The following is a 72,089-nucleotide window of genomic DNA, read 5'->3' as shown; positions in this document are numbered from 1 at the left end:
TTAGTTTGGCTCAGCCCATCCGCACCCCAGACAATGAGCTTGTGTGTGGTGAGCCGTTCTAATTAGACCGTGGCCGCCATTAGAAGATGGCGCCGGCTTTCACTGTGGCCTGTGATAAACAACTCCTTATATGGAGAATTGGCACGCAATCCCTTCCCACCCTATGAGAGAGATCCACGTGGCAGCTTGGGATTGCTATGCGGGAGGCTTTATTAGGCTGTGCTTGGGCGCTCGGCGGGGGGTCACTAGAAGATGATACATGAAACAAGGCCTGAATAAACTGCTGAAAGAAGAATCCTGTGTCGTGTTTTCCCTTGCCGGCGAGGGGTCGCGACACTTGTGTTTTTGAGAGAAGCTGTCGCTTCAAATTTTGCACGTTACTCTCGTTTGTTGAAGCTCCTCTATGCATACTTCTTGCGGTGTCTACATAAGTTGTTGTGACATGGTCAACTGCCCCTTCTCTTGCTGATTACTGTCCCCACTGTCCTGATTTTGTCCATATGAGTTACTTACTAGGCAGCAATACTTAGCACAGAGTGATAACTCAGTATTCATCTGAAGAAGATTCCCAGAGTTTGCTATAGTGTTCTGTTCTCAGAAAACCTCGGTGCCCAGTTGTTGAAGACTTGATTGATTGACTGATCTATGCTTATCGCTCTAATTTTTTACTCACAATATGTGTTATTTTACATATACTTCCTTCACGGACATGTTCATATGGTGATTTTTCTTTTCCTTGCATGTGTAAATAAATTTCCCTCAGGACATTGTATGCCTCATACTGATAACACACCAACCCCATTCCTGATCTGCTGTATCTTGTTCAGTGTGTCTGGGAAAGACTAAAGTGAATACACTATTTGTAAAATTCTCTATTATTTTTTAAACACAAGTTCCAAAGCTACACCTACCTCCCCATATGATGAAACAGGAAAAAGTGACAACAGGACCAGAAAATGCCTGCTTTTTATAAAACAACTGTACAGTATTGTAGAAAAAAATATTATAAAGGGAGGGCTTGTCACTGTTCCCTTAAAAGATTGAAGGTAAAATTGCCACTGTGGTGCCCTCGTTGGTAAACTTAGAGTTTTCCTTTTTAGGTCAGGTCATAATTAACTAGGTTGATTTGATATTACCTCAGCCAGAATCAGACCATGAACAGCTTTGTTTTGTCTTTAAATAGCTAATCTGGAATTGGTTCTCTGAGTTTGCAGCTGGGAACCAGCAGAGGGAGCAAAAGATGTTTTGATGTGTCCAATAAATATGTTAACATTTAAAATAAGGTCAGGGGTAGCATTGGAACATGCACGAAATATGCTAGTAGGAGCACAGTGATGATTAATTGTACATTTTTTCCATGTTGAACTTTTGCAATTGTCAGGTTAAGGGAAGAGAAGAAATTCAACCTCATTTTCATTCCCGAGTCTTGTGTCACACCATCATCTTACTTATGATGTTATTACAGTAGTTGCCTTGTTTTGAAGATGTGAAGTTACAAATCACTTAACTAAATTTGGGTGTGCTCCTTTAGAGTCATTCCCTCATTTTAGCTATCTATTTAAGAGGAAATATGATGTAAAATTCAAAGTTCTTTTAAAAATTCATGAATTTTTTTATTTGTGATCATTTCCACCTAGTTTTACTCATTCATATGTTCAAACTTGAATTAATTTAAGATTAAAGTTTGAATTTCACATGTATATTTTTATTGTAAATTTTATTATGTTTTTACTTTTAAACTCCAAATTTTCACTGTCATCATTCATTCATAAAATTTTCTTTGAGTTTGATTACCCCAGGAGTGTTCGAGGCAAAATAAAACACCCTGGCCTCTTGGCGCATATAGTGTCCTTAGGGAAGGGAGGATGTCACTACTATATGATGGAGAGTTTTTGTTTATAGTTTTTCTTTAGTTTAAATTCTATGAAAACAATTTTTTTTTCCAAAATCACAGTTCAGCCTACAGGGGAATGTCAGGGATTATGATCAGGGTGCTACTAACATTTCCCTAAAGAGTGAAAAACCAAGGAACATCTGATTTCTTACCAAGTTGTCCAAGATATTCCTGGGAATGAAAAGTTGTCACCAATAAGTACATAGGCTTCCTGACTTCTGAGCTGCTCTTTCATTTTTCAGGTGATTATTGATGTCAACAAATACAAGACTTATGTCTTATCCAAAGGGAGAAATTTGTTAATGTTGGGAGTCACCCCAGCTCCAAAGATGGCGCCAAGCGCGCTTCTCTTCCGGTACTAACTTCCCCATGCCCTGAGACAGCGGGGGGAAGAGCCGCCCAATGGTGAGCCTGCTGACCCTCATGATCCTTACCCACCAATCAGAAAGTGCCCCGTGCCAATACCCTGATCTGTTGAACCGCCCCCCGCTCTATAAATGTGCAAAGCTGTTCCTCAATAAACAGGTACTTCTCCCAAGAGGAGCCTTGTCCGGTTGTTCTTTCAGTTATTATTTACATTAGATTTTTTTCCTATGTCATTTGATACAATCAAATGAGTTTTTATGTATTTTTTTATTTAAATATGATAGCAGAATGCATTACAATTCTTATTACATATATAGAGCACAATTTTTCATATCTCTGGTTGTATACATAGTATATTCACACCAATTCATGTCTTCATACCTGCAACCCCTCTTCCCCGTAGAGTTCTTCTATTCCTTCCATGCTCCTGCTCCCTATCCCACTATGAATCAGCCTCCTTATATCAAGAAAACGTTCGACGTTTGGTTATTTGGGATTGGCTAACTTTTTATCTTCTCTAACTTCATCTAAAATGAGTTTTTTAAAAAGATGATCCAGCAACTACAGATAACATTATCTTTTGAACTGGAAACACTAACTACAGCTTATCAAGACTGTTGGGAAGGCTTAGCAATTGAGTCCAATAACATTTACTTCAACATACTATAGGTAGGATTTAAAAAAAAAAATGTCTAGTACAGCCCAAATCATCTACAGTTAGTTAGCATTAAAGAACATTTAATAAAGACCACATCATTCTCAAAGAAAGATTTAGATGGTGCATTCCATGTGCTGAAAGCAATTTCTTCTATCTTTCAAAAGATCTGTATCAATCCCAGAGTGCATGCCTCATCCATCTTAAACTTAAGGATTTTCACATAAGGTAATGCCATCATTGACCATGTGACTTAGCCGGTTGTTTTTAACTGCCAGAAATCCTGATGTTTGGCCTTAAACTTTCTGAAGTCCAAGCCATTTCTCTGTGTTCTTTTCTTTACATGAGAATATGAACAGTTCTGCATCTTCCATCTAATAAAATGTGAAAACTAGACGTGGGCCTTCTAATTTGAGGATAAAATAGAAATATTTTCTTTCTAAGTATAAAAGCTTATACAGTTTAAATAATAATGGCAGATAAAACATGCCATTATTTCTTCATTGTAATTTAATAATTATATTAAATATGTGAGAATTCTATTCTTTAAAATCTCATAAAAACTTCTCAAGAGTCATGTGCTGCTTCTTTTTTGGAATGAGGCATGGGTCGTGGCAGCCAAGAGAAATATATTAGAGAATGTAAAGTATAGACAATTATCTGTGCTTAAATGGCAAGTTTAATTTAAGCACAGATAATTGTCTCTTTATGTTTAATATTCTCAGATAAAACAGGGTATAAAGGAGAAGCGAGTCTTTTATCCTAGTGGCAAAATTAAAAGCTAACAGTTTTGATAAATTTTTATTCCTGGGTTGGTGGTGGGAGCGGGTGTCTAGCATGAATCTCTCTTAAGATAAACTTTACCTCACTTGTCATGTGAACACAAATTTGTGAGGCAACGAATTGCTATCCTCTTTGTCTTCTCTGTATGCAACTGACCACTATTTTTGTTGTGTGGGACATTAGACATTACCACAGCATATATGAATTTAGCCACTGACCTTCCTGATGCCAACACACAAAGGAGAGTGGCTAAAGGTCAAAAAGCAAGTTTTGATCTGAGGACACTTCCTGTGACTATGGCTACCATGTATACTTTGCATGTGCTACAAATCAGGAACCCACAGGCTTTAGAGAGTAAACAAATTTGTGTAGTATTATTTTTACTTTCACCTCTGTTTTATGAATTATTTCATTTATTTTATAAATTATTTACTCATGTTAAGATGGAAAATAATTGAGAAAAGGCAAGTGATAATTGATAATCTATATTATTTTAAAGTGTTACCAGCTTTACACGTGGTCCCTAATCATGAACACAGGAGATGAATGTGTATCCATGTTATTATGTTTACACAATGAAAAGCAGAAGTTTACTCTCTGTAAATATCTGAATAGTCCATAGCATCTGCACTCATTCTATGTCCTTTCATTGATTGTAAACTGTTGAAAATATGCATCTTTGCTCCCTGTAAAGACATTATTTATCCACCTATTATGATTAAAGTAAAATAGTGATTGAGGTTAGCAACTGGAGAGAAAATAAGTTTCTTAGAAAGCACTTTAAACACTGTCTCTTTTAATGATGCAAATAAGAACACAAGGACACATTTCTTTCTCCACACACATATATTTAAACCTACAGTATAATTAATGTCAGATGTCCTTTGGATAACGTTTGAAAATAGTGCTGAACTAAGCAGTTTGTATGTCTTATACTTGGAAAATATGTGTCAGTTGAAAACCATGTCAGTATTTCCATATGAAACACTAATATATAAAGGGATATTGTACTTTTACTCCAGCCCAAATCTTGGCAAGGAGCATTGAATGTGCATAAGCCAGGACACAAAGGGATCAGCAGCTAGCAACTTGGGAAGCAAATTCCAAGTCTGTGGCAGGAGTGTCCTAAATATTACCATTACTTCTTTCTTTGAATTTAGACCATCATGGCAATTGGAGGAGGGGGGGGGAAGGTTAAATTAGACTCTTGTGTGTGTTCATATAGAGTACTTGTTCTTTAAGCAAAGGGAGATGCAACCTTTCCACATACTTTACTTGTTTCCATATAGAGATTTCCTTTTCATTAGTGATCTTCAAGTCCTACGGCACCTGGTATGCGGGGGACCTGGAGTTTATTCTCCCCATTTAATCTTCTACTTTGGCTGAGCCTGTTTCATGGATTTCAGAATTGGGCAAAAAGTATGGAAATATCTGTTGGGACAAGTTCAAAGGGAATATTAAGAGCAAGCTAAGAAGTTTGAATTTCATTGTGAAGGCCATGGGAAATCTTTGAAGTTTATAAGCAAGGGGTGGGATTTGCCTAAAGCAATGTGGTCAGTCTGGTGGGCTACGTGTATATGATTCCCATGCTGGAATTATTGTACTTATTTTCTATTAACTTAATGACATAGCATTCTAAGTTCACTGGTTCTTTTTCATGACAATAAGATATTTGAGAGCATTCTGTTGTTATGTAAAAACCACCTGATAAGTGAATATGTGCCATTAATGTATCCTGTCTTTCATTTTTTTCATTGAAAACTAAATATATGGACCAAGTGACTCAAAGGTCCCTTTCACTTCCAAAGTACCATGATTAGGGGCTGGGGTTGTGGCTCAGAGGAAGAGCACTTGCCTAGCATGCGTGAGATTCAATCCTCAGCACCACATAAAAAAAAAATAAAGGTATTGTGTCCACCTACAATTAAAAACTAAATATTTTAAAAATAAAATAAAATACCATGATTAAGTTTTCTCCTCACAGAACTTAATATTTAGAATTTGATATTTTATGATTTGGATTTAAGTGCATTCTTACTTTCTTACATGGGGATCCATGATAAGCATGTTCATACTGAAAAACTTGTTCAATTGTCCTTGGCTCAGTGTATGCCTAAAAATGCATTATTCTACTTCCAAAACAATGCTGAAGAAGGACAAATGCAAGATAAAGAGGCACCATGACTCTCTTTCTTGGTAGATGTGCCATTTTTGTTCCACGATAAAGCAATCATTTCATCTTTATTACTCAGTGCTTCTCCGACTGGTTTCTCAGGGTTTCTGAGAATCTTTAATAAGGTAATATTTTTTGGGAATTTCCATCATAGAGATAAATTTTATTACTTTTCACAGGAGGCAGGAAAAACAGGATTAGAATGAATGACTTGGAAATGTATATGCATGTATAGTCACAGCTTTACTTTCTGTAGTTTTAGTTCTTGTGGTCCACCATGATTTCAAAATATTAAATGAAAAATTCCAGAGGTAAACAATTCATGTGTTTTAAATTGTATACCATTATAAGTAGCACCATGAAATCTCATGCTTTACTGCTCCTTCCTGATCAGGATGCCCATCAACATTTTGTCAAGCATATCCACACTTTATATGCTACCCTCTTATTAGTCACTGAGTAATTATCTCAGTTATCAGACTATCACATTATCACAGTGCTTGTGTTCAGGTAACCTTTATTTTACCTGAAAAATGATCCAGAAGCACAAGAGTAGTGATACTGAAAATTTGTATGTGCCAAAGAGAAATCACAAAGTGCCTCCTTTAGGAGAAAACGTGAAAGAACCATTTCTTTTGTAGCATATTGTTGTGATTGTCCTATTTTATTATTAGTCTGTTGTTAAATATCTTACTGTGCCTATGTTATAAATTAAACTTTATCATAGATGTGTACACATAGAAAAAACAATTATACATAGGAATTGATAATATACAAGATTTTTTTGGCATCCACAGGGGATCTTGGAATGTATCTTCCACAGATAAGGAGGATTTAGAGCACTTATAATTTGCTGCCAGCTATTTGTTTGCTGTTTAACTATGGGAAAGGTACCAACTTATGAGAGGAAAAAAAAATAAAGCCACAAAACCAAAAACAGAACTATGATACAATGACTAAGAATATGCTTATATCTAGGTAGAAACAGAATATTGCTGATTCCGATTTTCTTTTACATACTGAGACAAACCAGCATTCACAACATAAAGGTAAATAATAGGGACAAAAGACAAGTGTAATGACAGAGCCTGATGAGAGAAAACTCCTTTTAAAAAAAATGACTCAACTGGGGACAGGAACGATAGTAGAATGATACAGACATTATTACTGCATGTATATATGTGACTACATGACCAATACGATTCTGCAACATGTACACTCAGAAAAATGAGAAAGTATATCTCATCTATGTATAATATATCAAAGTGCATAAATGCATTCTACTGTCATGTATAACCATTAAAACAAATTTTAAAATTTAAAAAAGACTCAAATATTGTTCAATCTTAATTTTACATGTTTTTTTTTTACCAACTAATGCATAAATTTTGAGGCTACCAATTTGTAGACAATATAACCAATTAGTTTTTGCAAACTAGTGAGTTATACCATTGCTATATAGAAGACAGTAGAGTCAATCATTTCTTTTTTTATACTGGTGATTGCACTCAGTCGTGCTTTACCACTGAGCTCCATCTCCAGTACTTCTTCTTTTTAATATTTTTTAGTTATAGATGGACACAATGCCTTTATTTTGTTTATTTTTTATGTGGTGCTGAGGGTCAAACCCAGTGCCTCACACCAATGAGCAAGTGCTCTACCACTGAATCAAAACCCCAGTCTTCCAATAGTTTTTATTTTTTATTTTGAGACAAGATCTCATCAAGTTGCTAAGGGAAATTGATGAGGCTGGTCTTGAACTTGTGATTCTCCTGCCTCAGCCTTCCAAGTCTTCCTATTTTTAAAGGAAATTTGTACCCTAATTTCCTTTTGGGAAAATATGTCCCCCATATGGAATTGTTAATTACAGTGTCCAACACCAAGCAATAGGTAGCTCTACGTCCTAAGCTAGATAAACTGAATGATAGTACGTCTAAAGTTTAATTATGCCCAGTTAAATAAAAGATTGATAATGATAGAAATGATTAATTGGCAAACATATGAGTTTCTCAAGAATTAGTAGCTAATATTAGTGTTCACTCAAGAATCCTTTATACTCTATATAGGATCCTGGTTGCAAATTTGTCAGTTCTGAGTCTGAGTACTTTGATTGTTTTCTGGATATTTTTTTTATTCTTTCTTGTTTCTCACTTATACTCAGTTGGACATTTTTCTAACTCAGTTCATACTTATTCAAAGAACATAGATTAAACAAAAACCTTAGCCATAAATTGTCTAACAAATTCTTATAGAGATCTTACAGAGCTATTTTTTTTCTGCTTTCAAAATGACAGATAAAACTAGATTTGTACAAAAGGGAGAAAGGGAGAGAAGGAAAGAGAGAAGTTTGAATGGAAAGTCAAACTAGAAAGGGTAGAATGGACAGAAAGAGAAAGGACAAGAACTTAATGGAGGTTCTGGAGGCAGGGTGATTTTCCCTAATTTTTCACTTGTGGATAGGCTGTTGTTCAAAAGTTCTAGTAATCTGAGTCCACCTAATTAAAGGAGTAAGGCAACTTGGACAGCTTATATAAAGATGAGGGCACAAACATAATAAAACAAAATCTTTATTCTTTGACTAAACTGAAACAATAAAATCTGTAGAAAATTCTCCTACTAATGAGACAGTAGTAGAGTTCATGTTAATTTTATTTCTTCCTTTTCAGTTAGCTATACCTATAGTAGTTATTTTATTTCTAACTGCACTGTTTTCAATTTTCAGAACAATGCTAAGGGAAAATAGTAAGAGTCATCCTTATTATATTTTTCATTTCCAATATTCCCCCTATTATACATAATATGGACTATTAGATTAAGTTACCCATTTTAATGTTGAGAAATCATCCTTTTTAAAACTAGGTTTTAAATTATTTGTTTACAAATGAAAAGATTTTAATAGACATCTCAAAATTTTAATTGAGATTAAAAATTTTATTGGCTTTACTGAAATGATATATTTAACCAAATTCACTTCCTAAAATTTAACTAACCCCAATGGGTATTGCTGGATAACTTTTAATAATGTATAGAATTTGCCTTATTGAATTAATCATCATTTTCACATCTATATTCATAGATGGGTAGTCTCCTCCCATTTCCATAGTTTTTAGGTTTTAGTTCTAGGACTATCTTAGTTTCAGAAAAATATAACTGCTATGATCTGAATGTGTATTCCCCCAAATTCATATATTGAAATCCTAACCTCTAAGGTGGTGGTATTAAGAAGTGGGAACCTTGGGAGGTGATGAGATCATGGAGCCCCATGAATATGACTAGTTCCCTTATAAAAGAGGACCAAAGGAACTTGTTTAACTCTTCTTATCATGTGAGAACTCCACAAGAAAGTACAACTATGAAGAACAGGCCATCATCAGACTTTGAATCTGCTAGTACCTTGATATTATACTACCCAGTCTCTAGTACTGTGAGAAATAAATGTTATTCATATGCTACCTCATCTATGGAATTTTGTTAATGCAGAGTGAAAAGGCTAAAACAGTATAATTGTTAACAACATAGGCTGTATAAATTCACATCCTAGCTTTACCAATTACCAGCTGTGTGACCTTTTGTGGAAGTCACCTGACCCACAGAATTTAGGTGATAGAATAGAAGGTAGATGATATAAATCTTTATAAGATTGAAATGCAATAACCAACAAATATGACAGAAAGGAAAAGAAAACTTAAATGTACTATTTCTTCTTATTTTTATATCTTGGTTCAAAATACATAAATTAAACATGTAATTATATCTATATGCCTATACATACATTAATCAATACAAAGATGAAAATCTAAAACGTAATACTACCAAATAATAATCAGTCATGAAGAAAAGGGAGTGGAAAGGAAGAAGAAACATGTTAATTTATTCATTACTCAGAAATGACAATACATAAGTACTGTCTAAAAAAAGACGTTGATAACTATTGACCACAAGTTAAATCAGGCCTTTCACCTCTTTCTGTAGATAAAGTTTATTGAAACACAACCACATTCACTTGTTTACATATTGTCTATAGCTGCTTTTTGCTGTAATATCAGAGTAGTTGTCACAGAGACCTTCTGACCTGAAAAATCAACCTAGAATATTTACTGTCATCCCTTACAGAAAACATTTTCTGATGCTTGTTCTAAAATAATGAGTACAATTATTGCAACTGTAAAGATATTCTCTATTAAGAAATAAATTATTTCACACGATAAAAGAATCACCAACAAACAAAAAGGTGCCTAAAAGAATGACAATATGGCTGGATGAGGTGGCATGTGCCTGTAATATTAGTTACTCTGGAAGCTGAGGCAGGAGGATTGTAAATTGGAGGCCAGCCTCAATAATTTATCAAAACCCTCTAGCAACTTAGAAAAACCCTGTTCAAAATAAAGAAATAAATAAAAAGAGCTGGAGTTGTAGCTCAGTGGTTAAAAGTGTCTCTGGGTTTAATCCAAAGTACCAAAAAATTAATAAAGATTTTTTTTTTAAAAAAAGAATGACAATGTGACTGACAGTGGACTTTTCAATTGAAATAAAGGAGGAAAACATTGATGTATTTCATAGTAATGGAAGAAAATAATTATTAAACAAAATTAGTTATCCTACAGAGACTATCATTTATGAACGAGACTAAGATATTCTGACACACAAAAACTAAGAGGGTTTAAGATTAACATTGTCATTATTCATTACTCAGAAATGACAGTACATAAGTACTGTCTAAAAAAGACGTTGATAAATATGGACCACAAGTCAAATAAGGCCCTTTACCTCTTTCTGTAGATAAAGTTTATTGAAACACAACCACATTCACTTGTTTACATATGTACTGTAGAAAGTCAGAAAATAACAAAGAAATCTGAAGATAAAAACTGATGAAAAAAGAAACGGGTAAACATATGAGTAGATCTATATAAACATTGACTGTATCAGGCCATCATCATAATGTCTAATTGAAAGTTAAAATTAAAAGCAGAATTATAATATTTGACACAAATGCAAATAAATACAAGATAAAAACATTAATGAATGTATTGTTTGGTAGGCTTGTAGATTCACAGAGATTATTTTAGAATTTTAGAAAATATTTTAAAATTTAAAAGGCAATTATCAAATGGAATTAAAAAATAACAGAAAAGGAAAATTGGAAAATATTTGAAGTGCTACTTAAAAATGGTAAGAAAAGAGAAAAATAGCCTAGAAACAACAATGTATTGGAATACATGGGATATGTCTAAAATAGAACATAAAGACAAACTGTATACCTCACAGCACATAAACAACCAAATAAGAGTTCAATATATTGCAATAAATTCCTCTCATGGTCTTGCACTTGGCTTTGTTTTAATCAGAATTGATGTCCTGTTGTATGTCTGCCAAGAAGTGATATAAATTGGAAGCTGGGATCATTATGGTTAACCTGAGCATGTTAAAAAACAAGGAAAGGCTGAATGTTATTATATACAGCCCATGAACTGGAGGAACCACCCTGAACTGTGCATTGTGAAATATTCAGCAAAGTTTGGGCAGAATGTTGCCAACATATTCCAAATAATCAATAGCTGGCTGATGGGTAGTATCTACACAAAAAAACATCTAAAATTTGACCCACAAGGATAAATTATTTTACTGATCTGAGGAAACTTCCCTTGACTCTTCAGGCCTGAAGGAGGAGGAAACTGCTGCAAGAAAGATCCAAATCTCCACCAGCACCCTTCTTCCTGCCTAAAAGAACCTTGTGTCTCAGGAAGGAAGTAAAACACTGTCATCCCAGGAGTCAGGTGAACATTCCCTGTGGCTTGAGAAAGGGCGAAAGAAAAATTAACCTGAACTCCCAGTAAGGGGCAAGAAGGCATTCTGTGTTCAAACTACTAGGTAAGTCTCCTAAATAGGACAGAGGCAAGAAACCCTCCTAAAAAAGACTCAGGAGGGGTTCAGCTGCTGCAAGGAAAAGGGGCAAGATTACTGAGGAAGCCATAGTCCCATGATCTACCTACAATTCTATACGTAAACTTTAAATAGCAAGAGTTCAAAAATTCTTTACATGAGTTCTTTTTAGGAGTCTGTTAGAAAATGAACTTCATCAGAACAAAAGATGACCAAGGAAACTTTAGTATTTAATATACTTAATTGCAAATCTAATATTTAAATTAAAGTGGGGACAGGATAGACTAATATATGATAATGGTCTGTCATGTTCAGTAATTCTAATGAAGTAAAAAATAATGCAACTAAAAATAGGAGGAAAAAGGCAGTGTTCAGAGAAAAGCAGTGTAAACTCATATTTGGCAACTAATGAAAATTAAAGGATGTCACTAAAGGTGGATAATACAAATCCTAAATACACACACACACACACACACAAACAAACAAAAACAGGGGTCTCAGGACATTAAGAAGGGTACGAGCAAAAAATAACCATTAAAACAGAAATATCAAACTTCCTAAATATCAAATTTAAGATAAAATTTTCAAAGAATACAACAAACATATTAGGAAGATAAACATTAAATATAATAAATACAACTCCAGCATAAGATAATCTAACAGGATTGAGAGCAAACATACATTTTTTTTCTACAAATTAAAAAGCACTTAATTCACTTTCTTAGTGGAAAGGATTTTCAATTTGGCTTATAAAATCCAACCATATGTTTGTCTAAGATAGAATGATTCCAGAAAGAATATAAAAAAATGGGGGATCATCAAAGTTACTCCAGATAAATGGAAATTTGGTTTTCCTTTTATTCTTTATTCAAACAGACTGTCAGTCACATATACAAATCCATATACATACATAAAAATATTTGGTGTTCACTTATTTAAAAAGAGGCTTGACCCCAGGGGTATTTTATCACTGAGCTATACCCCCAGTCCTTTTTATTTTGGGGCAGAGCCTCACAAAATTACTGAGGCTGACCTCTAACTTGCAATCCTCCTGCCTCATCCTCACCTCTCATGGATTACAGCCATGTACTACTGTGCCAAGCTGTTTTTTTTTTTCAGAGAGAGAGAGAGAGAGAAAGAGAGAGAGAGAGAATTTTAATATTTATTTTTTAGTTTTCGGCGGACACAACATCTTTGTTTGTATGTGGTGCTGAGGATCGAACCCAGGCCGCAGGCATGCCAGGCGAGGGCCCTACCGCTTGAGCCACATCCCCAGCCCCAGCTGGCTTTAACTATCTTATACTTAAAAATATATTCTCTATTGTCAAAGCATACAAAAGGGAATGAAAATTTATATAAATTTCCATCTTAAAAATAAAACATTTTCTTCCAACAAAAAGTGAGGTAGCAACACTCATATCAGATAAACATCAAGCAAACCGTACTAGGGAAAGATAGTTTAATTGTGCTCAATCCACTTGTAAAAATGATATACTACCTACAACAAGTGGTAGAAATGAACTATATGACAGAAAAATAAACAGCATAAATTTTATGGTTTGGATATGACATAATCATGCATGCATGGAATATAATTTGCTCCATTTTAACCCCCTTTACTTTCTCTTTGCCTCTCCTCTTCCCTCTCACTATTCTCTTTCCTCTACTCTCAGTATTTTATTTATTTGGTACATTATACATCTACCTAAAGGTGGAATTCATTTCACTGTGGTATATTCACATATGTTCCTAGAATAATTTGTTCGATTTCATTCCACAGTTCCTGCCTTTTTCCATCCCTCCTCCCTTGCCCTCAATCCCTTTCTTTTACTTCAGCAATCTCCCTTCTATTTTGATGGGATTCTTCTGCCCCACAACCCGCAGATCTTTTTTCTTAATTTGGTCTAGCTTCTACATAAGAAAGAGAACATTTGACCATTGACTTTGAATTTGGCTTATTTTACTTAGCATGATGTTCTCCAGTTTTATCCATTTACTACCAAATGCCATAATTTCATTCTTCTTCATGGCTGAATAAAACTCCATTATATATATTCCCTAACTTGGCTATCACCAATTGCACTGCTATTAACATTGATGTTCCTGTATCACTACAGTATGCTGATTTTTAATTGTTTTGCATAAATACCAAGGATTAGGATAGCTGGGTCATATAGTGGTTCCATTTCTAGCCCTTTGAGGAATCTTCATACCGCTCTCCAAAGTGGTTGTATTTACGTACAGTCTCACCAACAATGTATGAGTATACTGTTTACTCCATATCCTCACCAGCATTTTTTTATTATTTGTTTTCTTTATGATTGCCATTCTAACTGGGGGGAGATAAACCTAAAATTATTTTTTTATTTAGTATTTTGATTTGCATTTCTCTGTTAGGGATGTTGAACATGTTTAAAATACGTTTGTTGGCCATTTTTATTTATTCTTTTGAGAAATCTTTATTTATGTTTACTTCATCTGCTTAGTTATTGATTGGGGTATTAGGTGTGGGAGTTTTTTTTTTTTGTGTGTGTGTGTTGAGTTCTTTATATAATCTGGATACCAATCCCAGTAGAGGAGTAACTAGCAAAGATTTTTTCCAATTTTTTAGGCTCTCTCTCTCTCTAAGCTATTGTTTCCTTTGCTGTTCAGAAGCTATTTAATTTGATGCTGTCCCATTTATTGATTCTTAGTTTTATTTCAAGAACTTTAAGCATCTTGTTAAGGAAGTCAGTATCTATGTCACTACATTGGAGTGTTGAGCCTGTTTTCTACTAACAGTTGCAGGGTTTGTGGTTTAATTCATGGGTCTTTGAATCACTTTAATTTGATTTTTCTCCAGGATGAGATAAAGGAATCTAGTTTCATTCTTTTACATATGGATATCTAGTTTTCCCAGCACCATTTGTTGAAATGGCTATCTTTTCACCAATATATATTTTAGGCACCTTTGTTAAGAATCAAATGGCTATGTATGTGGGTTTGTTTCTGTATCTCCTATTCTATTCCATTGCTCTTTAAGTCTGTTGTGATGCCAATACTATGTTGTTTTCCTACCATACCTCTATAGTATAATTTGAGTTCAGGTATTGTGATGCCTCCAGCATTGCATTTTGCTCAATATTGCTTTGGCTATTTGGTCTTCTATGTTTCCAAATGAATTTTAGAACTTTTTATTTCTAGGTTTGTGAAAAAATGTCATTGATATTTTGATGGGGACTGCATAGAATATTTAAAATGCTTTTGGTAATATGGCCATTTTGATACTTTTATATCTGCCTGTCCAAGAACATGGAGGACTATTCATCTGTGAAGGTCTTCTTCTTTATTTTCTTTCAGTATTTTATAGTTTTTATTGGAGAGTTTTCTCATCTCCTTGGTCAAATTTGTTCCCAAGATTTTTTTTTCTTTTTTCGAGGGTAAGTTGAATATGAAATTTTTTAAAAAAATTAGAGCTTGGGCTGGGGTTATGGCTCAGTGGTAGAGCGCTCGCCTCGCATATGTGAGATCCAGGTTAGATCCTTAGCACCACATAAAAATAAAAAAACAAAATAAAAATATTGTGCCCACGTATAACTAAAAAAATATATAAAATTAGAGCTTAATGGTAATAGTGGTTAGGTTCATGTCAACAAAGTCATATGTGCATTGAAATCAATTTCAGTTTTTGATTCCCTTTTCTCTCCTGTGCTCTGCTCACCTCTCCTTCTCCTTCCCCTTCCTCCATTCTAATAGTTTTGCTTTCCCTTGTCTATTAGAATGGGACAATTTTATTATTTCTTTTTTAGCAGATTTATTGCTAGAGTGTAGTCATTAATTTATGAATGTTAACCTTGTATTCTGTTGCTTTGCTGAATTTATCAGCTTTAAAGTCTTCTGGTAATGATTTTGGGACTTCCAGATATAAGATCATGTCACCAGAACAGAAAATTTGTCTTCTTTTTCTATTTGTAACCCTTTAATTTCCTTCTCTTGCCTGATGATTGTTTTAAATAGAATTTGAAGAACAATATTGAATAGGAGTAGTGAGTTTAGAGGAAATGCTTTCAGTTTTTCAGTGATCAATATGATATTGGTTTTGGGTTTTGGGTTTGTTTTACAGTGTTGAGGTAAGTTCTTTCTATTTCTAGGTACTAGGTACTCCAGCATTTTAAAGATGAATGGGTCTTGGATTTTGCTATATGCTTTTCCAGTTTCTATTGAGATGATCATGTTTCATATCCTTAACTCTGTTTATAAAGCCAATTACTTTATTGATTTGCATATGTTGAATGAACCTTTCTAAGAAACCCACTTGATCAAAGTATACTATCTTCTTAATATGTTTTTAAAATATGGTTTGCTAATATTTTACTAAGGATTTTTGCTTCTATGTTCGACATGGACATTGGTGTGTTTATTTTTATTTTTTTCCTCCTTGATGTGTCTTTGTCTGGTTTTGGTATCAGGATTATGCTGGCTTCATAGAATGCATTCATGAGTGTTCTCTTACTTTATATTTCACATAATAATTTGAGGAAGATTGATGTTTAGTCTTTAAAAGTCTGGTAGAAATGTGCTGAGAATCCACCTGGTCCTGGCCTTTTCTACATTGGAAGGTTTTCAATTGCTGCTTCAGTCCCACTGCTTGATATTTGTCTGTGTTGTTCTATATCCTCATAGTTCAATATCCTCATGGAACAATGACCTACTCCAAAAACAAAGGGAACACAAACTCTCTCTCCTCAGCATCCCCAGCATCCATTTCCCTGGGTAAATCCTTCCTGAGTGTTTCATTTGCACTGAACCCCGGGAGGCATTTGTTGGGATAGGCTGGCAATGCTTTTTATGAACTCTGAGCTTCTGCCACTGAGAGCTGTCTCTTGGCCACTTGCAAATAGCTGCCACCTCAATTCTCCACTTGCCAACTATGATAAGCTTGTCTCTGGGTCAGTTAAGATTAGCCTTACTCTCTGTTCCAGAGGTTGTACCAGGACAAATTTATTTGCAGTGTCTTTCTTTCTGCTTGTTACCCCCTCCTCTGAGCAGTGAACTGGTGGTCCTGGTGTTTCTGGGACCTGCAAAGCTGGCATGTCTCTTACTATTCTTTCTTTTTCTATGTTCAAAACTTCTGAATTTGTGTCTCTACAATTATTTTACTGTCTAGTGTTGAACTTCAGTGAATTTCCTCAGTCACCCACCTCATTGAGACACAATACTCCTGTTGCTTACATCTTGAACAACTGGAAAGTACTCCTGTCCTCTAATTCACCATCTTCTCCCAGCCTAGGACATATTTTCAAATGAAAAAAGGCAAATTTCACAAAACATTTAGGAATTGTTAACTTTTGTGTATGAAAAAGGGGGAAATAAAAGCCATATACTTGTTCAAGAAATGAGATTATCTGTAGGGGATAGGTGGGAATGAGATGAAAAGAGCAGATAAAAGTGGAAATGGGGAGCAGATACTTCTTTGAGTAAACTGTTCTGTAAAAGCTCTGACTTAACAACAATGTTAATGTTGCACATACATACAGAGAATAAATAAAATTACTAAGGATGGAAGAATAAATTAGTACAATAAAACATGATCAGATCCATGAACTACATGGATTTTAAATGAAGCAAGCAAGGGAAAAAAATAACATTAACCTAGGTGTCTTTAAAATTTTTTAAATTGAGAAGTAATTCACAAACCATAGTATTCACATTTATGGTGACCGGGTCAATGGATTTTGTATAATCACAATGTTGGATAAAGGAGCTCTTCCTTGGTGAGTCATCTCATAAATTCTCTGCTCAGTGATCAGCAGAAATGTTATTCTAATCCTACCTCCTTCTAGAATTTGTTCCTATTAATTATAATCTATATTTGTGAAATAATGTCTTTGTAAGACTACATGGGCAAATAACTAAATGTTACACTTTCTTGACCTAATAGAAATATTTATATGATGTAAAACATAAAACTAGTTTTGGCTGTGTTGATACATTGAAACAATTTGCCTAAATAACTGAAATACATTTAAGAAAACAAAAAATTATTCTAGAAAACTATTTTTAAAAAGTGAAAGATACACGAAATATTATTTTATAGAAATAGAAAAAGCAATCATGAAATTCATTGGAAAAAATAAGAGGCTCAGAATAGCCAAAGCAATTCTTAGCAAGAAAAGCGAAGTAGGAAGCTTCACTATACCAGACCTTAACTTATACTAGAGAGTTACAATAAGAAAAACAACATGGTATTGGTACCAAAACAGACATGAAGAACAAAGGAACAGAAGAGAAGACACAGAGACAAACCCACATAAATGCAGTTATCTCATACTAGACAAACGCGCCATAAGTATACATTGGAGAAAAGATACCCTCTTCAACAAATGGAGCTTGGAATAATGGAAAACCATACGTAGTAGAATGAAATTGAACCCCTATCTTTCACCCTGCACAAAACTCAAAGTAGATCAAGGACCTAGGCATGAGAACAAAGTCTTTTCCAACTAGAAGAAAATTTTTCTACTATGTTGGCTTAGGAACCGACTTCCACAACAAGACTCCTAAGGCATAAGCAGTAAAATCAAAATCAATAACTGGGATGGGGGCTGGAGATATAGTTCAGATGGTAGTATGCTTGCCTCGCATGTACAAGGCCCTGGGCTCAATCTCCAGCAAAACATAAAAAATAAATAAAAATAAAAAATAATAAAAAACTGGTATGGTATCAAATTAAAAGTCTTCTCACTACAAAGGAAACAATCAATAACATGAACAGAGAGCCTACAGAATGGGAGAAAATATTTGCCAACTGCATCTCAGAGAGAAAACCTCCAGGATATATTAAAAAACAAAACCAAAAATTTAATATCAAAAATCCTCAAATAACCCAATCAATAAATGGGCTAAGGGGCTGAACAGTCACTTCACAGGAAATAATATGAATGGTCAAAAAATATATAAAAAAGTGTTAAACATCTGTAGCATTCAGAGAAATGCAAATTAAAACTACCCTAAGATTCCATCCCACTCCATTCAAATGGCAATTATCAAGAATACAAGTGACAAAAAATGTTGGCAAGGATGTGGAAGAAAAGGTACACTCATACATTGCTGGCAAGACTGCAAATCGGTGTAACCACTCTGGAAAGCAACATGGAGATTCCTCAGAAAACTTAGAATGGAAGCAGTTATCCCAGTGCTTGGTCTATTCCCAAAAGACTTAAAATCAACATACTATAGTGACACAGCTACATCAATGTTTATAGCAGCTCAATTCACAAGAGCTAAGCTATGGAACTAACCTAGGTGCCCTTCAACAGATGACTGGATAAAGAAAATATGGAATATCTACACAATAAAATATTCTTAGCCATAAAAAAAAATGAAATTATGGCATTTTCTGGTAAATGGATGGAACTGGAGACTACCATGCTAAGTGAAATAAGCCAATCTCAGAAAACCAAAGGCTAAATGTTCTATCTGATATATAGATAAAGAGGGGGAGGATACGAATAGAAGTAATAAAGGGGGAAGGTAAGAATAGGAGTTCAGTGGATTAGACAAAGGGGAATGAAGAGAAGAGAGGGGGTGATGGGAATAGGAAAGACAGTAGAATTAATCAGATATAACTTTCCTATGTTCATATATGAATACACAACCAGTGTAACTCCACATCATGTACAAGCACAAGACTGGAATCCTAATTAGAAGTTATATTCCATGTATGTAAAATATGTCAAATATACTCTAATTTCATGTATATCTAAAAAGAACAAATAAAAATTAAAGAGGAGAAAAAATTTAATTGTCCATAAAAGTATTTTTAGACCCTCAGTTTTTTTTTCCATCGATTGTCCTCAAACTACTATCACACTGTCCAGTGTACTGGTTTTATATAAGTTAACATCAAGAAGAATAATTCTCCATCTTGTTTTTTTACAAATTTATTTTGATTTTTCTTATTCTTTGTCATTTCCACATAAAGTTTAGGATTAATGTGGCAAAATAAAAAATGAATTTAACTATGTACTTGATTTGTGAAAGGTTTAAGTAAACATAACTTGAGCTCAACTGAGAAAAAACAAAAACATTCTACTAGTCCTCCAAAGAGATTTATTCCAATTGAAGGTTAAGCAGCAATCTAGTAAAAATAAATAAATCAATAACTTTTCACTAATAAATCATCAAATATAATTACCCCCTCAAAAAAAAACCCCAGCAGTTTTAGATTGCTATTCTTTTCACATCCTGTTTGCTTACCATGAAAGATAAAGAGACAAGTGAAATTGCTGATTTATACTTTCTTCTTTGTGCGTTCTCTTAAAATGGATAAATCTGAAGTTCATTTCTGGAAAATATGGGAAGAGAAAGCAAAAATAATAAAAACTCATTGTATCTGAATAGCTTGCAGAAGAAATAGATTGCATCTTCATAATCCAGTTATTAAAGGAAGAAATTATGTTTTGCTTAAAGATAATACTTCACAATTTATAAAGGAAGTCCAATAGGAAACTATTGGAAATTGAAAATTTACTTGTGAACACTTAGTTTTGGGACATATGCTTAAGCAGATGTTTACTGTAAACCTCCTAATGTGCTGTGTTATTTACAATGATATTAATAAAGAAAACACAGTCTGTTAATGGGGAAGGCCATAACAAACAAACAGGAAAGGACCAGTAAAATTAAAAATTATATTGATTATTATAAGATGTTCTATTTCCACTTTTGTGGGTACATAATTCATTCAAGCTAGTAAGCAATTATAATTTTTCATCCTTATGATTTGGAAAAGCAATGCTCATTTGCAATATGGAGGTCAAGCTGTCATTAGTACACATTTAAAGTTATGTTCTTTGAAGCTCATTCTTTACAATCCCTAAAAAAATAAACACTTTTATGATTGTTAAAAGATAAATATATCTTTTGATTTTAAGAAGATAACAGCCGGGAATGGTGGTGCATGCCTGTAATCCCAGTGACTTTGGAGGCTGAGTCAAGAGAATTGCAAGTTTGAGGCCAGCCTTAGTAAATTAGTGAGGCTCTAAGTAACTAAGTGAGATCCTATCTTAAAATAAAAAATAAAAATGGCCTGAGGATATAGCTCAGTAGTAAAGGGTCCCAATATCCACTTAATACCAAGTTACCACCCAGCCCCCAGAAAAGATAACAAAGTATTTGATAAAACTCATTCACAAGACTTAATATTTCCTCATTGATCAATAAAAGAACCTAAATTTTAGTTCCATCAAAGGTTTGTAAGATTCCAGTTATTATTGAGACAAATGAGAGATTTTTCCTATCCCTGCCCCTATGGGGTCTTCTGTTCTTAAATGAAAAATATTCTATTTTGGTTATCTTGCCTGTGTTTTTATGGTCTATCTAGATAAAGAATTTCAAGGTTTTCTCACAGGGAGAATGAGACATATTTAGCAAAAATTAAGATTTATAGTTTGTGGGAACCAATAGTTATGTGTTATTTTCAAATAAAAAGAAAAAAAATAAGTTTTCTGAGGCAGAATTGGGAGATGTAAGTAAATATTTTAATTATTTCCAAGTCTCCAAAGATCTTTGTGTATCTATCCATACTCTTGCTACTTCAAAAATGTTGACATCACTTCTTTCTCTTCTATTAAAAAATATCTCTAATTTGTAAATACAAAGGAAAAAAGTTCACTCAAAATAATACTTACCAAAGAAAATAGCTATTACTGAAGACATTAGCTAACCATGATTGTTACTCTAAAATATGAAGATATACACTATCGGACTAGAATTATAAATGAGCTTATTGATTTAAACCAGAGTAGCTGTGAAAAGAGGTGATGACAACATCACCAAACAAAAATGGCCACTGAAGCCATTGTTGGGGCACACAGCCCAAGGTACTGCAATGGCACTACACAGTAGAATGACTGACATTTACAAGAGCGGTCCTGGGCCATCAAGAAAAATCAACATATTCTTTTCAGAAAGTTTTGAACAGAGAGGTAAGTGAAACAGTTTCGTAAGTTTTTCATTAAAAAATAAAATAACTCAAATTTTCAAACTTTTGATAATTGAAGGAATAAAATAAGTTAGTAGGTATATTATTTGGCTATAACATCTAATTTTAAGATGAAGCTGGACAAACGTGGCATTGCTATGTGTGTATCTACATGATATCCCACTATAAAATTGAAGAGGACGAAGCCTAAAATCAGGATGATTTTAAAATTATGAACAGGAGATGGTCTCTTCTCTCCTATTGTTATTTCATATTTTTTTAAAGAATAGGACTAATAATTACTTTAGAATGAAAAAATAATCTTACTTTCTAGAACTTTTAGATATAGAGAGGAAAAATGTTGGTTCCAACTTCCTGGCTTCTGTACTTGGCTCTTTTTTGTCACTTCTTACGTTCTAATGGGTTTTCTTGTGTATCTTCTTTAGGTAACACTTGGAGGGATTTTTCTTCTTGAACTGAATAATGGCAACTACTTTCCTTACTTTTCATCTGCCTGGCTTTCCCCATGAAGAAGTCATCACCACTATCACCGTATCACATATGGAAGATTGTACAACCTTTCTTTTGTGCTGTCATCTAAATATTTCTTTTCTTCTTCATGTTCTTCACTATCCCTGTTACCACCAACCAACCAAAAGACCCTTTCTTTTTTCTGGTTTGACTTATGTTTTCATTTTTGTGTCAGCAGGTGTCTGTTCAGGTTCAGAAGGAACCACAGAATCCTTTCACAAAGGGTTTGACAGAGAGTCTGGAATGTCCACTTCTCTGAGTCCATGTTCCATTTTGGCCACTTTTTCTTTCAAATTGTTTATTGGTTTCTTTGCCAGTATTTTGGTTTCTTTCACTTTTTGCTCACTGGTAATAGTTCCTTCATCCTGTAAATTATTTGCATTACCATTTGAACACAAAATATCTTTAATATAATTTTATTCCAAAGTATTCTTTGATGACTCAATTTTAGCAGTATTTTGTTTTATAGCTTTAAAGATTTAAACAGTAGCTTCAAGACAAACGGTACATGACTTCTTTCAGCATTTGAAACATAAAACTTCACTATTTCAGTACAGTATTTCTTAAATTGTTTGGAAACATTCAAGGGAACAATTGAAATTTGTAAGACATAGTTAAAATTGGCCTGAATTCTCAAAGAAATCTTTTGCCTTCTTAAAAACTAAACTCATATAATAAACTCAGATATATCCATTTTAAATTGCCAAATTAAATGAAAATCACTCTTTCCCACTCTTAATTTGTTTCTTGGAGTAATAATGAAAAGCAATAAAAATATTACTGAATACAAATAAAGTAAAATGGCAATTTTAATTTCTGTGCTAATAATGCATTGAATATTATAAACTCTGCTTTTTAGACATGAAAATAGGCATCCTCTAACCTATGAGAAATTTATCCAATTCTGTATTTTTATATAGTATATATAAATAAAAACTATGTGAAATGGCTAACTCGGAAGTACTGTTTATTAGTACATCAATATGTTCAACTTGACTATGTATGTTACATAAAATAAATTAAATATACATGTTAATATTTTAAAATTTAAGAAAAAGACTTTTTCCTCAGATATCAGACACTTTCCATATTTGAAGGCCTACCTTCCCACATTTATAAATATTTGAAAAGAAATTAAGCTTATAACATAAAATATCCTAAAGAATAAAAAACTTAAAATGAATAGCTATTTATCCCAAATCATATAAGCAAATGCATTAAGTCATTTAATTCATAAATTTTAGCACATCTATATATTTTTTCTTTTCAGAGGAGGGTATAACTAATCTGGCAACTACTCTTTGAGTTGCAGTAGAATCTGATTGCAAATTGAAAAAAATAAATATATAAAAATAAAAATTTCTTTGCACTACTGAATGTGACTCAATTGACATGTATCATATCAAAGTTAGTTAGAAAACAATTTGTTAATATTCTCAATAGATAAGTTATCTATGCTACAGATAAGGATCATGATGACAAAAATATTGCTACCTTTAAATAATTAAAATGATTATGCAATCAATTAATAAATACACTTTTATTGATCATAACCAACAAATAAATATTCTTGGAATACCTATAATATTTCAGATGAATATCTGGAAATTTAATAAATTCTAGAAACATTGTTAGGCACCATGTGTGAGATTTAAAAAAGAAACATAGCTTCTGCTTTCCCAAGCTTAAACAATCTAATTAAGAGGACTTAATTATTATGACAATAAAATAACAGAGTAGTGCTACGCTGGTTAATATAGACAACTCATAACTTCTATAATACCTGAAGTCCCCTCTTAATGAAGATTTAGGAATTATCTAATGTTATGTATTCATAGTTTGAATGTCTACAACCAATGTTATAATATTTAAGACCTAAGTGTGCCTAGAGCAGAGCCAACCCTTAATAGATATTTAATGATGATCAATTGGGAAAAGATTTTATATATGTATATATAATATATATATATATATATATACATTATAATTTAATATAATATTTACATATATACAATATATATTATATATAACATATATACATATATATATTATAAATGTAGACAATTCATAATATAGGCTAATTGCTTTAAATGCTTGGTATAGACTGACAGCTTTCAAATTTCTATCTCCAGCTATAACTTGAGAACAGATTCATATATTCAGCCACCTACTTGATATATCTTCTTGGCATATCATGACAAAACTCTGGTTTCTTTCCCAACTGGCTGCTTCTACAGTTTTTCTCATCTTATTGTAATTCCCACTCTTCTGGTTGCTCATGCCTAAAATTCTAAGGATTTGTCTACCATATTCTTTTTCCCTCACCTTTCACACAAATTGCTTGTGGCTCTATCTATCTGCAAAATACACACAGAGACAATCCGTTCTCACCATCTCTACTTTTATAGCCTTCAACCAAATCACAGGTCTCATGTGTTGGCACATGACTTCCTGTGGTCACTCTATACCAGAGAACACACTTTGTGTCTCTGGGTTATAATCCCAAATCCAGTTTATACTATGTGGTAGTAACCATGTCATCAACACTGGCTAAAATAGCACTGTTTCATAAGTAGGAATACAATTTTGTTTAAGAACAATGGGTTGAAAATAAATAGCTTCTGAAGTTTGTATTCATTTAGCTGGGTATCTATTTATCTGGTATGTATGTGCTATATCTACTTTGCACCATAATGGTATTTTTGTATAGATACTTTAAAAAGTACTTACTGCTTCTAGTTTTTATGAAACAAAAATTTTGGTCCAGCTGGCTACTATATACCATAGTCAAACATCATAGAGAATGAACTACTCCTGTGACATTGAACATTGTCAGCGTTAAGACAACTTAACAACGTATTAAAAATAAAACAATAAACCCCAGCAAAATAAATAGAGCATAAAAATATTGCCGATTGGGAGAAGGTGCATGGAACATCTAACTTTTTGGCAAAATCAATCTAAACACTGAGAAGATGAGTCTGTCATTTTTATCTGATGCAATAATGACTTTGAAGGAGGAGTAAAATGATTACCAGAATGTTTGAACAAGGACTCCTTATGACAGTAATGAGAAAAAACAAGAGCCAGTGATATCAAATAGCATAGCTGAAGTCAAAGCTAATGACAAGTCAATACCACTTGAAATGCAAGCTCTTAGAAACTTAAGCCTCTTCCCTTTTCTAAACAGGAATCTTTACGGGGATTAGAATAAAACCATTAATAAGAATATTATCAATCGTTTTCTGGAAGTATATCTAAATTGCCCACCTAGAAGAAGAAGGTCATATTATTTTCAAGTAATAATTATAATACGATTACTATAATGCTATAATATGTTATTATAAGAACTGAAACTTTCATTGAATTAAATATTATTTAAACAAGGCATTAATAATCTTGAGAATTCATTCTAGAGGATTTATATTATACATGTGATATATTTATATGTAGGGATATAGATCTATAGGATATATAAGAGAATATATATGTATGTATAGAGAAATATATGTAGGGAGAATATTTATATACATATACATACATGGTACACACAAACACATACGTATACATGGTATACACTTTATGTACATCTGGTCATTCATAATTCCTTATATTTAGCCTCTAGCTATATTTATTTAATTCACCTTAGAAAGAAATCCTTCATTTAACTTTTTGAACTCAATTATTTTAAATTTTGTTTTTGGTACTAGGGATTGAATTCAGGGGCACTTGACCACTGAGCTATATCCCCAGCCCTATTTTGTATTTTATTTAGAGACAAGGTCTCACTGAGTTGCTTAGCAACTCACTTTTGCTGAGGCGAGCTTTGAACTCACTATCCTCCTGCCTCAGCCTTCCGAGCTGCTGGGATTACCGGAGTGTACAACTGCATCCAGATGTTGCACTCAAATTTTAATAAGAGCTAAACGGGATATAAGCCAAACGTTTAATTTATCAACAGATTAATAGTCCAGACATCATTCAAGATCACTTAGGTAGTTAATAATAAGCTAGAATTCAAAATCAGGCTTCTGAATTCTGTCTAACATTTCCAATAATTTTTTTTCTAAACCACTTTTTATCACTTTTCATTTGTAACTCAAATCCAAATACTTTTGAACATTATAAACTGTACTGCACTTGATTCTAGCCAAGAGACCAAGAATTGATAACATTCTAAATTGTGTGTAAAGCCCATTTCAAATCTCTCTGGAGAGAAATTAAATATCAACATTAAAAAAATAAAATTAGGGCTGAGGCTGTAGCTCAGTGGTAAAGTGCTTGCCTCGTATGTGTGAGGCACTGGGTTCAATCCTCAGCACTACATGAAAATAAATAAAGATACTATGTGTTCATCTACAACTAAATAAGTTTTTTTAAAAATAAAAATAAAAAATAAAAACATTTACTTTGAATTTTAAAGGACTATTAAGTAGTCTCTGTGAATAGCTTTTATACCTGCATTAAAAAATCCTCATAATATTGGGAGGTATGAAGGAAACCATTGCTTCCTCTGTTTAAAACTTACATATGTTTGCCATGAACATTCTTAGGTAAATGTGGTTTTCATACACTTTCACAGTTTTTTCCATTTCAAATAAATAAAAAAGTAAAAAACACCTCATCATTTAATAGTAAAATTTTATTTTGACACATGGCTGTTTCTTGTGAACACAAAAATATTTGATGCTCAATCTTGAAAAGAATTTTGAAAATGTTTCTTTGAATTGTAAACAACAGTTTAAAAGAAATCTCTATGTGCAATATTAATCATTTGAAATTTTGCCTACAACAAAGTGAATCTAAGTGAACTGGTAAAGGTTAAAGGTCAGTAGCAGTACTTTTAATATTTATAGGGCTTTATTTCAATTTTAGGTTTTATTTAACAATATAAGTCAAGAAACTAATATTGCATAATAATAAAAATAATTAGCAAAATAATAAAAACGTCTATTTGGATCAGAAGAATTGTGGTAAACTATATTCATGGATATTTTGGAGATAATAAGACATTTAAGTCTCAATTATATCATCATATATAAACTCATTTTACATGGAAAAAAATAAATGAATTATTTTTCACATGAGGGAAAAAGAACTATACTTTCCTGTATTCTGTCTAAGGAATTTTCCTATATGTACTGACTTTTCATGTTAGATGAAATACTGAACATTGGGCATATATGAATTTAGCTTTGTGTAGAAGTTAAATAAGTCTTAGAAATTTAATTTGGTACACACATAAAACATTATATGTGAACATTACTGTGGGGCAAGGTAAAATCATTACATAAAACCAATGATATCATTATATAAAACCAATGATTTCATTATATAAAACCAATGATTTCAAAGTTAACAGAAGCTATAATAATCCAAGCTAACCATTTCTCAATCAACTGGAGAAAATAACAGCTTTGGGGAATAGGTATTTTCAGCAATTATTATTTCTTTTCAACTTTACAGAAGGAGCACCCCATTAATGCTCTATTTCACCTATGTCATCAGATCTGCTTTTAGGGAATGGTGTTATTTATCTTCAGTTAATAATTACACCTTCCTATTTCCTGGAGTGGATCATTCCCTATTTTGTTAGTTCCACAACATAGAATATACATGTTCCATAGTCGCTTAAGGAAGACTAAATTCACCTAAAAATCAAACAACAAAGGAAAAGTGGAAAATGATGCTGATCTCCATGTACTTATAATGAATTCTAGCAATTAGAAGCTAAGATGACTTTCCTCTAATAAGAAAAGGAGTTAAAAAAATTGCACTTTTAATAGCCATAGGGAGACAATAATATGTCAGGAAGAAATGAACACTAGAAAAAAATCAAGGATAGGATTTAAAAAATTGTGACATACACAATTTAACTGAATAGCTTTTATGTTATGTACCACTATTTTATGAGTATTTGTATATTATAATTTGGTATTGGTGGTGGTGACAGCAGGAAGGGGAGCTGGAGAGGAGCCTGGAGTTGAATGCCAAGAGAGAACAGAGCAGCAGAAGAGGACACTATGGGGTTCCACATTAGCCCTTAGTTTCCACAAGAAAAATAACAGAAAAGGTGATGCATGTGGAGAAAACAAAAGTTCCAAAGACAAATTTCGCTCCAAACATCTCCTCTTGAGAAGTTATGAGAATTATCATTGTTGTTGTTTTATATCAATTTGACTTGCTTGAAAGAAGAGTAAATGAACAAGGAATGAGTAAGGCAATCCCATCAGGACCATGGTCATCCACATGCAACAAGGGGAGGCCCTTACACAAGCATGGTCATTTTTAATCATTTGTGACCACCCACTCAAAGAGCTTCCCAAGAACTATGCATCAATCTATCTATCCATCTACCATTCACCCGAAGAGAGAATGGAGTATTTCCTGTGAGTCTTAAAATACTATAACTTTTTTTTTTGGCAGAAGGAGGGATACAAGGAATTGAACTCAGGGGCCCTTGACCACTGAGCCACATCCCCAACCCTATTTTGTATTTTATTTAGAGACAGGGTCTCACTGAGTTGCTTAGTGCTGCTTTTGCTAAGGGTAGCTTTGAACTCACTAGCCTGCCTCCCAAGCTGCACTGCACCCAGCTAAAATACTATAACTTTATGAGTTCATTTTATACCTTCCAGTTTCAAAAAGAATTTAGGAGATCACAGATAAAATGCAGCAATAGAACATCAAAGTAGGCAGATAATATGTGAAGGAATTAATATACTAGTAATAATGAAAAAAGACTAATAATTATATGGACCATATCTTAGAGCATACTATTCCATTTTAATTACACATATGGTTACACATAAAACCAAGGCAATGAATTGGTGTAAGTTACTGATGAACAAGAGGTGTTATAAAGAATATTTAAACCATCCAAATGCATATAGGTTTTTTTAGTATTAAAGTGCACATTTAATTCTTGGCATTATTTATTGTACATGGTGCCTATCCAAAACAATATGGTATAGTTAATTATAACAAAACATTGGCAGGACATAAATTAGAGCAAAATAAATGAGAGTAAAACCAGAAAAATATAGAGAAAAATCAATTAATACAAAATCTGTTCTCAAGTTCAACCATCTTTTGCAGGTATTAGCAAAACATGGGTAGAAATTAAAAAGGGAAACAGGAGGCCAAAGCAAGAGTTACAAATCCAAACAGCAGATGATCTGGATAAATGCACTGACTGTGCCACATAATATTGGTGTAACCTGATCAGCTCTTTGAATTCATTTTGAGGTCCATTTTCCTCATTTGCAAAAAGGGGCTAAAAATAAACTTTCAGAAGGTGAATACAGAAATTACTTGAGATAGTTAAGAAAATGATTTGAAAAGAATAGCAACAGATTCTTGGTTCTAAGTAGTAAGGTCAACAAACTAATTGTTCTATAAACATGAAATGCTATACTAAGTTTGACACACCATTAAGGACCTTGCAAGTGCAAAATCACAGGAAAGCAAAGTTCATAAATTATCAAAAAAATATTTTTCATTAGTGATATTGAAACTATGAGGAAAAGTCATTATACATTAAGTTGATAAGTCTTCTTTCTCTTCAATGAAAAAGGTAACAAAAAACGTAAGCAATGCAAACAGGGAACTTTTCAAAAACCAAATGCAATTTCTGACAAATATTCCCTTTTGCAGATTTTTTTTTAGTCAACATCATCACCAAGAGCAGATTTAGTTACTACAAAAAGGTTAGCATTAGGTCTATCAAAGACACAAAATGCTGGTGAGGAAGTGGAGAAATGAGAAGTCTTACACAATGTTGGTGAGAATGCAAATTAGTATAGCTAATATGTAAAACAGTATGGAGGTTCCTCAAAAAACTGCAAGCAGGACTACCATATGATTCAGTAATTTTTGCAGGATCAATGTATGCAAGAGAGAACTGCACATCCATATTTATTGCAGAACTATTCACAATGGCTAATATATGGAGTCAACCAACATGCCCATCTACAGATGAATGGGTAAAGAAATGGTAAAATACAAACACAATGAAATATTATGCAGTCTTGTCATTTGTAGCAACATGGCTGGAAATAGAAGTTATTATGTGAAATAAGCCAAGTACAAAAAGACAAATGCTGCCTGTCCTTACTCATATGTGAAAAGCTAAAATTGTTGATCTCATAGTAATAATGAGTTAGTAATCCTGTTGACATTTTTAATTTCAAGAGAATCTCATTAGGGTCCAGTTTTTTACTTAATAAAATACAAAAGACTTCTGGGTTTAACATCTGGGATGTGATGGGATTTTTCCAAATACAGCATCTGTTTTCCTCCTACCGCTGTCCCTGTGTTCTCTACTATAGTCAAAGACATCTCTACCCTCTGCTACTCAGGGTCATCTGACCCTGTGAAGTCTCTGTGTTATGATTTTATAATGCTCCCATCATCTCTTCTTCTTTCTCTTCTGTATTGTTGAATTTGTTTCTTCCTTTACATAAACTTTATCAAACTCCTAAATTTTGGATTTCTTTATGGATTGTAAGGATTATAATGGCCTAACTGGTTTTTCTGTCTCCAGAACCAGTAATTCAAAAGAAATCAAAGAACTTCAGATAGACACTCAAAAGTTTTCATTATTGGCATTTTTTTTCCTCTAATGTCGTAATAAATTTCAATGAGTCTTGAACTCTATCCATTCATAGTTTTATACTGAATTTCTTGAATACTTTTTCTATTCTTCTATCTCAAAATCTTTTTGCTTTTAATTTTTGTTTGTTTGTTTGCTTTCATAATGCCTTCCTTAACTGGCCACCAACGCTTCTCACTCCCTCTCCCTCCAATCAAAATTTACCCATATTTTAACTCTTGGTTTATATATACCAATAAAATGAAGGAGTTATTTGAGAAATGGTTCATTATAAATATGAAGCAGGAAAAGCATGAGCCCTGAAATTAATTTCCTATATTAGAAAGGGAAGGGATAATGGAGTCCAAAATGGGGTCTAAAAAGTATTAAATGTTGGCTTAAAGTAGTTTTAATAAAAAAAAAAACTGAGTGTCAAAAGGAATAACAACACAACAAAATCAACCATGACATCATAAAACTGGCTGTTCAAACCAGGACCCATATAAGAGTGAGATGAGACATTAACACTAAATACAATGGGACTAATGGTGAACAAAAGGACAGCCAGGGAATTTGGTCAATACCTGCTGTCTCCAAGTGCTCTTTATTTTATCTTAAACCTATTCTTCTGGCTTCACCCGAAATTATTCCTTCAGGTCCTTTTTTTTTAAGTGAACAGACATCTCTACATTGCTAGCTCTAAGGAACGAGTTCTGTTACTACATTTAAACAGTTCTACATTTATACTACATTTCTCTCATTTGAAACACGGCATCTGACTCTTCCCCTTCCTGGTCTATCATCAACTTCTCACAAGTTAATTTCTCCTTTCTCCTCGACCTACTTTCTTTATTTGACTTTCAGATCCCATACACTCTGGCACACAAAGTAGACCTAAACATTTCTTGAGCTGAAACAAGGAAGATGGCTCTGAGATGATGAAAAGTATGTGAACTTTTTAAGCAAAGTACAAGATCAAATAATATCAGGTTAAACTTGTGTTTTCTGAAGCCTACACTACAAACTAAAACAATAAGAACTATCTCAGTTTCTGGTCTAAAGTCACAATTACAATCTGGAGAATGAGGATGGATTGTCTGATACAATATGTCTCCAACAGAACTCTGTTCTTAATCTCTGTGTCATTGAATAGTTTTGTAATAACTTTTCATAATGGCATTGAGAACAGTGGACTTCTTAATGTTTCATTTAGGCCACTGCTGTTTAAATGTAATAACAGACCACAAAATTAACACTCTTAAAAAATTTATTCAGAGAGTGTTATGCTAGGAATATGGAAGTTACATAATTTTGCTTAATCACCATAGCAAAGAAATCAAACAGAAATTTCCAGCTTTAAAAAAGAAGAAACAGACTCAAAGGCAGTATCAGTACAACTTGCTGAAAACTTCAGAAAATATAACATAAGTCACTTTATTATTCTTTGCTTTTGTAATGATATCCTTCTACATTTTAAAAGTCATCAACGTATAGCTGAATGTTACTTCAATACAACTGATATTTGAAATTCAAAATCTTAAACCTGAAATGAAAACGCAAAGTCTCAAGAAATCTAATTAGATGGAGGATAAGAAAAAGAAACTAAAATGTTCACTAACAACATAGAATGAGATTTATCTTTATTTTGATTAAATGATATTTTCCTATAAACCTTTTAATATCTACTTATAAATGTGCACATCAATATTTGAAACATGATATTGAGAGCTTTCTCAGTGCGTAACACATCATTGCAGAAAACCATAATAAGGTGGAGTGTAATTCCTGAAACAATATGCAAATAGTTGACATAGTAATATAAAGGAAAATATGTAAGTAATAGACTTAAAAGCTAATTACCAAAGTACTATTTACCTATGAATAAGTAGGGCAATTTCTTTTCTTTTTTTTAAAGAGAGAGTGAGAGAGAGAGAGAGAGAGAATTTTAATATTTATTTTTTTTTAGTTATTGGCGGACACAACATCTGTGTTTTGTGTGTGGTACTGAGGATCCAACCCGCGCGCTCGCATGCCAGGCGAGCGCGCTACGGCTTGAGCCACATCCCCAGCCCCAAGTAGAGTAATTTCTGTTCAGTGCACTAATTTCTATTTAGTTCACAATGGTGGGAATGATTAAAGATGTACAGTTTACTAAGTGAGCTTTCTTAAATTGCACAGAATCCCCATCCATTATGATATATGCTCCTAAGCATGACTCCTCACTCACGTATTCCCCATATTGTTCAAGAGAATTGCTCTTTAGAGATTGCTAAAAACTAGGTAATGACTCAATCTGGTTTTTGCAAGAGTATGTATGAGATGGTGGTAAATACTATCTTGTTCCCAGATAAAACTACAGAAACTTAACAAGAATCTACAAAGTATGTGTAAAGGATATAACGCTGTCTGTAGTACATCAACAGAAATGAGGATGAGATACAGTTGGTCAGGATGCCAGGAGTCACTGATGAAAAAGCTGTTACTGCTCATGAAGAACTAGACCCAGTCCGGCAAACAAAATAAAGCTAATTTATGTTTTTACATGAGAGTGATATAATGAAATAAAGTAAGTTTCCTACTAGGAAATTTTATTGGTGTCAGGTTTGTGCTGGCAGCCAGAAAAAGAATTACTAAATGTCTCACTTTACTTCCAAGTTGAATTTCATGTCAAAAGTTAAATCTTTATATTCTAAAAACTAAATAATTTTTCTACAATTTATTTTTATGAATTTATAAAAATAATTACTATTTTGATAGGAGAAAGCTGAAGAAATAATCATATAATTTAATCGTCCAAAGATATGTATTTTATTAAAAATGTCTTTTAATTAAGCATAAACATAGCAAATAATTTAGTCAAATCAAGCTCTAAAACCTTCCTTTTACTATATAGTCTTTCTAGTAGAAATACCTTTTAAAAAATCGGGCAAAATAGTTAGTTTTCTAATCCAAATGATTAAACATAATCATATTTTAAAAGCCAGATTAAAACATCTAAACTTTTCATGGCATATAAAATTACTCATTCCTATAGAGGTAGTCAGAGAATGAGATCCAGACCTTATATCAGCGTAAAGACTCAACACAGAACATCTGTGCATTCTAAGGAATAGTTTAAAACTCACAGCTTTTTTTTTTTCTTCATCCTGGAGCTTACCTTCTAAGAAAATGGCTGAAGTGAACAGTTTGTTATTTTCGAAGTGGAATCCAAATATTAGTTTTAAAAGGGCATAATTTTGTGGCAAAATTAGAGAATAAATAAAATTCTTGAAACCACTTTATTTTTATGTGCCTATTCAGGATAATATGTTAAGAATAAAAATGGTGGTGAGAGGTACATATGTATTATTTGTTGTTATGTATAATATCAAATGAAAGATGGTAAAATTACAGCTTGATATGAACATACTATATTAGTCATTTTGCCCCTAAGAGGTTTTACCTATAAAGTTGCAAATTATGTTTTCCTCACCCAATCTCAGAGTTAAATAAAAAAACAAACAAACAAAACCCCCAGGAAACAAAGTTAGTAAAGAATTACATAAACCCATAGCACACTTTTCTCTCCTCAGAGAGTCACCTAGAAAATTCATCAAGAGACTATATAGGGAAATAACATTAATTCACTGAGATAATCTTTCCCTATAATTTTGAAATCATGGCAAGGAGGTACTAAAAGGAATATAAATTTGTATTAAAAGAAAGTGGTCTGTAAGTGAAATAACTCAAATCTATTTGTCATTAAAAATTCTAATTCATTCAAAATATTTCTCCAGATCTTTAAGTTTCCAGAAACCTTTATCAAGGGCATTTATGTTTAATTGAATCTACAGCCATTTCATAATTATATTCCTGTACGTTAATAGGTGAAGGAACCTATATCAATTACCACCTTGTTACTTTCAAGATTTTAAAAATGTACTGCCAAATTTGTCAAGGAATTGCCTTTTTGTAAAATCTAATTAGTGCTACTAATTCTTGGTTCCAAAGTGAATGGATTATTTTTGTATTTAACTTTCAGATATTATTTGTAAGTATTAAATGCACACACAAAAATCTTTGTTAATCAGGTACACTAGGAAGGCCTTACTATCCTAAACATGTCTAATTATAAATGAATATTGGCAATGAAGATACACCATTTTTCACTTTTGAATTAATAGTGATCCTTAAAAATACAATGCAAAAGCTCATCAATATATGTATAATACCCAATTGTTCTTGATAAAATTGTGTACTTAATACTTAAAGTAAGGGAGGTTGAGTTAGTAGAATTTTGAGAATATGGATTTAGAATTAAATAGATAAGGATGTAATCCTTGCATATAATTTGACAGAAAAAAAGAAATCTTCAACACAATAAATTTCTTTTTATTAATACAGTAGGTCTTAAATTAAAATGCACCGAATCTGAGTATATAATGTAGAAATTATAACAAATGTTCTTGAAATTTCTTCTTGCTTTCATTTATACTTTTTATTTGTATTTTGCCATGCTCTAATAGTGTACTTCAGGCAAAGCAATGAACTTTTAAATATCCAGTTTCTGCATCAATAAAATGGGAAGAGGAACCCAGGAGAACTACCATGAAAATTAAGAGTTAATATATGCAGGCTCTATCAAAGAGTCTGGCACAGAGAAGAGGCTCAATAATAACTAAAGTTATCATATTATTTATGACTGATGCTTTTAGGTATGAGATTGGACCTCCTAGTATAATAAATAATATGGAAGTCTGAGATGTGTAGTCTGTTTCATAAAACAGGATCCTTGCTATCAAATTGGCATTCAATTGAAGAATATCAAGGAAATTATATCAACTGCATCAATCAGGAACATTAATATTTGTAGTTAAACTGTCACCTTTTCCATGGAAGTCTTCCTTGGTTACCAGTAAAAACAATGTCTTCCTCGTTTAAAAATTTCAAAGTACCTATAATAACTTATCTTTACTTAAAACTGTCTAAATCAGTTCCCTTCTATGATACTGAGAGCTTTTGCAGACTAGGAACAATCAATTACATGACACACAGCTATCCAAAAAGAAAGGTGTAATAATTGGCTGCTTGATGTGTGTATAATATAAAGACAATGAGGTGAATCTGCAGGCCATGGCTTCCTCTAGTTGTCTTGCTTCCAATCTTTACTACTCTTACAAATCCTCCACTCTGTTTTCAGCTTTACCTTTCAAGAAAATGTCTGATTACTTAAAATTCTTGGTATCCACATTTTCTAAAAGGCTTTTAAAACGTCTTCTCATCTACTATTTTGGCCATCACTTCAACCTCATCTGCACTCCATATGCTGGCTGTGCCACTAATTCACTGAAGAAATATGTACTCATTGCTGGCTTTAGGTTACAAACAGTGCATTAAGCATGAGACAGAACCATAATACCCTATTCTGAAAGAAAAGAAGATATGTTTAAGAGAATTAAATTTAAATGTACTACATATAATAGAAATGCAGAGTACTGAGTGTTCCACACAAATCATGCCATGTATTTATAGATCTGTATGATTTATTTTATGATGTGTTCTACTTAACTAGAATCCCCATTCCTAAGCAGTTTATATTTATTCTTTACATTCTAACTCAGTGTCCCCACCCCTTGAAGCCTTCCCAAATCATGTAAGAAATCAAATCAACTGATCTCTTCTCTAGGTTTCTACATAGTATATACGTAGAAAGGCTCATGCTTATTTCCAGAACAACAACAGTATATGCTTTGACAGAAGAAGAGAAATCTATTCATCATCACAGTAGACTGTAAATTAAAATGTACCAAAGTTGAGTACATAATATAGAATTTAAAACAGATGCTCTGAAAACTACTTATCTCTTTCATTTGTACTTTCCATTTTTCTTTTTGCAAATTTGATGATTAAAAAGAAGATATATGATCATTAATCAACTGTGAGACAATCTTATATTGTGATGAACAGAACAACTGTTATCAAACATAACACAAACCTCCAAATTATATTTTAATATAGTGAGGTTCATCAGAAATCAGATAGCATCCACTATGTATTGTGGGAGGCCAACCTTACTGAGTTACACTCCCCGGCTGGGTGCTGAAGCTCTCTGTCACAGAAATGTGGCACCCTTCTTGGATGCAATGGCTGGTGTCTCGTGCATGGGTGTGTCTTGCTACAGCCCCATGAGTGAAGCTATGCTCACCTGTTCCTTTGTAATATAACCCCTTGCCCTGTTTAGGATAGAATCTTCCATGGAAGTGCCTTGTGTGTGTCCCCTTCTCTTACTGTGTGTGTCCCCTTCTCTTCCACACCTTAGGTGTGGCCTGCTGACAGTGGACATCATGAAGATAGACTCAGCCCCCTGAAACCTGACCCCTTGCCTCATTTAAATAGCTTCTCCAATAAAAAGGGTCAGCATGTGCCCTCGCTCTCTCTCTTTCTGCAGACCCGTAAGGTCAGAGGAGCCGTCACAGCGACCCCAAAGAAAAAGGTATTTGTGTCTCTTGTGTGGTTATTTTGTGCAGCCCAGTTAGCTCAGTTTAACTGGAGTGACCCCTGAGCCTTTTAGTCACGAGAACAGAAACCCGGCAATGTATCAGACATATACCAGGTACTGGGAAAATGAATTGAGTAAAATAGTCTGTTATCTTAAAAAGTTTTAAGTTGCAGGAATAGCATGAAAATAGACTTATAAAATATGATAGCAGAACTATAAGGGTCTATATAGAGTGTATGGCACATAGTTTTTTTGGGGTCAGAGTGTAATTCTAGGGAAAATTTCCTAAAACTAGTGATGTTAAGAACTAAGTCTAATGCCTAGGTCCTTGATCTACTTTGAGTTTTGTGCAGGGTGATAGATAAGCATTCAATTTCATTCTACTACATATGAATTTCCAGTTTTTCCAGCACCATTCATTGTAGAGGCTATATTTTCTCCAATGTATGTTTGTGGTGCATTTGTCTATTATATAACTATATTTATGTGGGTTTGTCTCTGTGTCTTCTGCTCCATTGCTCTTCATGTATGTTTTTGTGCCAATACCATGCTGTTTTTGTTACTATAGGTCTGTAGTATAATTTAAGGCCTGGTATTTTGATGCTTCCTGAATCACTTTTCTTGCTGAGGATTCTTTGGATATCTGGGCCTCTTATTTTTCCAAATAAATTCCATGACTGCTTTTTATTTTTTCTAGGAAAAACATAATCAGAACCTTAATAAGAATTGCATTAAATCTGTATAGTGCTTTTGGTAGTTCAGCCATTTTGATGATATTAATTCTTTGTACCCAAGGACATGGTGGATCTTTCCATTTCCTGAGGTCTTCTTCACTTTCTTTGTTTAGTGTTCTGTAGTTTTCATTGGAGAGGTCTTTTATCTCTCTTGTTAGGTTGATTCCCAAGTACTTTATTATTTTTGAGGCTATTGTGAATGGGATAGTTTTTCTGATTTCTCTTTCAGCTGATTGGTGTATAGGGATATAATTGGTTTGTGGGTGTTAATTTTATACCCTGCTACTTTGCTGAATTAAGTAGGCCCAACTCTCCATCATATCAGCTTATAAACCAATTTCCTCAATAAGACTCCTAGAGAGCAAGAAATAAAATCAAGCATCAAGAAATGGGATGGTATCAAACTAAAAAAAAAATTCTTTATTGCAAAGGAATAAGACTATAAAAATCTTTGGTAGATAGGCCAAGGGAAAACTTCCTTTGGAAAAACAAGTAAATAGAGGTTTTTCCTAGAAATTTAAGTGAGAATGTAAATTTACTGTTTTGTTATTATATCTTTGATATCATATGTTGAAAAACACTTATTCAGAAAATTATGAACTGCCTTTTGATTAAGAAAAATGTTAAATGCATTTGCTTCTTTTATAAGAGACTAATTTTGTTAATGTACTACAAGAATAAAATTTGACAATTAAGGAAAAGCAAACTTATAGTCTTTCCAATGCTCTTTTAGTTTTATATTTAAATTTAATTCAACCCAAATCACCCTAACCCTTGCCACAAATTCAAAGGATATGCAGACTATATATTATTATGCATTCAAGGAATATAGAGGCTATGAATTTTGGCTTTCCACAAGGCCAACAATTCCAAAGTGGTCTTTCATAATAACAGGGAAAAACAGATAAACAATGATAGTTACATAGCAACCTTGTAAATATAAGAATTTTATCACTGGGTCTCATTTCTCTCTGCTGATGAGATTTAAGAATAACACAAAACAAGCTTTACATAAAAATCAAATAGGAAAATGTTCCTTTCTAATTAACTAAATCAAGAACTCAGAATTATAAGAGGGAAGTATTCTAATGATTAGGGGATATCTTTTGTTCTTAAGCTCTTCATACTCTGAAAATAAACTGATTACATGTAATGTATTCTTTTTATATTTTTTTTTACCCAAATGGAGCACAACTTTTAATTTCTCTGGTTGTACATGATGCAGAGTCTCATCATCATGCAATCATACGTTTACATAGGGTAACATTCCACCATCTTTCCCACCTTCACTTTCCTCTGTCCAGTCCAAAGTTCCTCCATTCTTCCCTTGCCCCCCATCCCCATTATGGGTCAACATCCACTTAACAGAGAAAATATTTGGCCTTTGGTTTTTTAGGATTGGCTTACTTCACTTAGCATGATATTCTTCAACTCCATCCATTTACCTGCAAATGCCCTAATTTCATTCTTCTTTAAGGCTGAGAATATTCCATTTTGAATATATACCACAGTTTCTTTATCCATTTATCTATTGAAGGGCAACAAGTTTGGTTCCACAGTTTAGCTATTTTGAATTGAGCTGCTATAAACATTGCTGTGGCTGTGTCACTGTAGTATTTTGATTTTTAGTCTTTGGGGTATAGATTGAGGAGTGGGATAGCTGGGTCAAATGGTGGTTCCATTCCAAGTTTTCTGAGGTATCTCTATACTATTTTCCATAGTGGTTGCACCAATCTGCAGTCCCACCAGCAATTAATGAATGTAACTTTTTCCCCACATATTCACCAACACTCACTGTTGCTTGAATTCTTAAGGTCTCCATACCCTGCACATAAACTGATTCAATGGCAAAATATATATGAGAAAATATATATTAGCTCACAATTTGTGAATAATTTGAGACTATAAAAATGACTATTCAGAAAATATCAGCAAAAAAATTAGGTAGGCAACGTTAATTTAGTACATTTAAAAAAAAGGATTATATATCTTGAGAAAGAAAAGATATATCAAATGGATTCTATAAACTTTCTATGGGGGAGGAAAGGCCAAATAAAAGGAATAAGTGTAACTCATACTGAAGAATCCTTTCCTATACCAATATTCACTCAAATTAACTGAAATAACATTATCCTATTCAATTCTTTACAACCTTTTTTAAAGGAAGAAAGAAGAAAGGCTTTGATAACTATTTTAATTAAAATACTGTTATGGAATTTTCTTGCTTTTATCTAACTCAAATTTAACAGTGAAGCACACATGCAAAATTACCCTGCAATTAAGATAATTATTGGTACCAAATGTTGTTTTAAGTTCAATAATATAACAATCTCTCAGACATTTAGTGGTATGTCCTTTGGTAAATGGAAGTTTCTATAATATAAGAGCGGTGAGAAGATCCTAAAATTATGCCGGTGAAAAGTTAGGCTTAAAAAAATCAAAATATGAATCATGTTATACAAATTTTATTTTAAGATACTAATTTATGTTACTATAAAACTGAATAAAATGCTGACACCATCATGTTAAAATGTATTGTGTTGGCAGTAGGCAAAGGATGATGTCAACCATGAATATCATCATCCACATTCCCAAATAACATGAACATTTTAATTCTAGAATTTAATTTAGACTATATGCCTAAAGTTATAGTAAAAATAAAGAACATGCTCAAGAGGAATTATTACACACATATGAGTTAGTTTGGTAATTTTGACTCAAATTAGTCTAGCACTTTTAACAAATTCATTAAAAAACATGAGAAATGCAAGCTTAGACATATTACAATTTATTAATGTGCTATGTTCTTCACAAACAAACTCATAAAAATTAGCCTTGAGCAACTCTTAGGAATATTCAAATAAGTAATACCACTCATACACAAAATGTGGGCTGACAGGAGACATAACAACATACCCACATAAATCATAACCTTCACAACATGAATTTTTTCAAGCAACTATTGTGTGCCCATGTTTGGTATTTTTAACAGCATATCTTCAGTAACCCTGCAAAAATATAGCATATAATGAGGGAAACAATTAATTTTAGAGTTGTGGCATAATGAAAAGTATTTTCATTTTTTAAAGCACAGTAAGTTTTTAATTGACAAATATTTCATCTTCTACTGCCCCCTTTCCCAAACCTCAACATACACCCCAATTTCATCATCAAATCCAAATTTTGAAACTCAAAATAATTATTGTCCTGTTGCTATTTTAATGATTGATAACTTGTTTCCCTACTCCTTTAATGGTTAAGTTCAGTAATACTTATTAATTAATAAATAGCATGTTTTATTTCCTGTAATATAAGCTTCATAAGCTACAATTAAAGACTAGGTATGGTTTTGTTAAATGAAGATTTGTTCTTTATAATTAAAGAACAACAAACATGTCAAATATCTGATTATATCAGCAAGCAGGGCTATCTTCTGGAACATTTATGAAAGAACAGAAAACTAATCAGAAACAAAACAGATTTGAGCTTTCTAAATAAATATCCTTAAACCATGAGAACCATAAAATACTATTCCATCAACCCCATTGATACTGAAAATAAAAATATTCTCTTCTTTCAAAAAATTATATGGTACACAAAAAACTGATAAACACATCCACAAGGGATTAAAGATTTCAAATTACTTAACAATATTCCAGAAAAAAAGTGATAAAGATATTACTAGATCTTAAAATTGTTTTCAACATCTAAAAATAACTTCTAATAACATATAAAATACATGAAAGTCCCTAAGGGAATTTTATTCTGAAAAGACTAAAAGGAGAGTTTTAAAAAAAAGAAAATTCAGAGGAATTCATCTAGTATTTTTAAGCAAATATGGTTGAAACTATAAATGGACATGCTGACACAGCACATTTTTTTTCAGATCATCTCTAAATATAAAACAATGATTGATAAGATTTTTAAATATTTCTCTAGATCCTACTATCAAATTTTATAAATATTAAATAAAAACAATTTTTGACATTTTATTAGGCACAGGATCACCACTTCAAATAACAAACCTTTTGATTTCAGTCAGCCAACACGCCTTACAAATTTTCATATAATCAAAACTCAGATTTTCTTCTCCTTTTCTCATTTTTACAACCTATGAGGAATAAAGCAAAATTTAAAAAGATGCTTAACTCCAGAACAAATATACTTCATTTTGGGTTTAATATTAATCAACTAAGTTAACTACTTTGAATAAAATTTTGCTTAATATTCATAATCTGATTAAATCAAATTTCTTCCATAACCATGAAGGAATAAATCAATAGTCTCCAAATGAGTCCGAGGGCTTAAGGGAAACAAGTTATGATTTTTTTTTAAACTCACAGCATTCCCAGAAGGTGCTATTTTAGTATTACACTTATATATTCTTGGGCTTAGAAGATAATAAAATAAAACTTGGGTTCTCTGAGATCAGAGACTGTCATATTCATCACCTTTGCATTCTTGTGTTTAAAACAAAACTGGAGAACATTATGCTAAGTCAGACTCAGAAAGTCAAGAGTTGAATGTTTTCTCTCATATGTGGAAGCTGGTGTGGGGGGGAATTAAATGAAAAAAGGGGGATCTTAGGAAAATAGAAGGGAACCTAACAGAGTAGAGAAAGGAATCAAGAGGGAGGGAAGAGAGGAGAGCTTGAGGAAGTACTATGGAACGAAATCTACTAAATTATGCTTTGTACAAGTACGAATGCACCACAATGAACTGTGCTTAAATATAACCTTGTAACACACCAATCATCATCATCATCATCATCATCATCATCATTATCATCATCATCGAAGGGAGATCAGCAGAGTAGAATGAATGGATCAAATTTATATATATATTGTTTTGTTTTGTTTTGTTTTTTGGGGGGGTGCTGAGGATTGAACCCATGGATACATAATCACTAAACTCCATCCTCAGCCCTGCACCCCCTTTTTAAATTTTGAGAGAGTCTCACTAAGTTGTGGAGGCTAACTTTGAACTTGTGATCTTCCTGCATCAGTCTTATGAATCCCTGAAATTAAAGGCATATGCCACCATGTCCAGCCTATTATGTATAATTCTAATGCACCAATAAAAATAAATTTTAAAAAGCAACACATACAAAAGAAAGCATTATAGGAATTTATTTGATAACTGAATTAACAAAAGCAAATGTTTGTAAGTGATTTTATTTGACTTATTTATAAAGCAACCCTTGCTTTTATTTTTACAAGCATAATTTGAAAAGAAATTCCATGAACAAAAAGGCAAAATTTGTTAGCACATTCATGCACACACAGATACATACTTTAGATCATCCCATTAAAGCACAATGCTGAACTGTTAAGAACAAAATATAAAATGACAAATCAAGACATGGAAATATTCTAGTCATAAAGAATCACATTTTATAATAGCAGTACAATGGCATGTTATTATTGTGTTTAAGAATGACACTCTTATATAAGTTCTCTTGGAATTGCCAACATCTTTTCCATTTTAGAACTACGTAAAATTCAGTTCCAGTATAGTCTTTCCTATGAAACCTTCAATGACTTCTTCAGTGAGAGATAACCACAAATTGTCACTTAGGTCACCAATGACTTCAAAAAGTTCTAAAATCTAATGGAAATTCTTTAGAGTTCAATTCACTTGAAATCTCAGCAGTATTTGATATTGTTGACTACTTTCTACTTGTTTGAACATTCTCCTCCTTTTGGTTTTTGTGAGAAAAATTGCTTCTGGTTTTCTCTCTAGCCCTGTCTCTAGCCCTCTACCCAGCTATGAAATGTTACTATGAAATGTTAATGAGTTCAAGGGGCAGTCTTAGTCCAATTTTTACTATACTCTGTAGTTTCTGTTACTAAAGCATCTGTCTCACTGTACTTTCAATAAATGCTCAGATGGATATCTTTTTCTTTTTTTTGGTGGAGGAGATTTTTAGTAGGCATTTAACCTTTTTAACAGTTTAAAAATATACACAATACTAGTAATAAAAAAAAAAGGTTTACTGAACCCATATGTACCCATTAGGAACTTTACCAATTATCAATGTTAGGCTTTTGTTATTTCACCTAATCCTCACTCCTTCAACTTTTTTGTAATAATGTAAAGTAAGTCCTAGATATCACTTTATTTCACCCATAAATACTTCATTATGGTTTCTTAACAAGCATACATTTCTTAACAAGGGTACATTTAAATAAATATTACCACAAACAGATTAACTCACCAAAGAAAATTAAAGTCATTTTTTATATCATGCAATCACCAGGATAGAAATCCCCTACACATACAAGAGGTTAATCTTTTGACAGTGCTTTTGGAGCCCATCCTCTTCTTCCTTCCAAGAACCTTTACTGGAGATTACTCTGGACTTTGTCAATGCCATTCTCCTTCTCTTCAGTGTATTTGTTTTGTACTGTTTTTTTAACAAGCCTGCAACATTTTCATTATAGGTGAATTAATGTAGGACTGCCCCCTGGATAAACAAAACATCCTCAGTGCCTAGTTCACTAGGAGAACCCTCTCTTCAACTACCTCTACAGAACATATTTGAAGACATATCCAAACTTACCATCTCCATTTCTGCATACCACACAATTTGTTTTTTTTTAATTTTTTATTGTTGGTTGTTCAAAACATTACAAATTTCTTGATATATCATATTTCACACTTTGATTCAAGTGGGTTATGAACTCCCATTTTTACCCTATATACAGATTGCAGAATTACATCAGTTACACATCCATTGATTTACATATTGCCATACTAGTGTCTGTTGTGTTCTGCTGCCTTTCCTATCCTCTACTATCCCCCTCCCCTCCCCTCCCCTCATCTCTCTCTACCCCCTCTACTGTCATTCATTTCTCCCCCTTGTATTATTTTTCCCTTTCCCCTCACTTCCTCTTGTATGTACTTTTGTATAACCCTGAGGGTCTCCTTCCATTTCCATGAAATTTCCCTTCTCTCTCCCACCTCTCATCCCTGTTTAATGTTAATCTTCTTCTCATGCTCTTCGTCCCTACTCTGTTCTTAGTTACTCTCCTTATACCAAAGAAGACATTTGGCATTTGTTTTTTAGGGATTGGCTGGCTTCACTTAGCATAATCTGCTCTAATGCCATCCATTTCCCTGTAAATTCTATGATTTTGTCATTTTTTAATGCAGAGTAATACTCCATTGTGTATAAATGCCACATTTTTTTTTATCCATTCGTCTATTGAAGGGCATCTAGGTTGGTTCCACAGTCTTGCTATTGTGAATTGTGCTGCTATGAACATTGATGTAGCAGTGTCCCTGTAGCATGCTCTTTTTAGGTCTTTAGGGAATAGACCAAGAAGGGGAATAGCTGGGTCAAATGGTGGCTCCATTCCCAGCTTTCCAAGAAATCTCCATACTGCTTTCCAAATTGGCTGCACCAATCTGCAGTCCCACCAGCAATGTACAAGTGTACCCTTTTCCCCACATCCTCACCAGCACTTGTTGTTGTTTGACTTCCTAATGGCTGCCAATCTTACTGGAGTGAGATGGTATCTTAGGGTGGTTTTGATTTGCATTTCTCTGACAGCTAGAGATGGTGAGCATTTTTTCATGTACTTGTTGATTGACTGTATGTCCTCCTCTGAGAAGTGTCTGTTCAGGTCCTTGGCCCATTTGTTGATTGGGTTGTTTGTTCTCTTATTGTCTAATTTTTTGAGTTCTTTGTATACTCTGGATATTAGGGCTCTATCTGAAGTGTGAGGAGTAAAGATTTGTTCCCAGGGTGTAGGCTCCCTATTTACCTCTCTTATTGTTTCTATTGATGTGGTAAATAACATTTATTGATTTCCGTATATTGAACCAGCCTTGCATCCCAGGGATAAATCCTACTTGATCATGGTGCCCAACTTTTTTGATATGTTTTTGTATCCGATTCTCCAGAATTTTATTGAGGATTTTTGCATCTAGGTTCATTAGAGATATTGGTCTGTAGTTTTCTTTCTTTGAAGTGTCTTTGTCTGGTTTAGGTATCAGGGTGATGTTGGCCTCATAGAATGAATCTGGAAGTTCTCCCTCTTTTTCTACTTCCTGAAGTAGCTTGAAAAGTATTGGTATTAGTTCCTCTTTAAAGGTTTTGTAAAACTCTGCTGTATACCCATCCGGTCCTGGGCTTTTCTTAGTTGGTAGTCTTTTGATGGTTTCTTCTATTTCCTCAATTGATATTGGTCTGTTTAGGTTGTCTATATCCTCCTGACTCAATCTGGGCAGATCATATGACTTAAGAAATTTATCTATGCCTTCACTATCTTCTAATTTATTGGAGTATAAGGATTCAAAATAATTTTTGATTATCTTCTGTATTTCTGAAGTGTCTGTTGTGATATTGCCTTTTTCATCCCATATGCTAGTAATTTGAGTTCTCTCTCTTCTTCTCTTCGCTAGCATGGCTAAGGGTCTGTCGATTTTGTTTATTTTTTCAAAGAACCAACTTTTAGTTTTGTCAATTTTTTCAATTGTTTCTTTTGTTTCGATTTCATTAATTTCAGCTCTGATTTTATTTTATTTATTTATTTATTTTTAAATTACTGAATTTAAAACCTTGTTTTATTTAAATGTGTTCCTTATGATACAGCACAACCTTTCAAAGTCAATCAAGCATTGTAACATTAATAATGTTTCTTCCAAACTCATTCACAAATCACAGCCTACTACCCCACAGTTTCAAAAATTCGTCAAGGCAACTTCAATGTCCAAAAGAGCACAATATGACAGACTGTGGCATTAAATCTCATCTCAATGTAGATTTAAGAAAAGCAAACTAAAGCATATTATCAGACTACCAATTTTTTTTTTTTTTTGGTGGTGCTGGGGATTGAACCAATGACCCTGCACATGCTAGGCAAGCACTCTTACCACTGAACCACATCCCCAGCTCGAGGTACTTTTATTTAATATGCCTACTTCTCAACACTGGGGAGTTTTAAAAAAACAGAATCTCTTATGAAGCAAAATCATAAATAAATAAAAATTTAAAAGCACAGTACCAGGAAGAATACAGGGATGTGGAAAATGTGTTAAAAATTAAAAGGACTCACCTTTTGCTTTTGTACCTTTTAATCTCTTGCAAAGTCCAAAGATTACTAAGATTAGAATCTATTTCATAATCATACCAATTAAGTAGTTAAGAAACAAACAGGGCAGGGGGTACAGCTCAGAGGTAGAGCACTTGCCTCATGAGACCCTAGGTTAGATCCCCAGCAGTGCAACCTATCAACCAGCAAACCCCCTCCAAATGTAAAGACTGGAAAGATCTTTGTTAGTTATCTAGAATCATTTGGCCTAACATTATTTCCAATGAGTGACTGTTAGGTTTTAGGCATAAACCAACACAGAAATAATATCAGGGCACCATGGTGAGAGGGTGAGAACTTCTGATTCTGGTTTCCTATGTTTCAGGCCAGGAAAATAATAAGAGGAAACGTTTGTCATGGGAATGAGCACGTGTGCTCAAAAAGGCAATTTTATCTGAACGTATTGATTTCATTTTCTCTCAAAATTTCAAAGATAAAACATAAAATATGGGGCCAAAGGGAGTCGGTGTCTTCCAGTTTTTACTGGTGTAACAGTCCTTCAGCCTGGTGCTACAGAAAAGAATCATAAAAAAGAAAAGGAAAAATTTTATTTCAAACAGGTTCCATGGCATGCATGTTACAGCAAAGGCTGGATGTGTGGCAAACAGTTTCATTTTAAACCTGCATGGATGTATAAATTATACATTACTTAGGAATGTTTAACTTCTGTTAAAATGTAGATTCAATCCAACATTACACCAATTTTTACATTTATTGTAGATACTATATTAGTGCTAGAGGTTAAATTTTCATCATCAAAAAATGAGAATAACCTTACAGCTACCTACTAAGGTAATGAGCTGTGAAATTAATTCCATAGTATTGCTCTGAAAATATACCCCTAGTTTGTTAAGAGAAATTCCAGCTCCATCCAAATGCATTATTTAACTGGGATTCTTTAGTCATCATCTACGGTTAGCTTGATTGTCACTCGTCTTCTTATTTGACCCCAACCAATTAAACGCCAGTGTTTCTCAACTCTTCGACTAAGGGCAATCTTTTCTCCTACTTCTGTGCACACAGGATTAGTCAAAACAATTTTGCCCAAATTAGCCTTGACAGCACTAACTCTCCCTCCTGTTGACAGTGATCCTATGTTCACCATGAGCACTTCATTCTTAGACAGTTTTTGGACCTTTGCTGCTTTCTTGTCTCCTTCAGTGTGTACACCTAGAAGTCGTCTAAGCAGGAAATAGGAAATTTCCAATTCTGTGAAAATCTCAGGTAAAGCTCCAACAGCACCAAGTACCTGCCCCACCATGCTGTCAGCACGGCACAAAGTGGGGTCGATTTTTGTTCCAACTCCAATAAGACCCCCTGGAGCAGCATACTGAAGATCATTATGTTCGGCAAAAAGTGATACAATTTTGGAAAAGATTGGTTTACACATGAGTTTTCCTTCACTGTCTTTGGAAACAATACCAGGTCTGACTTCTATCTCCTGGCCCACCTTTAATACTCCTTTCAGAATACTTCCACCAGCAACACCTCCCTTAAGGTCATCAACTTCACAACCAGGCTTGTTGACATCAAATGACCTAATAACAATAAGTCGGGGTTCTGAAGTAAAGTCTCTTGGGGGTACTGGCATTTTCTTTACTATGTACTCACAAACGACTTCAATATTGTATTTCAGCTGAGCAGAAATTGGAATAATGGGAGCTCCTTCTGCTACTGTACCTTGTACAAATGCAAGGATTTGTTCATACTGTTCTTTAGCCTGACTTTCTTTTACCAAATCAATTTTATTCTGTAGAATCAAAATATGCTTCAGTTTCATGATTTCTATAGCAGCTAGGTGTTCAGAAGTCTGAGGCTGGGGACAAGATTCATTACCAGCTATCAAAAGAAGAGCTGCATCCATCACTGCTGCACCATTCAGCATAGTAGCCATCAAAATATCATGGCCAGGAAAGTCAACAAAGGAAACATGTCTGACTAATTTGAAGTTCCCTTTGGTCCCTGGAATATCTGTATGGAATTCATCCGGTGTGCCACTTCCACATGACCTATAACATTCTGGCCGAGGACAACTTGGGTCATCCAGTTTATAAATCTTAGCATTAGCATATCCAAGCTTGATTGTAATGTTTCTTTCTAGTTCATTTTTGAACCTGACAGTGTGAACTCCAGAAATGGCTTTTACAAATGTGGACTTCCCATGAGCTACATGACCAATTGTACCTATATTAATTGTGGCTTGTCTGCTGATAACTTCATGTGATAGTGGCTTCAACTTGGTAACATCCAAGGTGGCGAGATCCTGCCGAGAAAGGTGCGGCTGCCCCAGAGTCACTCCAGCCTCTCCCCCCGCCATCTTGCCCGGAGAGCTAAGCTCTGATTTTAATTATTTCTTGCCTTCTACTTCTTTTGCTGTTGTTTTGCTCTTCTTTTTCAAGGATTTTGAGATGAAGTATGAGATCATTTATTTGTTGGTTTTTTCTTTTTTTAAGGAATGAACTCCAAGCAATGAATTTTCCTCTTAGAACTGCTTTCAATGTGTCCCATAGATTCCGATATGTTGTGTCTGTGTTTTCATTAATCTCTAAGAATTTTTTAATTTCCTCCTTGATGTCTTCTATAACCCATTGATCATTCAGTAACCTATTGTTCATTCTCCAATTGATGTATGCTTTTTCCTTCCTTCTTTTATCGTTGATTTTCAGTTTCATTCCATTATGATCAGATAAGATGCATGATATTATCTCTACTCCTTTATATTGTCTAAGAGTTGCCCTGTGACATAATATATGATTTATTTTTGAGAAGGATCCATGTGCTGCTGAGAAAAAAGTGTAACTGCTTGATGTTGGGTGGTATATTCTATATATGTCAATTAAGTCTAGGTTATTAATTGTGTTATTGAGTTCTATAGTTTCCTTATTCAACATTTGTTTGGAGGATCTGTCCAGTGGCGAGAGAGGTGTGTTGAAGTCTCCCATGATTATTGTATGGTGGTCTATTAGACTCTTGAACTTGAGAAGAGTTTGTTTGACGAACAAAGCTGCACCATTGTTTGGGGCATAAATATTTATGATTGTTATGTCTTGTTGGTGTATGGTTCCCTTAAGCAGTATGTAGTGTCCCTCTTTATCCCTTTTGATTAACTTTGGCTTGAAATCTATTTTATTTGATATGAGTATGGACACTCCTGCTTGTTTCCGAAGCCCATATGAGTGATATGATTATTTCCAACCTTTCACCTTCAGCCTATGTATGTCTTTTCCTATCAAATGTGTCTCCTTTAGGCAGCATATTGTTGGGTCTTGTTTTGTGACCCATTCTACTAGCCTGTGTCTCTTAATTGGTGAGTTTAAGCCATTAACATTTAGGGTTATTATTGAGATATGGGTTGTTCTTCCAGCCATATTTGTTTATTTCTGTTAGTAAACATGGTTTGTTTTCCTCTTTGATTATTCCCCCCCCCCTTTACTGTCCTACCTCCCACTGTTGGTTTTCATTGTTATTTTCCATTTCCTCCTCCTGTAATATTTTGCCTAGGATGTTTTGAAGAGATGGTTTTCTAGCTGCAAATTCTTTAAACTTTTGTTTATCGTGGAAGGTTTTAATTTCATCTTCCATCCTGAAGCTTAATTTCGCTGGATACACAATTCTTGGTTGGAACCCATTTTCTTTCAGTGTTTGAAATATGTTATTCCAGGATCTTCTAGCTTTCAGAGTCTGTGTTGAAAGATCAGCTGTTATCCTGATTGGCTTACCCCTAAATGTAATCTGCTTCCTTTCTCTTGTAGCTTTTAAAATTCTCTCCTTATTCTGTATGTTAGGCATCTTCATTATAATGTGTCTAGGTGTGGATCTCTCATGATTTTGCACATTCGGCGTCCTGTAGGCTTCTAGGATTTGGGATTCTGTCTCATTCTTCAAGTCTGGGAAGTTTTCTCGTATTATTTCATTGAATAGATTGCTCATTCCTTTGGTTTGGAGTTCTGTACCTTCCTGTATCCCAATGACTCTTAAGTTTGGTCTCTTAATGTTATCCCATATTTCTTGGATGTTCTGCTCATGGTTTCTTAACAGTCTTGCTGAGCTGTCTATGTTCTTTTTAAGTTGAAATACTTTGTCTTCATTGTCTGATGTTCTAAGTGTTCTACTCTGCTGGTAGTATTCTCCATTGAGTTTTTAAGTTGATTTATTGCTTCCTGCATTTCTAGGATTTCTGTTTGTTTGTTTTTTATAACCTCTATCTCCCTGTATAGTTGATCCTGTGCTTCCTGGATTTGTTTGTGTAATTCATTGTCGAAGTGATCTTTCATTGTCTGATTTTGCTGTCTAATGTCTTCCTTGATACTCCAGATCATCTGAAGCATGTATATCCTGAATTCTTTATCTGACATTCCATCTGCTGCAGCTGTTACCTCTTCTAAAGTTGAGTTGAACTGCATTGCTTGTGGTCCTTTCTTTCCTTGTCTTTTCATACTGCTTGCGTTTCTTTCTGCTTGGTGAAACTGTTGTGTTTTTGAAATGTTTTTTTTCCCCCTATATATTTATATTGCTCTTGTATAGTTGAAAAGTCTCCCTTGCAGGGTCCGGCGGCGTTCTGCCTACCTTGCAGGCGCGAGCGGCGGCTCTGCTCTCTCCTTACTCCAATTGGGGTGTCGTGACTACCACACCGGCAGGTCACTGGGCCTGTTCCGGGCGCTGGCGGCGGGTCTGTTCTGCCCCTACTCCAATTGGGATGACGAGTGTATCATGCTGGCACGCCACGGGGCCTGATCCACCGGTCGGTTGCAGGTCTGCCTACCCTGCAGGCGTGGGTGGCGGCTCTGCTCTGCTCCTACTCCAAATGGGGTGACATGTCTGTTGCACCGGCAGGCCACTGGGCCTGTCCCGCTGGTCGGTCGCAGGTCTGCCCACCTTTCGGGCGCGGGTGGCGGCTCTGCTCTGCCCCTACTCCAATTGGAGTGTCGTGACTACCACGCCAGCAGGTCGCTGGGCCTGTTGCTGGCACGGGCGGCGACTCTGCTCTGCCCCTACTCCAATTGGGGTGACGTGTGTACCACGCCGGCAGGCTCCTGGGCCTGATCCACCGGTCTGTCGCAGGTCTGCCTACCTTGCAGGCGCGGACAGCGGCTCTGCCCTGCCCCTCCTACCACGCCTGTGGACCGCTGGGCCTGATCTGCAGGTTGGTCGCAGGTTTGCTCTCCCTGCGGGCACGGGTGGTGGTTCCGCTCCGCCCCCACTCCAATTGGGGTCACGTGACCACCACACCAGTGGGGCCTGATCCGGGCACGGGCGAAGGCTCTGCTCTGCCCCTACTCCAGTTGGGGTGACGTGTGTACCACGCTGGCAGGCCGCTGGGCCTGACCCGCCAGTCTGTCGCAGGTCTGCTTACCTTGCAGGCGCGGGCTGCGGCTCTGCCCTGCCCCTCCTACCATGCCCGTGTACCACTGGGTCGCGGGTCTGCCCACCTTGCGGGCACGGGTGGTGGCTCCGCTCCGCCCCCTCTCCAATTGGGGTCACGCGATCACCATGCCGGCGAGCCGCTGGGCCTGCTCCGGGCGCTGGCGGCAGCCCGGCTCCTCCCCTCTGGCTCCACGACAAATCGAGAGAGACTCGGGTGTCTGTGCCTCACCCTCCCTACCGGGAGACCCACCACACAATTTGTTTATTCTCTTCAGTGCACTACAAGTTGTCACTTAGATCACCAATGACTTCCAAAAGTTCTAAAATCTAATGGAAATTTTTTAGAGTTCAATTCATTTGAAATCTCACCAGTATTTGATAATGTTGACCACTTTCTACTTCTTTGAACATTCTCCTTTTGGTTCTTGTGAGAAAAATTGTTTCTGGTTTTCTCTCTAGCCCTACCTCTATCCCTCTCTAGCCCTCTACCCAGTTATGAAATGTTAATGAGTTCAAGGGGCAGTCTTAGTCCAATTCTTCTTTTCATGACATATCTTTTACTCTGAAATGATTTTATATGTGGATATCAGTTTAATCTGCCACATAATGATGACTTCAAAATTTTTGTTTTCTACTGAAAGCCTCCTTTTAGCTCAACCCTAAATGTACAAGTAACCTGCTTTAAATTTCTCTCTGAGTGTGCTCAAAATCACCTCAAATTTATAATGGAACCCATGTTCTTTACCCATAACTATATCCTTTTAGATGTTTCACATTTTGAAGATGAAAAAAACTTTTAATGATAAAACTAGTGTTTATTATAGGTATCTTTCCTAAATCCCTCACAATGAATCTACAGATAAGTTCTGTTAATTTTATTTCCTAGCTATCTTTCAAATTGTACCACTTTTTTTTTCATATTTGGCTTCTTAGCAATCTTAGCTGGGTCACTGTTAACTGGATCCCACATACCCATTCTTTTTTTGTTTTTTAAATTTGTTCTAATTAGTTACCTATGACAGTAGAATGCATTTTGACACCTCATGCATAGATGGAGTACAGCTTCTCATTCTTCTGGTTATACATAATGTAGAATCACACTGGTCATGTAATCATATATATACATAGGTTAATAATGTCTGACTAATTTTACTATCTTTCCTACCCCCAAACCCTCTCCTCTCCCTTCACTCCACTCTGCCCAAACCAAAGTACCTCTATTCTTCCCTAGGACCCCGCCTTTATTGTGAATTAGCATCCGCATATCTTGCCCCCTTTCCAATCACTTATGCACACAGAATTTTCTAACATAGATATGATATCACTCCTTTATCTCCTCAGTAGGTTCTAATTGCTCTTGGGATATTTCCTAATTGCCATCAGGATATTATTTTAATTCCCTGTCTTTATCATGCTCACATAATCACAAAACCTTTAAATTTGCCCTTACCTCAGAGAGATGAAAGATTTGCCTTCTCATATTGGCTTGTTAATGTTTATTCATGCTGATTTTTGTTAAAATCTTATTTCTGAGGACATTTTTCTGGCTTCCCTGAGAAAGTTGTAAATTCCCCACTATAAGAACTTAAGAGTACCCAGACCTCTAAAACATGACTATTAATACTTTACTTTTAATCTTATTATATTTAATATCTTCCCTCGATAGGTTTTAAATTCCATGAAAGTGAAGTTTCTGGTTTAATTCAGTTTGCATGTTAACATATAAAATAGCACATGGCCCACAATATGTGTTCAATAAAGTATTTTGTTAAATGACCAGAAATGTAGTTATGCTCATTTTTGTCATTTACTATTTCAAATGCATCATACATTTAAAAAAGAGAGAGTAAATCAAGATTTCTTTATCACTAGATATATTAACTAACATTTTGGAATTTCTTCGATAGTTAGATCTATCTAGTGAAAATTTTTCTACTTTGTATACATGAAAAGGCTTGAGACAAGGTGTAAGTGAAAAAAAGAATTGCTCCATTTTACAAGCAGAATCATGATGGGGTTTATGAATTTTTTTTGAAAATTTGGACATTCATAAAATAAATTAATAATATGTGATAATTATTGGCATTAAATCATAGTAGAAAATGTTTCTAACTACTCGAATTTTGCAGGTGGTCAAGACTATAATATGCCATTTAATGCCAAATGTTAACCAAACATAGTTAACAATTGTAGTTATGATATTGGTCCTTGGTTCCACTTCAATCATAGAAAAGCTGGTCTCTAATTTTAAAATTCCAACTTAAGAAGTGCTGTTTGTCATTACTAGATAAGAAAATTCTAAACGCAATGGGAATGCTTAATTTGTGTATTTTCATGCCAATACCAAAAAATGCTTTTCTAACTTAACTTCCTCAATATTTGTGTAAGAACAGTAGAAAATTGAAAATATTTGAGTACATAAAAAATAAACACTTACATAAAAATGAAATAATTTTATTTTTCTCTCAACTACCCACTCCAAATTTAGCTTTATTTTTCCAAATAAATGTTATAACTATTGAGTAGTAGTCATTTGGTTACGTTTTTAAAGCTTGCCAACTCATTTGTCACCCAAGAATTAAACGTTGGTTGATAGACAACCCAGAAATCAACAAAGAGGCCTAAAACACCCCAAACTGCCCAGAGGCCAACATATGGCTTAGTGGCAACATACTGGGAAACTATCTGATCAGTTTAGAATTGTGAAGGGTATAGTGCTATTTGGGAGGGAAAGAAAAAAGGAATAAAGTGAGCAAGGAGAAATAATAGAGGCATAAAAAAGAAAATGAAATATATTGCAGAGAAAAAACACAATGAAGAGAGAGTTTGCAGTGTTTGAAGAGAGACAATGAAGGAAATATTTGCATGTTATCAAGACTGATGACCTCCACTGAAGAATCCCAATTAACAAGAGAATGTATTTTAGATAATCTATAATATCAGAAGAAAAAGACTTAACCCACACCACAGAATGTTCATGTGCTAATGGTGACACATCACCTGAGACTTAGGCATACAGATGCCCTCAGAGTTAATCTGGTAAAATCTGAACACAGTCAAGACAACCTGGATCACTTCTTGGTGAGAGTACAAAACATATGATCGTAAACAAAGCAGAAGCCTAATATACCTGTTGGGAAATAACAATGTCAGCAGATAGAAAATAGTTAACTCAAAGCTAGGAAAAGGAAGTACAAAGAGACAAAAGCAAGTAGCCACCTCAAGGAAATTCCAGTCTGTCTTCTAGTAACTCAGTTAGGAGGACAGAGGCATCCTGGATCAACACTGAATCGTGGACCAAAATCCCCTTCAGTAGTTCTAAATTCCAAACAGCTGATGATGACCCAAAGACATTTACTATGCATTACTATCTAAATTCGATATGTTTCTTAGTAAAATAGCTTTCTCAGTTACAGAATCTTTTATACTTTTGGGGTGACAAGAATAGAAATTTTCTAATATACAAAGATGACAGCAGACTTTGGTGCATAGGCAAAATAAGTGGTTTTAGTGTCTGGCTACCTATTAGTGAGTCAACTAGCAAGCTTCTGTTGGCAGATACATTACTTGTTGGCAAATACAAAAAATAAAATTTAAAAAGATAATGCATACTGTTTATGAGTCTGTGAGGAAACAGGCACTGTCGTGTGGTTGATGGTAGAAAGGCAAACCGTATTCACCTTCTTTTTTTTTTAATATTTTGTTAGTTGTAGCTGGACACAATACCTTTATTTTATTTACTTGTTTTTATGTGGTGCTGAGGATCGAACCCAGTGCCCCACACATGTGAGGCAAGCGCTCCACCACTGAGCCACAACCCCAGCCCCCGTATTCACCTTCTAAAGGAAAATTTGGCAATACCTAAAAAAATCCTACTTCTGGGAACTTATCTAGAAGATACACTTCCAACAATTGAAAAAGGATATGCAATTTTTCATTGTACATTCTTTAAAATGTTGCACAAGAAATAAAACATATATAAAGCATATAGCAATATAATATTTTAAGTAAAACGTGTTATCCTGGATAAACCTAAACTATAAGGTTTGTTTTGTGAAAAATGTAACTTATAGAACAATACATATACCATGAAGGCGAAAGGAAAATCATTTTGTGTTTTGTTATTTTAGTTTCTACCTTTGCGGTCCCCCTATTCAAGGAATGTATGCTCTAAGACATGCAGATAGTGCTAAACTATATTTTTTATACATACTTATGGTAAATGTGCATTTATTTGGATTTATAAATTAGACAAAGTAAGAGATTAACAAAGTAATAGTAAAAAATTATAACTTTCCATAATAAAAAGTTTTACTTTATGGCCAATAGTATCTAAAATAGAGGCTATTTGAATACAAGCAAGTTGAGCTAATAACCAAGAGGGTATGTGACTAATGAGTGGTAATGTAAAAGTGGCCCACTTCACTTCTGAATATAGCCCTAGCTGCTTATTTTAGAAGGGACATGTTTTTCTTTCCCTCTTCTCTTTCTCCCCCTCCCTAACCTGGGGCTGGGAAACAAGATTACCTTGATTACCAAGATTATCTGTCTAGAGCTCACAGCACCCCCACCACAGGAAGATGTCACCCAGAAAGTCTCCCAAATTAATAAAATGAATTTCAACACACCATCACCTGTCAGGGCACTGGATAATTCCAGTTATTACCACTGGAATGTAGCTTTGGAATAGCTTTTTTAAAAGCCCTGTTTTCCCATATGGACAGAACCACAGCTTCTGGGATTGGAGCCTCCTGGGTTTCCCCTTTGCTATTAAAGCAATAAACATTCTTTTTCCTTTCTCTCAAAACCATGTGCTACTTATTAAGTTGGCATGGGAACAAGTAAGGACTGAATTTTCAGTAACAGTAACACGCTTAATGTGAATATCCTTGACAAAGGGATAATTTACCACCCGAACAAGACAACACAAGATTTCATCATTCTACTCTTAACAACACCCAACCAGTGGTGATAGAAAAATAGTGAGATTATTTAAACAGTGAATGTGAACTCTTTTTGGAGAAGTTTTCCCATTTTCTATAAAAGTTTCTCTAAATTTCCATGAGTTATTTTATAGAAATGGCATTAGCACTTTATCTATCATATTTACTCTATTTTTTCTAGGGTTTTTTTTTCTTTTCAGTGGTATGTTTTCCAAATTTTTATATTAATAAATACAAAAGTCATGTTCTGCATAATGATGCTTTGATGATATGTATATATAACCTAATAATGACATCATAGCTGTCTTAGTGTGTGACTCCATGATGTTCATGTACAGAATAAATGCCTAATGACATTTTTAGAACTGTTCCCATCATTAAGTGATACATTTTCCTTTGCAGTTTTTTTCTCATTAACCTTAAATGATAAAACCATTATTTCTACCTTTTTCAGCCCTTTGTAACCCCTTCATATCAGAGATATTCAATTTTAGTGTGAATTGAATTGATAAATTCATTCATTCATCCAGTAAATATTTATATAACATACATGTCTTAGAGGAAAGATACATAAACAAAGAAAAATGGAAACATGTGTAGAGATAGAAAACATTATGATTGCACAAGGAATACACACCTCATTTCAGATTAAGATGAGGTATTGAAGCTTACTAAAGACCACATTTTAACTTTTTTGAAGAGAACTGGAAGTTAGCTAAGTGGAGAAAGGGCTGAGATGACTGATTTCCTGTTATTACCACTGTCACAGTAAAAATTGTACTTGAAGTCAACTAGTGTTTACTGTGAATTTCCAAGGGCATCTTTGGAATTTAAATTTTTATATATCATAGGGAACCTAAATAGCCACTATTTTCTGACACAAAACACAAGGTTAATATATGTTTATCCACAAACTGTAAATGCCTTCAGTTTTTCTCTTCAAAATATTCTGTACTCCACTACCTATTGAAATCCAGACTCAATCTGGCAATAAAGCCATAATAGTTTTATTTTCCACTTCATCCCACAAGTTCTTGGTGAACACTTTTTTATCCCAAGGGTTTCCTACTACCACACTTTCCCAGCTTATCCTGTTCCTCTGCATAGAATTCTTTCCCTGCTTTACTAAATCACTGCCTGCAAATTCTGTAAAAGATCCTCAAACATTAAGGACAAATATATAGGACTTCCTTTTTTGCAAACTTTCCTGCACTAATTTTTGGGAGAACTGATTACTTAAGTTCTGTATAATACTTGGATATTTCTTCTTTTTTAATTTTTTTTTTAGTTGAAGATGGACCAAATACCTTTATTTTAATTAATTTAATTATTTTAATTAATTAATTTAACGTGGTGTTGAGGATGGAACCCAGAGCTTCACACGACTCGTGCTAGGCAAATGCTCTACCACTGAACCACAAACCCAGCCGGACTTGGGTGTGTAAGTGTTTCTGCCTGGCTATAGGTTACTAGAAAACATAAAGTATGTCTCACAAAACTCTGCAATCTGAACAGCGACCTACTCATAAGAGACACATCCACAGAATAAACGGGATAACTTCTTGTGCTGTATGCAGCTGTGAGATCCTCATTTGTTCCCTGCTTTTCAAGCTTACTTGAAGACTTCAGATAATTTACCCCCTCCTTGAATAGAAGCACATATTGGGAAGGGGTAAGTGGCAGAACATGGTAGCCCTGTGACATTAACACATTACAGTGGAGGTGGTAGTGAGGGCAAATGTTAGATGAGATTGGACTGAAGAATGAACCAGGGAAGGGTGATTGGGAATATCAAATATAAGCAGTTCTTTCTTGAGGTCTGGCAGTAAATGGAACCAGAGGAATGGGACAGTAAATGGAAGAAGAAATGAGGTACTAAGTATACACGATCTCATTAAATATCAACACTTTCTTACCACAAGCTATTGTTTTTAATCCCTCTCCTCCATGTTCGACAAACAATAAAAAGAAGGTAATGGGTACTGAGAGTTCATTAAGATTAGGCACTGTACCAAAAAACAAACAAACAAACAAACAAAAACTTCTAGGAACTGTGAAGGGGAGTTACCAGTGGCCACAGAGTTCCTGGAAACCCGCAAGGACCCATCGGGGCGCTCCTGGAGCAGCATCCTTCACCCCTGCCCAGTCCCCATTTCTCTCCTGTTGGAAAGATGCAGAGTAGCTGGTTTTTTGAGCACCAATATGGGCCACTGGTCCCCAGACCTGGGGGTTCATCTCCTTGTTGAGGTTCAGAGATTCAGGCTGGCCACTGTAGGTGCAGGTGGAGGATCTGCAGCCACCTGCACGTGAACTCTGTCTTCCACTCGCAGCTTCTTTGCCACCCCCTCAACCTCAGCCTCTGACGCTGAGATAAAAGCCACCGGAGGGGAAGCACAGGTTGAAGTGCCAGGAGAGCGAACTGAGGGGGTGCAACCTCCGCCGCTGAGGGTGGCCGGGGGAATTGCTCTTTCCTATGGAAGCAGGAATCTGGCTGTTAGCTTGAGGGAGGGAGTCGACGTTGTTCCTGGAAATCTTTAACGTTTTCATGACGTTGATGTGGTTATGTTCCGTTATAGACTAAGCCTGGAGTTGCAATGACTTTTTTGTTTCTTAACGGGGTAAAAACTTTTGTGAAAGGTTCAAATACCTGTATGACCGATTTTTTGCTCTGCATTTTTTATCTAGCATTTGTGAAGACGTCTGAGCTATTAACTATCACCGTCTTATGAAAACTTCACAACTTTTTGTTTTCTTATACTTGGGTATTTTGTCTCACACATTCTAGAAAGATTTAAATAGAAGTAAATGAACATTTGAAGCAAAATCAAAATGCACATTTGCACAGCCTGTGAGAATGGCTGCTTTGAAGTATTGTTCTGCAGGCAGAGGAAATGTAATTGAGATTTAAGTCTGAATTAGATAATGTTCTTTATTAATTAAGATATTTTAGTACTGATAGTTCAAATGAGCCAAGTGCTGAGTCAAACTCTTTATGTGAATTAGCTTCAAAATCTTCAGAGAAAGCCAGTGAGTTAGGAACCAGTGTTCATATTTTACAGATATGGAAACTGATTTCAAAAGAGCCAAATGTCTTGTTCAGAGTCGCCTACTGGGACAATCTGTTACTTAGTGTGTGTTGCCAACTCATGCTAATTTAATCATGAGGACAGGTTTTGAGAAAAAGGAAAAAAAGAAGTTTTATTGCTTTGCTAGCAAAGAAGAAACACTAGGGCCTCCGGTACCAGAGGCCTGTGATTTTTCTGCCCACCAGGAAAACAGGGCTTTTAGGGAAGATATTCAAAGGCTATATTACAGGCATGCCCTGAGGAGGGTCCCAGGTATATCCTGAAGGTATGTTGAAATTCACTTGTTAATTTGGGAGATAGTGACTTTCTAGGTCTTCTGGTTACATCCCCTTGCTGTGAAGTACAGATACTCCAGGTAATCTTATTTGCTACCCCAAGGTTATGGAGGGGAAGAGGGAGAAGAGGAAAAGAAAAAAATGTTCCTTTTAATATAAGCAGCAAGGGCTATATTCAAAAGGTAAAGTGAACCACTGTTCCATATCCACTGCTTCAAGACTTAAGATTCTGCTACATAATTTGTGGAGTCTAATGTAAAATGAAAATACAGGCCTCTTATTTGAAAGGAATAAAATATACAATTTAGAAGAACATTTTTACCAAGCTGGTGTTCTTCAAAGTTTGAAGTAAATATTTGGAATTTAGGATTATAAAACTTATATTTCTTGATTTATAGCTATTATTCAAACACAATATGTTTTTACTCTAGTTAAATTTCGTTTTGTATTTTCCTTGTAAACTTTATAACTGTTATCTTTTAGTGCCTCACAGAGTTACAAAAAGCCTCTCCCTTCAGTCTTTGGGCAGTTTTAGTTAAAGGACACATAATTCATCCATACAACTTACAAATCAGAACTAATGCTTTCCGTACTCTCAATGATTTTCAAAAGTTACTGGGAGATATTAACTGGTTATGGCCTCATCTACAATTATTCACTATAAATTTAAGCCCTTTATTTGATATCTTATGTGGAGATCCCTCTCTGGCCTCTCCTTAAGAACTCATTTCAAAAGCAAGGGCTGCATTAGTAGAGGTTGAAACTTCCCATAAGACTTCACAGCTTCGTAAAATTAGAGCCTATATGTGTATTAATATTTATTACTTCTCATACAGGGGCCATATGGTAGTCTTCAGGGGTTACTAAATGGCTCCACCTTGATCACTGTCCTCCAAAATCTTTTTAAAAAATTATTTATTTGTTTATTTTTTTTATCATCATCATCACCTTTATCACTATCATCTGGGCCCAAATACACTTACTTAAATGTAAATGAGTTTCCCAGGCATTTGGCAGCATTTTACAGGAGCCCTAGATTCTTTTTTAAAAAAATTATGTATTTATTATAATTTGTTATACATGACAGCAGAATGCATTTCAATTCATATTACACATATAGAGTACAACTTTTCATGTCTCTGGTTGTTCTCCAAGATCTTTAACCCCATTTCATGATCTCATTGCTCAGTTCATTATTACAGACAAAAGTTGACTTTTCCAGAGGTACAGCACATCCTATCTAGGTACCTGAGCAAGGCTGTCCCTCCAAGGAGAGCAGCAGTGTATCAGCACTCACTTGGTGGGAGCTGAGGCTTTCTTTCACTGCATTACCCTTTTCAGTTCAACAATAACATTGCTTTTAACAATCCTAACATACTTGATAGGTGGCTTTTACTAATTTTCCTAGCCAAATAAAAAATACTCATCAAGTCATTTCCCCCTGTTTGGCTGCTTTTACAGGGCTGGGCTGTCCTCTACAAATTAAAACTGATAATGCTCTTGCTTATACAAGTTCTTCTTTTCAATAGTTTTGTGATCAATATCCTATTGATCACTGAACTGAGATCCTTTATAATCCCCAAGGCCAGGCAGGCCATTGTAGAATGGCCTTCCTTGTCCCTGAAGTTAACCATTACAAAAACCAAAAGAGGAAGACAGAACCCCACAGAATTGTTTAAATCATGCTCTTTTTGTTTTAAACTTTTTGAATTATGATGCTGAGGGTCCCATTGTTGCTGAGTGACACTTGTCTCCCACTACAGTAGGCTCCCATCAGGCTTAGTCTGGTGGAGACACTTACAAACAGGACAATGGAATGGATCAGATCTGGTGATAATGTGCAGTAGAGGCCATGCTTGTGTCTTTCCAGAGGTACAGCACATCCTATCTGGGTACCTGAGCATACTGTTCTCATCACCACAGAGGAGCTCCAGCTGCAGTTCAAACAACTGAAGAACCTGACACATCAGGCTGAACAGATGGTCAAACAGCAGGGAGATACCAAGTCTCCAGCCACTATGTTTGTGGCTATGCTGGCTTTATTGAGCATTTAGGTAAATAGGGCTTGAAAGGACACTCACAGAGTCCCCGAAAAGTCCAAAAACCATGCCACACACTCGAATCTCACACAAGAGATTTATTGTCAGTAAAGGAGAACAGCAGTATGTCAGCACTCATAGAGCAGCTTTATAGCCTGCAAGAGGAAGTTCATAAGCTGCTTAGGAGTTGCGTCTTAAACTGGGGTGGAGTTGATCATAAACTGCTTAGGAGTTTAAGCTGGGGTAGGGTTGACCTTTTAACAGGCACAAGTTCTTACAGGAAGTTAAGCAGCATTGCCTCAGTATCGAAACTTTGGAGCCTTTAGATAAGATGGCTCCTGACCTAAAATGGCAAATCTGATACCAATATCCATCTGATGCCAATGGTGCTCCTGGGGAAACTTATTGGACTTGTTTCCCAGATCCACCCCTAGTACAACAGGCTGTGTAGACTGGAAATTACCTACAGAATTTACTAATGATATACACATTCTGGAAGGTTTTTCAGATAAACATATTACCCCTATCCATACAATTGGATTTAATCATAATATATATGGTGGGAGTTCCATCATATGCCCTTTTCCCAGGAGGGCAGAGTAACTTCCTGTTCAAGGGCTTTGGGATAGAACATTCATTCATTGACTCATTCATTCCTCATACTTCTAAATTTGGTGGGCCAGAAAGGTCAAGTACACAATAGGCATAGGAGGTGAACCAACCCTCACTGGCTGTGTGATCTTGGGAAAATGACTGATCTTCTTAAATCTCAGTTTCCTCTTCAATAAAACAGTCATAATAACTGCACCCACCTCTAGAGTTGAGGATTCAAAGAGAAGATTCCACTGCCTGACCCAGATTCAAAGAGATTCAAAGAGATCAAAGAGAAGATTCATACTGCCTGACCCAGAGAGAGGGCCTGATAAGCCTTTAGGGCCTCCACACTGGCAGAGTGCTGGATAGGAGGTGAGGGCAGGAGGCCTGGGGGGCAAGGGAAGGATACCTGCCCAGCTGGCAGGAACAGGGAGGCTTCCTGGAGGGAGAGTCTGTAGGAGCCGTAAGAGTTAACTGGCATGAGCAGCATCCACTGATCTTGGGGAAGACACAGGTCCTACAGAAATGACTTTCACTACCCCGGCCAGCCACATCTCTCCTTCACCCAAACACATTCCACCAGAAAAAAGTCTCTGCCATCTTGGGTCAAGGTCTTTGTGAGAACTGTATCAAAGCTGGGCAGCCTAACCCAAGATCAGACTCAAATTGTACACAAGTCAGGGGGCCTCATGTTTTCTCAAAGCCACTCAAAAGCTTTTGGGTGCAGTGACCTCAGGCATGAGTGAGCATCACAGTTCTGCAGGAAGCTTGTTACTGTGCAGCTGCCTACCTTGTAATTCAGCAAATCTGGATGGCCTCGAAATCTTCCTTTTAACAGGCACTCCTACAATTATGCAGCTGGGTCCCTAGGCTATTTCTGGAGACACACACTTCTAGATATTTCAGGTCACTAAGAACCTGTGGCCTACAACATGAAGCCTGACAATTATCAAGAATCACAATTTAACCCAGTTATCCTACACCTCAGCATACTACAATAATTCAACCACATCAAAGTTTATAGCAGCTCAATTCACAAAAGCCAAGTTATGGAACAACCCAGGTGCCCTTCAGCAGATAAATGGATAAAGAAAATGTGGTACATATATACAATGAAATATGACTCACCCATAAAGAAGAATGAAATTATGGCATTTGCCAGTAAATGGATAGAACTGGTAAATATCATGCCAAATGATGTAAACCAATCCCCAAATTCCAAAGGCTGAATGTTCTCTCTAATATGAGGCTGCTAACTAACAATAAGGGAATGGATATAAAAGTTCACTGGATTAGACAAAGGGGAATGAAGGGAAGAAAGGAGGGTGGGAATAGGAAAGACAGTAGAATAACTTTTGGACATAACTTTCTTATGTTCTTAGATGAATACATAATCACTATAACTCCATATCATGTACAACCACAAAAATAGGAAGTCATACTCCATGTATGTATGATATGTCAAAATACATTCTACTGTCCTATATAACTAAAAAAGAACAAATAAAAAAAAATTTAAAACAAACACAGAAACATTGAGCCTGATTATCCAGCCAGTTGGTCAGGCGTCTTTGCACAGACTTTGCCCCCTTCCTACTCCCATCTTTTTTTCCATTCCTTTGCACTGGCCACAGGGAGCACTGTTTTTCATCCTCTCTGCCCTGCTGCTTCTTCAAGGCCAGCTCCAAAACCACTGCTCTGGAAGCCTTCACAGACTCACTGCATGTGTCATCCACCACACTTAGGGGTTCTACCCAAATGGGCTAGACTACAAGAATTCTGTTGCTTGGAGGAGCCTGTATATTGTTGGAGATCTAATGAGGGTGAGGGGGAGCAGATGTGCTTAGAGACCCTTTCTAAGGAGGATGGCTAAGGGACCTAAGTGTGTGGCCTGAAGAAGTGGTGCCACCAGGGACCACAGGGCTGCCTCCACCTTGCTGCTTGCCTATTAGGGATAGGGAACAGGGCTACTGGAGGTCCACTGTGTGGCAGTGGGAGGATGGGCAATGCCACAGAGGGGTTGATCCTGCTCCTGATGAGGAAACATGCATCTAGGGCTTTCTAGCAACAGGAGGCATGCAGGGGATGTCAGAATACCTGAGGGGTACAGGGCATGTTATTGACCAGATCACCTGAGTGATATGGAGTGAAAACCCCCTACCTGGGCATGAGGCCCTGACAATGTGCTTCTGGCTCTAAGTCTTCCCCTAAGTAGCAGTGTAACCCTAGATAAATCACTGGCATTCCGTGACATTCCTTTCCTTATCTCAGTGGTGGAGATCCCGTGCACTTCTTCTAATCCCTATGGCCCAGGCTTATATTAGAAAAGGGAAATGAAAGTGCAATGTAAACAATAAACAGCTCCATGGAACCCAGAAGCCAGAAATGAAAAGACCACAGATTGGATTACACACAAAGTAGAACCTTCTGTGGGAATAAAGACACCAGAAGAACATTAGAAGAGAAGTGGCAGGCTGATGGAGATGTGGGAAACAGCTTCACATTCACGACAATAAGGTTAACAGATGAAGTGCATATTATAAATGGTCCTGACAAATCAATAAAGGAAAAAAATAAATGGACAAAGGATATTAGTAAAAGGAATACCAATAGACAATAAACATGAAAAAAAAATCTTCATTTTACCACATATCCAGGAAACTCACATTTAAAACATCAGGGAACTTAACATCTGTTTCTAGCAGAATGGGAAATTTTGTTGCTGCATTTGGTGCACTGAGGTGATCCCAGGGTCTCATGTATGCATGAAGGGCAAGTGCTCTAACACTGGGCTACACCCACAGACCTGGGAAAAGATTCTATAGAAATATTCAGTGTCAACAAGAACATAGTGATGCTGGGTTCTCCACACACCTTCTGGGAGTGCATGTCCACATGGGCTTTTTCAGAGCACAATTTAATAATATTTCCATGTTTTTCAGTATTTACCCTTTGACCCCATCATCTCTCTTCAAGGAATGGATTCTGCTCCACTGATTGCCCATGTGCTCTAATGTTCATCTGCAGCAAGGTTTACAATTAGAGAAAAGTCAGAAGGAAACAAAGTGCTCATTGCTTAAAGGAACCATGAGGTAAATCACGTTACCTTTCTATGGGATACAAATGCAGCAAGTTAAAAAAACAAATTAGATCTCTGGGTACTGATTTGGAAAGATTTCTAAGATGTGTTGTTAAGTGATAAAACTCAAATCCCAATATAATAAATAGCTTATGATATTACTTTTTTAAAACCATAAAGGATGGAAGAAGAAATGGATGTGCTAGTAGACACAGGCAATTGTCAGGAAAGGTGTATACGTAATAACTTGTATTTGTGGCTGAGAATGAGCTGTGCTTGGGAGAAGGGTTGGGGAGAACTTCCTTTGGGCGTCTATATCCCTCTTTATGGATGAATATCTTACAGTGAGCTCTAATGTTACAAAAAAAGAAGAAAAGGAGGAGGAGGAGGAGGAGGAGGAGGAGGAGGAGGAGGAGGAGGAAACACAGTGGGAAGGGATGGCATGTTCCACCACCCCCATGGGGCCACATGACTGCTGCTGGCCCCCTAGTGAGATTACTGGTTGCCTTTGCTGTTTCTTTCCAGAAGCCCTTCTTCCTCTTCTTAGTCTCTGCTTGGCACAATCCAGCCTTCCCTGGATATCGTCCTTGCCCCCGTTCACAGTTAGCTTTTGTTGCATAGCAAATATACAACCCCACAAAATTCTAGTGGCAAATACCAATGACATGTATTTCTCACACGTCTGATATTCAGCTCTTCAGCTGATGTGGTGGGATTAGTAGGGCTCACTCATGCATCCATGAGGCAATTCGAGACTCTGCTCTGGGTGGTTGGGGCACCTTAGCCATACTGGGCACCTGGGCATGTCTTTCTCAAGTGATGTTAGAAACATAAGAAGCCAAAGGGTGAATGTGGGGAGAACGAAAGGAAAAAATTGCAATGCCTCTTGAGGCCTACAGACAGAACTGGCAAGTTTTCATTTCCATCTTATTCTATTGGCCAAAGAAAAATCACACAGCCAAGCTCAGATTCAAGAGGCAGAGAAATTGATTCTACCTTTTATTCTAAGGGGAACTGCCAAGTCACATGGCCAATAGATTGAGTGCTGAAAAGAGTGAAAAATTTGGGCCATTAATGGAATTTTCTCAGACACCATAAAAAGGGAAAAGACAAACCAGAGAATGAGACAGGTAACCATGTAACCAAAGCACCCATTTTATATTTTACTCATACCATTGTTTTATGTTACACTGTTGTAGAAAATACTATGTTTTACTTATGCATTGCATTATTTAAAAAAATTTAGTTGTAAATGGACATAATACCTTTATTTTACTTATTTATTTTGATGTGGTGCTGAGGATGGAACCAGTGTTTCACATGTACCAGGCAAGAGCTCTACCACTGAGCCAAACCACAGTCCTATCCATTCCAATATTAATGAATATTGGTCATTAATTAGGTCATTTCTAGTTTAGGGCTATAATGACAAACGTTCCTAGGTGTCTTGGTACATGTTGGCACACATTTCTGTTGCATGTGTGACTGCCAGGGAGTGGAATTGGTTGGATCATGGGATATGCACATTTTCAATTTAAACAATGTTATGGTTTCCCCAAATGCTTGTACCAATTTGTACCCTCACCAGCACTGTTGGAGGCCAAGTATGAATTATGGGCTTGTTTGAATCATCATAAGGCAAGGGCATTGCTTTTCTGAGAACTCCTGGTATGAATCCACTAGTTGCAGATTGCTGAAATTAAAGCTGACACTCTACCTTAGTTCACAGTGCTAGGTTCAAACATAGCCCTGCAGGTGAGCATAAACAACCTAGCCCCTAACAACTCGTTTTCCCCATCTTTATCCTGTTTTCCTCAAGAAGCCGTCATACAAACCTTTTGATGTATTTCCCCTTAAAGATTGTGGGCCTTTTTCCTTGTTCAGCTTCAGTCCTTGCCAGGGCTTTAAAACCACCAGGCCCCCACTTTGAAAACCATTTTCTGCCTCTTGTCTTTTGTTCCTTCTTGATTATTTTCAGACTTTTAAATTTTCCTAGCTGGTTCACACCTCCAAGCAGGAATCTGCTCTCTCAGGCTACTGGTACCCTGACATTTTTGGCACTCCTGTCTCTGTACCTCCAGCCCCTGGCAAACAATGGTCTGTTTTCTGACTCTTTTCATCAATGCCATATGAATGGAATCATGTACCATGAAACCCTTTGAATCTGGTTTCTTTCCTTTAGCATGAAGCATGCGAGGAATTTGGTTAAAGATATACAGAGGAGCTGGGCCCCCTCAAAAAGAGTGAGTGCTACAAATATTGAGAGAGAGAAGAGAGGGGAAGAATGAATTTAAAATCAGCCTGGTGTTAAAATGAGGCATAGCAGCTCTAAAGAGAGCAAGGAGTTGAATTGATTGGATCATGGGATATGCACATTTTCAATTTTGGTAAATAATACCTTCCCCCAAATGCTTGTATTAATTTATACCCACACCAGAAGTGTATGAGATTTCCCATTCTTCCACATTCTAGACAATGTTTGGTGAGGGAGTTGATTTCTGTATATGTTGTTAGGCAGAAATAAATTGTACTTTAAAAAATAACATGGTGAACCAATGATCTCATGTTAGAGTCTGTAAACAAGTCAAGATGGCGCCTGGCATTTTGCCAGAGAAATGTTAGAGTCTGTAAACAAGTCTGGATGGCACCTGGCAAAATGCCAGAGGGAGTGGTTTGTGAAGTAACACCAGCAAGCCATTAAGCGTGGAGATTTCTTATTGGTTGACTGATGTATCTAGTTTATGCTAATTAAGATAAGCTGTGTGGAATGTATAAATACCACTCCTGTCCTACAATAAACGGCTCCTACTCCTGCTGTATCAATCTACACAAGTTCTTCATCACCCCCCCCCCCCCGCCCCCCGCTATTCTGCTGCAGCCGTACTCCGGCAATCTCATATCCTCTTATTGGAAAGAAAGACATGACCAACTTCATTCTATCATTTATCATTCCTATAGACATAGATATGTTTCTAAGGTCTTTATTTTTTATCCACAGTCTATTTTTCTGTGAACCAATATAGATTATTTTAACCATACTAATTGTTAAAATATTCCTTGATATCTAGTAGACAAATACTTCTCATTTTTTCATTATCTTCAAAATTGTCTGATTCTTGGCTCTCTACAGCTTTCAATTGGTTGTATTAAAGTTTAAGTTATACACTACAAAATTCATCCTTTTGAATCTATAGTTCCGCAATTTTTTTTTTTTTTTGTACTGAGAATTGAACCAACGGTTGCTTTACCGCTGACCTACATCACACACCTTTTTGTTTTTCATTGTGAGAGAGGGCTTCACTAAGCTACTGAGACTGGCTTTTAATTAGTATTCCTCCTGCCTCAGCCTCCCAAGTTTCTGGAATTACACTTCGTGTGCACTTCGGCACCTTGCTATCAGTTCTGCTACTTGTGACAAACATACATAGTCACATTCTTGATATCACAACCAAGATACAGTTCCCTAAGTAAAACAGTTTGCTTGTTGGGCTGGGGCTGTAGCTTAGTAGTGGTAGAGAGCCTGCCTAGCATGAATAAGCTCCTGGGTTCAATGTGCCAGCACTGCAAAGAAACTATTCCCCCATGATTCTCCATAGTCCACCCCTGTCTCTCTACCTCCAGCAGTTTTCTGACTCTTTACATCAATGCTGTATGAATGGAATCATGTACTCTGAAACCTTTTGAAACTTTAGTATGGAGTATTTAATTTTCATTCATGTTTTTGTGTATATCACAGGTTTGTTTCATCTTATTGCTGAGAAAGATTTTGCAGTTTGGATATACTATGCTTTGCTTATCCATTTGACTGCTAATGGACATATGAATTGTTCCAGTTCAAGGTGACTACAAATAAAACAGCTATAAACATTGATGTAGAGGGTTTTGTATGAATATAAATTTCTATTTCCTATGGGATAACTGGAAAAGAAATTCTGGATTATATTGGTTTTCTAGCTTTATTAGAAACTGCCAAACTGATTCCAAATTTGTTGCTCCATTATACATCTCCACTAGCCATATGTAAAGAGAGTTCTAGAAATTTAAATTTCTAGAAACTTGAAATTGCCAGAAATTTTCTTTTTGTTTTCTAAGTATATACTGGTATTCCATTGTGATTTTAATTTTATTTTCTTAAAAATTATTAAGATTGAACATATTTGATATATATCTGTATGTCATCTTCATTCAAAAGTTTTCCCAGTTTTATTGAATTTTCATTAAATTCTGGAAGTTCTTTACATACTCTGGCTATATGTCCTTTAAGAGACACATGATACATATTGTACTGCTCTGTGGTTTGACTTTTAATCATCTCTTTCCAAGACTAGAAATATTATATTCTAATTAAGTCTAATTTATAAAAATCTATTCATGTTTTTATAGCTCATAAGGATCTCTTTTGAATAATAATTTTACAATTTTTGGAAATAAATTTATTAAGAAACATCTCAGAAGAATGGGAGAAAGCACAGAGGAGCAGGGCAGGGGGAGTGTCCCATGGAGAAGAGTCTCTGATGTCTTCTGCAGGTGGGGGCAGAGGAGACTTTTGATGTCCAGGTGGATGCAGAAGTGCTCTCAGCTGGAAGCCATGCAGAGGAACCTGTGGTGGTTGGCACATCTTGATGCTGGGGCTGTTCAGAGTCAACATGACCAATGTCCAAGCAAGGTGTCAGGATCCACAGAGCACAGGGTCCTCTGGCTGTGTACTGGTTTGTCTGTGTCAGCTGTCCCCTTCATTGGAACCAGACTGTTTAGGAATCTGGCACATTTCTGCCCTCTTACATTGTAACCACCTTACTGTTGACACCTGGTATGTATCAGCACTGTTGTCTGACACAAGTAGCAATCCTCCTACTTACGTACTAGATTCCAGAGCTTTCTGCTGGCATGAAGTTGCCCAGGATCAGGCTAGAAGGCTAAATCAGGTATGGGGGTCCTTGAAGGTGAGAAGTGGAAATGAATGGGAGGCTGGCTGGCTCTCCTGATCCCTTTTGCCCTGTCTATTTGGCATCCTCAGTTAGAGGAGGCTCACAGGGCAAGGGGAAGGTGCAAAGAGCAGGCTCACTGGGGCTCCACTTTGGGAAGTCAGGAGAATGGAAAAGATCCATGGGATGTGGTCAAGGCTTAACCCTCAGAGGCACATATTTCCCCTGGAACATATGGCCTGCCAACTGGCTTTTCTGGTGCTCAAGGGTGAAGTAGGTAGCCACGACTGCATCGACCTTTCTCTTGGCCAGGGACACCAGGTCTTCTATATATCATAACCCATATCAAACATGATAGTGAGTACTTTGGGTTCTGGGTGTTTGGGGAGTGCCTCACTATAATCATAGGGTAGATATTGCTCACCCTGCATCATCCATGGGTGCTAAAAGATCTGCTTGGCTGTGGGACACTTCCTGGGGTTCAGGGTCGGCATTTGGTGGACATGCCTTTGTGCTGCCAGAGAAACACGGGGAGGGTCACAGTACATTTTAAGTCAGTCTGTCTCACCATCTCCTTAGAGGTGGGCCCCATAAATGGGTGTCTCCCTGCCAACATAAAATACAGAATGACA

The 72,089-nt window shown here is 35.4% G+C and overlaps 1 protein-coding gene and 1 pseudogene across 1 annotated transcript; both read right to left on the bottom strand.

Annotated features, from left to right (window-relative positions):
• Positions 1-22,041: 22,041 nt before the first annotated feature.
• LOC124109541 (serum response factor-binding protein 1-like) lies at positions 22,042-44,625 on the bottom strand (annotated as a pseudogene).
• A 3,309-nt stretch (positions 44,626-47,934) lies between these two features.
• Positions 47,935-49,474, bottom strand: LOC124109543 (eukaryotic translation initiation factor 2 subunit 3, X-linked). The gene has a single exon (XM_046468204.2). It carries the CDS (start codon positions 49,467-49,469, stop codon positions 48,051-48,053), a length of 1,419 nt encoding a protein of 472 aa, XP_046324160.1. The 5' UTR covers positions 49,470-49,474; the 3' UTR covers positions 47,935-48,050.
• Positions 49,475-72,089: the final 22,615 nt, after the last annotated feature.

This window comes from Marmota monax, unplaced genomic scaffold (genome assembly GCF_021218885.2).
Source record: "Marmota monax isolate L192 unplaced genomic scaffold, Marmota_monax_Labrador192_F-V1.1 WCK01_AAM20220418_F8-fsc00461, whole genome shotgun sequence".
In the NCBI taxonomy this organism is placed as follows: Eukaryota; Metazoa; Chordata; class Mammalia; order Rodentia; family Sciuridae; genus Marmota; species Marmota monax.
This window is presented reverse-complemented; position numbering and strand designations above follow the sequence as displayed.

Coding starts and splice junctions, on each gene's coding strand:
- LOC124109543 (XM_046468204.2), bottom strand. CDS start 49,469: ATGGCGGGGGGAGAGGCTGGAGTGACTCTGGGGCAGCCGCACCTTTCT.